The sequence below is a fragment of the Phacochoerus africanus genome, chromosome 8, assembly GCF_016906955.1.
Source record: "Phacochoerus africanus isolate WHEZ1 chromosome 8, ROS_Pafr_v1, whole genome shotgun sequence".
Taxonomy (NCBI): Eukaryota; Metazoa; Chordata; class Mammalia; order Artiodactyla; family Suidae; genus Phacochoerus; species Phacochoerus africanus.
In genome coordinates, this window is record NC_062551.1 from 72,603,375 (window position 1) to 72,674,535 (window position 71,161).

Genomic DNA, 71,161 nt, shown 5'->3' on the forward strand with positions numbered 1-71,161 from the left:
ACCGCATAGACATCCAAAGGTGAGAACACAGGGTGTCACTTTGACCTCAGTGGGGACACACATCGGGTGACTCAAGGTTTTCTTCTCTCTGAGCACAGGCACGTCTGTGAATGACAGCAAAAGTGCCAAGAGTCTTGATGTCAGGGTTACAAATGCATTTTAGCCAGTAGGCAAATCTGAAAATACAGATTTCTGAACATACGCATTTTCTACTCAGCCCAGGTTGCATGCGAGACTGAAGCTGGTGGGGGTGGTGGGGAGATTTTCCAAATACATAGATATATAACTCATGTAGAAGGAGACTTCCAGTTACCTCCCAATACCCATTCCCCTCACCTTTTTTTTGCCACTAATAAAACAATGTTTTACCTAGAATGACTAAATGACTTCATTTTCCCTTAAAGCAGTTATGACCTGGAGACCAATTTCAAACCACTAAGAAATAAGCAGAAATGTTGTGTGGAACCTCTGGAAAAATCTCAAGAGGGGTGGGGTGTCCTTCTCCTCTGGTCTTTCTCCTTGCTGGCTGGGATGCTGAAGTGATGGCTGGAGCTCAAACAGACTTGGAGAACCTACACCACAGCTCATGGCAATGCCAGATTCCCAACCCACTGAGCAAGGCCAGGGATTGAACCCACATCTCATGGATACTAGTCAGATTCGTTTGCACTGCTCTACAAGAGGAACTCCTGATATCTTGATCTTTTAAATGGGAACAAAGAAGCCATGAGGCAGCAGCATGCACTTGGTCCCCAAGAAGGGCTGGGCAGCCCTGAACCAGCCCAGCAGGGAGTTTGCAGGGCAAGCTGAGTGCCAGCTGGGCAAAACTGAATGGTCAGAAGGAAGGAGGCTGGACAGATGCAGGAGAAACTTCATTTAGTGTCACAGTCTGTCACTGGGGATAGGTGGCCAGGTTGTACTTGCGAAGGGCTTGGACATCCCTGGGTTGTAGGATACACCTACATATACACCTCAAAGGGACAGAGGAAGGGTTCACAAGTGTAAGCCCTTTTTAATAAATCTCTAAGAAAGGGAGGTTGGGGTCTATGTCAGCCAGGGGTTGGCTAGAACAGTGTAAATTCTCCCGGCATGGAGCTTTCCCAGGCAGGCATTTGATGGTTGGGGGGCCACTGGGGTCTTCCTAGGGACATGGTCTTACACTTCTAGAAGCCCACTAGGGTTTGGTCCTCTCCCTGTGCGGGGCTTTGGACAGACTTGTTAGATCTCACTAAGGACCATTTTCCTGACCCCTCACCCTGAGTTGGTCCCTGCTCTGGGCCCCCCCAGGCACCAAAACTCCTTGGTCTAACTCATCACATTGTTATGATCACGAGTTTTCCTGACGCCTCACCCTGAGTTGGTCCCTGCTCTGGGCCCCCCCAGGCACCAAAACTCCTTGGTCTAACTCATCACATTGTTATGATCACGAGTTTTCCTGACGCCTCACCCTGAGTTGGTCCCTGCTCTGGGCCCCCCAGGCACCAAAACTCCCTGGTCTAACTCATCACATTGTTATGATCACGTGTTTATGATCTAGTGGAAAACTGCCTGTGATGAGAGCCTCTTGGTCCTGCGTTGCTGTATGTCCTGTACGGGGCCCGGAGGAAACACTTAACAAGTGTTGAATGAATGAGTGAGTCCCAGTTAAGAAGCATCTAGGACAAGGAGGATTTAGGCAGTGCAAGTAGGGGGAAATGAAGGGAAAGTGCAAAGCCAGATGGCCTGGGAGCCTGTTACACTCTCCCTAGAACCAGAGAGGAGCAGGGTTTGACGATGTGTCTGATGCTGGTTTGAGGGGCGTGGGAGCTGCAGGCGTTTAATGCCCTGCTTGGACTTCTCTTCCAGGCTGGGTGGCTGCGTGCAGGCCTTTCCCTGGACGTGGGAGTGAGGGTGGGGACCAGAATCATTGAGGCGGTTAATTCCACATTGCACTGCCTCTCCCCGCCCTCTCCTGCCATCACACTTGCTCCCCTCAACAAGCAATCAAGCACTTTAGAAGATGCAGGATTAGCGAGAGAATAAGCTTTTAGAGGGAACTCATCAAAGTGACAGGCTGACCTCCCTTGAGCGCAAATCTCTGGAAAATCGAATAACCTGAATGGTACACAGCCTCCTCCCTCTCGAGGCAGGTGGTGGACAAGGACAGGTGAATAACACCTCCTTCTTCCCCTCCCTGAGTCCTTTTTGCAGGGAAAGCTGTCCAAGTAATTAACAGAGATAATTAGGGATCAGATGGTCATGAATGGAAATCTTTCAGTACCCAGATGCTGATGCCAAGGCTGGCCATGCCAAGGAGAGGAGAACGCCAGGGAGGGGCCGAAGAGGAGAGGAGGCAGCCGCAGCCTCTGCCCCACAGGACATGGTGATCTGAGGGGGGCTTGTTCTCCCAGCTCTCAGACGAAAGGCAAGGGGTGAAGTCTGGAGTTTTGCATCTGTAATCAGCAGATCACCCTGGGCAGAGGAGAAGGCTTCAGAGTTACAACCAGGATGGGCAACTGCGAAGGAAGGAAACGCCATGAGGGGTTCCTGACATTACTGCAGCCCAAGACTCAGAACTGTGCCCTCTGCAAGGTGAAGATGCACTTCCCTTTAACATACCCATTATGACTTTTGCATTCTTCCTTGGTTGTGTACCTCACATTTTATGAGTGATTTTCAAGTTTTTAGAAAGGGTGGAAGTTTTTCATTCTACTCATCTAACCATCCATCTGCTCACCACCCATCCACTCATCCATCCATCTGCTCACCTACTCATTCATGAATCCACCTACCCATTCATCCACCTACCCCTCCATCTACCTACCCATCCATCCACCTATCCATCCATCCAACCATCTGCTCACCTGCTCATCCATTCATCCATTCATCCATCCATCCATCCATCCATCCATCCATCCATCCATCCATCCACCCATCCACATACCCATCTACCTCATCCATCTACTTCACAAATATTTATAAGGTTCCTGCCAAGCCCACAACAGATCTAGGCCCTGGGCACACAAGGTAAATAAGACAAGCATGGACCTTGCTTTCACAGTTTACAATCCCTAAAGAAGAGCAGACAAAACCCAAGAAGCCCACACAATGAGTGCTGTGAAGAGAATGAAACAGGGCGAGGAGGCATTGGAGGGTGACAGGTGCGGATTTCCTCAGCTGGAATGAGCAGAAAGGCCTTTTTGAGAAATAAGCCTTTGAGCTAAGACCTGAATGACAAGAAGGAGCAAAGATCTAGTGGAGGAGCCTCCCAGGCTAAGGGGACAGCCAGCTGCAAGGGCCCTTGACTGAAGGAGTGCAAAAGGGCTTAAAGGTGTGAGTGATGGAGAAGGGGCAGGGAGGTGCTGGGGAATAGGTCAGCAAAGTTTGGGACCACTCCCAGCAGCATCCCACAATCCAAGGGCCAGCTTGGTTGCTCTCCAGCTGGAATGTGAATACCCTGGTACTCACATGCCAGAATGTTTTATTACTCTGCTATTTTAATGCTCTGGTAATACTACTCCCAAATACTCTGCTAGGACCATCTCAGTGGCTGTGAGTTAAGTGCCATCAGCCAACGTGGACTCTAGCCTGGACTCTGCCTGCCTCCTCGCTCCCTTGGACTTTGCTTCTTCCCTCCCTTCCCTTCTTCCTTAAGGGAGCCCACTGGTGTGACCCTCTTCAGATGGGAAAGTCTGTGTATTCCCCTGTCCATGCAACAATTGAGGGCTCCTGTCTGCCAGGCTTGGTCAAGGGCTGATGTTTAGTGATGGTGACCCACTGGCTCTGACCTCATGGAGCATCTCTGGGGAGAGGTCCATGGTGCTGGCTCAGAGCCCCCTGGGGGGCGGGGGGCATCCTGCCCCTGCATTTCCCACCTTCTCTGGGCAGCTCTTGGTGGGTGGAGAGCCCAGGGTTTCTCCCAGCTTCAGCAGAACCTGCAGCCTCTGCCCTCGAACAGGAAGGAACCCAGGTGCCCAATGGCTTAGGTGTCTGTATCCTTGTCCAACCTGAGCCTTATCCAGTTGGGAAGCTAGCTGGTTACAATGGCTGCAGGTGGGGGCAGCCCTGCCCTGGGGAATCTATGTGCTCAGGTTGATAAACCTGAGTGGAAACCAGTCAAGGGAGGCTGAAGAGATGGGGAAAGTGGGAGGCTCTTAGGGGTCTGGTTCTCAGCCTGGCCCAGGGTCTGCTCTGACCCCACCATAAGAAGTTGTCCCTGCTTCTGGGGGAAACACACCGTGGTTCTGCAGGGCGAGTGTGACCCCTCTGGGATCAAACACCTGGGACAGGGCAGGAATGGTGTAGGGAGGGATCCCCAGGAAGCTGCCCCTGGCTGGTGGAGGCCACCCTGCCCAGGGCAAGCCTGAGCCCGCAGCAGACACAATGAACGCTTGGTGGATGCCAGGTCAGACTGGATTTTAAGCCCAAGAGAGACTCCCCCTTCCCAGAAATACTTAGTGTCTGTGGGTTGGGGGATGGGGGAAGGAAGGTATTTGACTGACTTGCAGCCAGGCAGGTGGGATCCAGCAGGATTGATTTGGCCTCATTTGCGTTCCGAGTGCGTGAAGCCCCGGGACCTGCGTGCAAAAGCGGCCTCTGACATTTATGTAGACTCGAGCCTCAGCTGCAGCGGGTCTGTCAGGCCCCTGGCAGCGGGACAGGGCTGATTTCAACACATAGAAATAGAAATGGAGTTCCCGTGGTACCTCTTCAGAAGGCTGGCTCTCAGCATCTCTTATTTGATGCTGGGATTCGAGCTTTGGTCCTGTTTTCTTGGGATGGTGCCCTCTTCTTTGAAAGCTCAAGCGTTTTTGAGGAGGGTTTTGGGGAAGGGGAGAGGCACCCCTCCCATTGATTCATTGTGCGAATGGAATCTGCCTACAAGTGAGTGTGTCTCTGTTCACAGGGGAGGGCTTGAGGCTCCCAGTGGGTCCCGGGCACAGCCCAGGGCATTAGCTATGGGGACAGGCAGTCTTACCCTCCACCCCAAGGGCTCCTTTCAGGGCCATTGACCAGCGGTTACTTCCCTCCAAATATTCACAGGCAGAGGCTCCAATGAGGATGGCGTGTCTGTTCTGGAAAAGCGCTTCCAGCTCAGGTACCAGATGATCTCCAGAGAGCAAGTGAGTTCTGGACTAACAGTCCTGAGCACAGGCGTGAGGTTTTACCAGAGAAGTACATTGTACTTTCTCTAAGGCAAAAATATAATAGCTCACTCACACCCTGGGAAGGTGTGTTTTCAGAAAATGGATCACATTTGCAAACAGCAGAGAACAGTGTTCTTGTTTCTTTTTAAAAATTCTTTTATGCGGAAAAACTTTGCAAAGTTTGGATGTGCGTTTATAGCCTGGAGTCTTAAAGAACAAACCTACCTTGTTGGTTGCAGGCAAATGAAACCCACAGGGGTCTGCTTTGGGGAGGTTTCCACGGGAATAGACCATTTTACAAATAATAAATTACTTAACCCTCTAGGACATTAGAAGCCACTAAAAAGGATTTTATGGCCAAGGCCCAGGGCCTGTGGCCGGCTCAGTCGGTGGTGGTGGGAAATTTAGTACCTTGATGTGCTCCAGGGTCCAGTTACATGTAATCAAGGTAGAAAAACCACCCGCCTCCAGTATCCAGCCACTGACTGCACCTAGAATTCAAGCCTATAACATTTTTGGGGGGAGGAAAAGGCGGATGGGGAGGAAGAAGCACGGATGCTCAATGCAAGGCCTCTCCATCACTGGTGAAGGCAATCAGTGTGCCTACATTTTTTCAGCCTTTCTGTATAAAGGCTCCTATGGACCAGCCCTGCAGGGCAGAAGTAGCATTTGGTTTTAGGGCCAGAGCCAGGGTGTGTGTCTGCTCTTTGGTCTGGCTGTGATATCCAGGCCTATGTGTAATATCTTCGAAGCCAGGACAAGAATACAGATAGCCTCCTCACACCCATATCTAAACATTCATAGATCATACACTGCTAAGAAAATGTTGCGGGCTGACTTGACAAAAATGCCTTCTCAGGGACTCAGAAGACCAGGTTTAAATGATGATTCTTGAATTGCTAGAAATCTGCACCAGGAGAAGATGGCAGTGTGGGGAGAGCTGAGCCATCCGAGCCCCTCCCCCCCTTTTCTCTTCCCAGCCCGGGCTCCATCCTGAGCCTCTGGGGTCTTGTGTACACGTGTGTGGATGCCCCAGCCTGTAAATCCAGCCTCTGTTCAGATTGCTGCCATCATCCGCTCCCTGGCCACTCTGTCCACCCTGCAGGGGAGATGCTGGGAAGGGGCCCATCCCCAAGGCTGGGGTCATTTGTGCAGGGAATTCTGGGGTCCTCATCCTCAGTACCTAGAAGAGGACACTGGTTCTGGGCTGGTGTGTGCCCTTGACCCCACTGACTCTTCACCCCAGAGGAAGTGCACAGCTGGAGGAGGGCTGGAACAGGGCCCCTCAAAAAACTAGACCCAAAATAGGGGCCCATTGCCCCAGTCCAAGGGCTGTACTGGTGATACCCTCTGTCTTCTCAATGAGATGAATTCATGTGTGATGCTGCCAGAACCCTCCTCTCAACAGATCTGAAAGAGAGTGAGCCAGTAAAACAAGGTATTTTGGTGGTTTTGATGCTCCTAAATGGGTCTGAAATGTTGAATTTGAGGCTCCCAATAAATTCATCCTGGGTGCACCCAGTAAGAACAGGCTACTTTTTTCCTGGAGCCCAGCACACGGGCCCCAGAAATGTGCCACTCTGTGCCATCCCTGCCAGGCCTGCTCCTGCTGGCCTGAGAAGGGAATGCAATTGGATGGAGAGAGGGTATGCAGTGGTCAGAGCACTGTGGCCAAAGCCTAGTCCATCACTTACCAGCTATGTCCACCGGTGAGTCATCCCCAGGACAAATCAAGAGTTCTCAAAGACCACACGGAGGCAATGGATCCATAAAGGGGAGTTGACAATGCTACCTGCCTGTGATGGTTTATTTTTACTTGTCAAGTTGGCTAAACTATGGTACCCACGCCTGAGGTCAAACACATTATTCTGGATGTTTCTATGCGAGTGTTTTTAGATGAAAGCAGCATTTCAATCAGTGGACTTTGAGTAAGCAGATAGCCCTCCATCATGTGGGTGAGTCTCACCTAATAAGTTGAAGTCTTCACAGAACAAAAGACTTGGAGTTCCCATTGTGGCTCAGTGGGTTAAGGACCCAACAGTGTCTCCTTGAAGATGAAGCTTTGATCCCTGGCCTTGCTCAGTGGATTAAGGATCTGGCATTGTTGCAAGCTGCAGCATGGGTCACAGATGTGGCTTGGATCTAGTGTGGCCATGATTGTGGTGTAACCTGGCAGCTGCAGCTCTGATGTGACCCCTGGCCCAAGAACTTCCATATGCTGCAGGTGTGGCCCTGAGAAGAAAAAAAAAAAAAAAAAGACTGACTACCCCTTCCCCCAAGAGGGGAGGTGCAGTACACACCTTCAGACTTGAACGGCTACACTGGCTCTTCCCTGGGTCCCGGGCTGCTGGTCAGTCCTGCCGATTGTGGACTAGTGATCCTCCATAATCCAATTCCTTAAAATAAATCCCTTCCTATATAAAGGCACACTTTTAGTTCTGTTTCTCTGAAGAACCCTGACGAATACACTGCCTTACAGGGTGTGTGAGCTGCACGGAGGGCTTGGTCCCATGTCTGGCACAGAGAGTGCCCACAACACATATGAACTGTTATCCCAACAACTGAGAGCACAAGCTTTGGAGGCCAAGAGCCAGGAATTTGTTCTGGCTCTGCCCCGTCCTTGCATCCACCACCTTCTCTGAGCCTCAGCTTGCTCATCGATGAAATGGGGATAATAGCAGCTCCCCCTGGAGTTGTGAGGCGGCTGAAGTACAACTCAGGTTTGCAGGGTCTCCAGCACAGTGCTTGGGATCCATTCGTTTGCTCTTTCACCTCTTCTGCCTACTGGTTGTGCCACTATTGTGTGCCAGGCATTGTGCAAATGCTGGAGACGCAGATGGCCTGAATTTGTGCTCTAGCCCAGAAAGGTAGACAATAAATACGTCAACAAACACGTGGCGTAATTTCACACCATGGTACAGGCTACACAGAAAATAAGACAGGGTGGTGTGAAGGGAGGGACACTTGAGACCTAAATGACACTTGTGGAGATCTGGGAGAGGGGCATTTCTGCAGAGGTGCCGGAAAGAGGAATTTCTCTTTGGTGTTAGTGGATGCAAACTATCCAATTTAGAATGGACAAGCAATAAGATCCTACTGTACAGCACAGGGAACTCTATCCAGTCTCCTGGGACAGACCGTGATGGAAGATAATATTTAAAAAAGAATGCATATTGGAATTCCCATAGTGGCTCAACGGTTAAGAACCTGACTAGTATCCACGAGGATGCAGCTTCGATCCTGGCCTCGCTCAGTGTGTTAAGGATCCAGCATGGCCATAGACGTGGCTCTGATCTGGCATTGCTGTGGCTGTGGTGTAGGCCAGGCTACAGCTTCTATTCGACCCCTAGCCTGGGAACTTTCATATGCCACAGATGCAAAAAAAAAAATGAAAAGAATGCAAATACAATTGAGTCTCTTTGCTATACAGCAGAACCTGTCACGGCATTGTAAATCAACTACACTTTAACAAAAAATTAATTAAAAAAAGAAAGAATTTCACTCTCCCTCCCTCCCTCTGTCTCTCTCCCTCCTTCTCCATCTTCCTTTCCCGCCCTCCTCCCTCCCCCTTTGCCTAACTGCTGGAGCTGAGTTTTCTCCTGCCCGGGAACTAGAGCTTAACCCACTTAACAACTGGCTCTTCTGGTTCGCAGGCCTTTGGACTCAGACTAGAACTACACCACCAGCAGTCCTTGCTTCTCCAGCTGGCTGCCTGTGGACTGTGGGGCTTCTCATTTTCCATCTGTCCTCGTAAACCAGAGAGATGGAACGACAGACAGATGATCTCCTCTTGGTTCCGTTTCTCCGGGAGCCTTGGCTAATACACCAACTACCCACCCTTGACTGGCTCCGACCAGTTACTCTGTCACCGGACCTCATTTATTTCTTTCGTAGTATTTGCCACCACAGGCCAATATAGCTTTGTTTGCTTGTTTGTTTCATGCTCCGCCCATAAGAATACCCGGGTGCCGTCTTCCGTGTGGAAGGCATAGCCACAGTGCCCGGACCAGTGCACTGAGCACACACTCAGGAATTCTCTGTGGATGCAAAGATCCAAGGGAGCAGTGGAGGAAGAAGCCGCACGGAGTATATTACGGGAAACAAGAGAGAGGTGATTCCCAGAAATATCCCAAGATCTTCCAGCCCCTCCTCTGAGCGTCAGTCCCCAGCAAGGTCCAATGCTGCTAATACCCGTCATGTCCCATCAACTTGCTGAGTGTATGACATTGTTTCATATTGCCTCTGAATCAAAGCCCTGCAACCCCCATCCTGGAAAACACTGCCTGTCACAGCCTATGCTCCAAAGAAGTGTCACACACACCCTAAGGCCACTGATGGAGGTTTTTCAGAAGCCAAGTCCCAGGGTTGTTTTGTTTTGTTTTTAACATTTTTGTTGGTCCAAGGTAACCTGCTTTTTGGGCAGCCTGGCCTCCAGGAAAGTTTATTGCAAGTTCCAGAGATGGCAAGTCGGAACAGAAAGGTGCCCAGCGCAGAGAATGCTCAGGCCTTATTTGTCCACGGAGGGACTCAAGGAGGGGTGGGGGCGGGGTGGGGCAAGGGGCGGGGTGGGGTCAGGGGTGGGGCAAGCCAGGAACCACGTGGCTGGGCTTCAGAGGAAAGAGTGAGCAGAGGCCATCGCAACTGTAGGAAACGACAGTCCCTTTATGAGTTGCCATCTCTCAGGGAAAGGATCAGGGTCTGAGTTCTGTCAAGGAAAGTTTTTGCAACCTGCTCACCCAAACATAACAACCAACACCTTGGCCAGGCCTTAGGCTTTCTCCTCGATGCTGTTTTAGCCACACGTGGGGTCGTTCTCTGGGTAACATCCCAAGGTGGCTGACGCCTATTCCGGAAGGAGCAGAAGTCCTGCTCTCGTGGAGACGGACCTGACCTCCTATCCCCACCGGCTGGGCTGCTGCCTCTCAGGAGGAAGGGGAAGCTTCTGGCCTCCCAAGTCCAGGTCGGAGGAACGGATGACACAGAGTCGCCTTTGTGGGCGAGGGCTCCTAGTCTTCACATCCCCTACGCTGTTTTCAGCCGGCAGCTCGGAAGCCTGCCTCGGCCATCTCCTCCCCACACGGATCCCTTAAGCCAGCCGAGAGGCGGGCTCTCCTCCAGGAAGCCTTCCTGGTCTCCTCAGCTCTGCGGATCCTAAACTCTGGGCTCGGAGGTCTCACCGGATGCACCCAGGGGGCAATGCTCGGAGCAGGCGCCGCTCGGGCCACTGAGGGTGCGGTCGATTCCTCTCTGCTTTCAGCGTTTCCCCCTCTTCTCGGAGGGGAGCCACCGGCTGGGGTTCTGGAGAGCCAGGCAGGGGAGGGGGTGGCTCAGTCATCCTCGTCGTCGTCCTCGTCCTCCGTGTCTTTGTTGGGGGCGCACCTCTGGAAGCACTGCACCACGGTGGCCAGAAAGAAGCTGGAGATGATGGCGGCAATGGACACGGCCACACCCGAGAAGATGATGATGAACAGGTCTGTGAGCGAGAGGCTGAACTTGCACTCGCTGAAGCTGGCCTCCGACAGCTCGTGCAGGAATATCCTCCTGTTCTCCATGGGCAAGGAGCACTGAATCTCATCGAGGCCTGTGAGAAAGGCAAGCAGAACGAGAGAGAGGTTTAGGCTGCAGCTGGGGATTGCCTAAACGTTGGGCAGGTGAGCCATGACCAAGTGCAAAGCAAGCACATCCCCTCGAACCCCAAAAGAGGGAAGAGTTGACTTGAATGGAATTTAACCTTTTTTGTTTTCTTTACTTTCTTTTTTTCTATTTTATTTTATTTTATTTTTTTATTTATTTATTTATTTTTATTTTAAGGGCTGCACTTGTAGCCTATGGAAGTTCCCAGGCTAGGGGTAGAAGCGGAGTTGCAGCTGATGGCCTACACCACAGTCACAGCAATGCCAGATCCTGAACCCACTGAGCAAGGCCAAGGGATCAAACCTGCATCTTCAAGGATACTAGTCAGGCTCTTAATCCACTGAGCCACAGCAGGAACTCTGAAACTTTTTTTTCTTTAAGCCACAGAGTGATCACCATGGAAGAAACCTCAGAATGTGCTGATCTCCCTTGACCTACTTTAAGGAGGGGAACTCTTGATTTTGAATCACTCAGGGTGGTGATGGAAGGGAGCAAAATCTTTTTAGGGTTTAGAAGCTCTGTGGACCCTAATCCAGACCAGGCAATACCCAGCCTCTGGGGTGGAATAGAGGTCAGGGCAGAGTCGGTGGGATGCGGGGCAGTGCCAACCTGAGGTGGAGCCCTCCCGTTTGTAGGGCAGCTTCCCCAATCTGATGCCTTCCTCCTTTTCACTGCCACCCGGGGGAAACCCAACAGAGGAGTTAGAAACTCGACTCACAAACCTAGAAGGGTTTCCCCTTGGCAAGAGTGGGGAAAACAAAGCTACATCCAAAGGTTGCCTTCAATATGTAGTTACGAAGCTTGCATGATGCTCCTGTGGGCTTCAGAATCACCCAAAGACTGTGGAAATGCATATTCCCAGGCCCCACCCCTGGAGAACCCATTTCAGCTGGTCTGGGGTGGGGCCCCCGACTCTGCATTTCTTTTTTTCCTTTTTTTTTTTTGTCTTTTGTCTTTTGTCTTTTGTTGTTGTTGTTGTTGTTGCTATTTCTTGGGCCGCTCCCGCGGCATATGGAGGTTCCCAGGCTAGGGGTCCAATCGGAGCTGTAGCCACCGGCCTACGCCAGAGCCACAGCAACGCGGGATCCGAGCCACGTCTGCAACCTACACCACAGCTCACGGCAACACCGGATCGTTAACCCACTGAGCAAGGGCAGGGACTGAACCCGCAACCTCATGGTTCCTAGTCGGATTCGTTAACCACTGCGCCACGACGGGAACTCCCCGACTCTGCATTTCTAATAACCGGGTGATTCTGATGCCGCTGATCCAGGAGGCACCCTTGTCTAACGTTATCCTCTAGTTGTTGAGGGGCTGCGGGAGGGGTCTGAGAGACAGCTCCTGGGATGCTCAGCACCCCCTAACCAGAGAAGTCCTCGTAAACTCTGTTTATATATTGGGGTTCCCTTTAAAATCTCACTTCAAAAGTGTTTGGTTAATTTAAAAAGACGTTTCAAACCACAGATCCAAAAAAAATTACATCTGGGTATGTGCTGAGAAAAGTGCTTCAGGACAACAATAAATGCTATTTAGTGAGCTTTTACCACGGGCCAGGCACTGTTCTAAGCGCTGCACACACAATACATTGTTTAATCCTCACAACTCCATGGAGTATGTCCTTCTATTATCTCCATTTTACAGACAAGGAAACAGGCTCAGAGAGGTGAGGTAACTTGTCCAAAGCAGCACAGCTAGTAAGCGACCTAGCTTGACCTCTGACACAAACAGTCTGGCTCCATAAACCTGGCCTGTAGACACTATGCCTGCAAATGGAACAGAAAGGGGGTGGGGGGCTGGCGAGAAAAGCCAAGAAGGGAAGGACCAAGGGCACAGGACGCCTAGGCTCTCTTTCCGGGGCTGCCACCCAGAGGAGTGATGGTGACAGATGAAGTGGTTGATCCCCTGGTGGTGAGGGACACATTCTTACTGATTTACCCAGAGAAGTGTCCTGGAAGTCCTTTGCTTTTCTTCATTGAGCTGTACTAACTGGAAAACCACCACCCCAACAAAACAACACAGCACAGAGCCTGCTGTTTAAATCCAACCTTTGCTGGCCACAACTCCCCAAGTCAATTCTGATTTCTACCACGTTCTTTGTGCCTTGAGATTAGGCTTGGCACTTTTGCAAAGCAACACTTTTAGAAAATGCCGTCTCACATTTCTCTGTTAGAAGAAACAGGCGTGCTTGAAAAATGCCACGCACAAGCCCACCAGGAGTGGGACTCTGGATCCACGCTCGATGGAGCCATCATGATAAGATACACTGACTTAATGGGTTTTCGGAGCGCACAAAGTGCAGAGAAATGAAAGTCAGCAGGACCCAGCAGCGGGGGGCAGAGTACCACTGCATGGGTGCTCTAAGGACACGACACATTCAAGGCCGACTGCAGGACTCGGGAACCAGGGTGGTCTGACTTTGGGATCCCCTCTCCTCTCCTGCAGGAGTTACTCTAAACCAGGGTTTCTCAACCTCGGCACTACTGACATTCAGGCCTGGATACTTCCTGGATGTAGGGGGCTGCTCTACACACTGCAGGATATTTATCGTTATTCCTGCCCTCTACCCACGAGATGCCAGTCACATCCCCACCCAGTATGACAATCAGAAATGTCTGCAGGCAGTGCCACATGTCTCCAGGAGGAGGGCGAGGAAGGAGACAGAATTCCCTGGTTGAGACCTGCTGCTTTAAGACTGAAATACTCAGCTAAGTAGGAAACCTCCCGAGGCAGGGCTACTCTTTGTTCTAGACAGACATTTAGTTGTTCTAAGGGTTTCATGCATTAAACAAAATGGGTAAAGCTCTGTGCTAGATACCAGGGAGAGAGAGGGGGAGGGAGGGAGACGGAGAGGTGAGGTGGAGTTCTCTTGTGATGCAGTGGGTTAAGGATCTGTGGGTTTGATCCCTGGCCGGGGGACTTGCCACAGGAGCAGCCAGAAAGGAAGGAGCAGGAGGCGGAGAAGGAGAAGCAGAAAAGGAAAGAAAGAATAAAGGAAGAAAGAAATAAGGGGGGGGGGAAAGAAAGACACCCTGGCCTCAAAGAATCTAGATCTAATAGGAGGGCAACAGCACAAATGCACAAATAGTGACATCTTAGGAGAGAAAGTGAGGGGGGCAGGAAAGCTAGAGAGCGCTTGAGAGGAGAACGTGGGGTCTCTGGGAGTTGGTCCAGACAGGAAGAGAGAGGATGGGCAGCAGGGCCTGTGGAGGGGAGGAGGGGAGTCCCTTTGATGTCCTTACTTGATCTGGAATGTTCTCCCTCCTTTCCTGAGCCCACCTCCTGAGTTGTCTGAGTGAAGAATAGCAAATAGGAGCCAGGACTCATGGGGTACATCCTGTGCACCAGGCCCTGCTCGTAGGGCTTTGCATGCCTTGGCTCACATAATCCTCACACCAACCCAAAGGCAAGCCTCTCATCAACCCCACTTATAGATGTTCACACTGGACACAGAGAAGTCAAGTGACTTGCCCCAGTTCACACAGCCAGGAGACAACAGGGCCAGGGTTGACCCCAGTCACTAAGCCGTCCCATCTACTCTCCGAGGCAGAGAGACCTAAGGCTGCAACCAGCCCCATCTGCGCAGAACAAGTTCCCTCCAGGCAGAAAGTCTTTTAATTAATTTATTTATTTATTTGTCTTTTTAGAGCCGAACCCACCGCACATAGACATTCCCAGGCTAGGGGTCCAATCAGAGCTACAGCTGCCAGCCTCCACAGCCACAGCAATGCCAGATCCAAGCCGTCTGCAACCTACACCACAGCTCATGAGCAAAGGTGGATCCTTAACCCACTGAGCGAGGCCAGGGGTCGAACCCACGTCCTCATGGATACTAGTCAGGTGTGGAGGGAAACCATCTGGTGAGTGTCAGATCAGACCCCCCAGAGGAGCCCTGGCTCCACGTCCAGATTTCCTGACCCTGGGCCAGGTCCCGCCTCCCTGAGCACTATCTTGTGATGATGCTGTGAGCATGCAATGAGGGCATCTCTGAAAAGCTCTTCCCAGTGACTGGCCATAACGCATGCTTGCAAAAGTTGCTGTTGGTGTCATTCTGATTTCAAGGTTTCAGATGGTACCCATGTCTGACTCCAGATATCTGAGGAGGGTACCCGTTGTTAGTCAGGGTTCTCCAAAGAAATAGAACCAATAGGATGCATATATATGTATATATATATATATATATAGAGAGAGAGAGAGAGAGAGAGAGAGAGAATACACAAAGTGTGTTGTATATATTATACATATAAAGTATATATATTACATGTATATAATATATACACATGCACAGACTTATTCTAAGGAACTGGCTCACGCAACCATGGGGCTGACAAGTCCCAAGATCTGCAATCAGGAAGCTAATGATGTAGTCCCAGATTGAACGCTGGCAAGCTCAGGACCCGGGAAGAACCAAAGTCTCAGTTCAATTCCAAAGGCAAGAAAGAACTGATGTCCCAGCACGAGGCAGTCAGGCAAGAGGGGTTCCCCCTACTTGAAGGAGGGTCAGCCTTGTGCATTAATGGGGCCTTCAAGTGATTGGACGAGGCCCACCCACATTAGGGAGGGTCTCTGCTTTACTCGGTCTACTGATTCAAGTGTTCATTTCATCCAAAAATACCCTCACAGACATGCCCAAAATGATGGCTGACCAAATACCATGATACAGGTCGACACTAAAATCAACCATCACAGAGCTCGTCACAGCAGCAGCAAGAGAGAGGCTTCTCTAATTCCATTAGGCTGAGGCAAAAATTAAAACGAAACTCTTTCCTGTACTTGCTCAAGACATCTGAGATAGGGAGGTGGAACTTAAGGATTAGCAATGATCTGCACAGCCAGAATCAGACTGACTGCAGAGCCAGGGATGGCTTCTTCTCTGCTCCTCCTCTGTCTCCTCATCCTCCTCACTTTCTTTCTCCTTCTTTCTTTTTTTCTTTTCTTGTTACAGCTGCACCCTCAGCATATGGAAGTTCCCAGGCTAGGGATCAAATTGGAACTGCAGAGACAGTCTACACCACAGCCACCGTAACACCGGATCTGAGCTGCATCTGTGACCTGCACTGCATCTTGCTGCAACACTGGATCCTTAACCAAAGGCAAGACATCCTTAAGCAAAGCCAGGGATCAAACTGGCATTCTCACGGACACTATGTTGGGCTCTTAACCTGCTGAGCCACAACAGGAACTCTTCCTTTTTTTTTTTTTTTTTGTCTTTTTGCCTTTTCTAGGGCCGCTCGCACGGCATATGAAGGTTCCCAGGCTAGGGGTCGAATCGGAGCTGTAGCCACCAGCCTACACCAGAGCCATAGCAATGTGGGATCCAAGCCGTGTCTGCCACCTACACCACAGCTCACAGCAACGCTGGATCCCTAACCCACTGAGCAAGGCCAGGGATCGAACCTGCAACCTCATGGTTCCTAGTCGGATTCGTTAACCACTGAGCCACGACGGGAACTCCTCTTTCTTATTCTTTGTATTTTTAAAGTTTTGGTAAAATATGCATAACATAAAACTCACCATTTTAACCATTTTTAAGTATATAAAGTCGGTGGCATTAAGTGCTGTGATATACGCCATCACCACTATTTCCAAAATTTTTTCAACCCCAAACTCATACCCATTAGACAGTAATTCCCCTGGCCCCAATCCTAGCACCTGGTAACCACTCCCTACTTTCTGTCTCCATGAATTTACCTACTCATATAAGATAAATCATACAATACTATCATTTTGTGACTGCCTTATTTCACCAAGCGTAATGTCCGCAAGGTCCAGCCATGTTGGAGCATATATCAGAATTCCCTTTGTTTTCAAGGCTGAGTAATATTCCATTGTATGGTGAGACCACATTTTGTTTATCCACCCCTCTACTAACAGGCACTTGGGTTGCCTCCACTTTTTGGCTCTTATAAATGATGCTGCTGTAAACTTTGGCATACAACTATCTTTTGAAGTCTCTGCTTTCCATTCTTTCAGGCACATACTGAGAAGTGGAATTGCAGGATTGTACGATAATGTTTAATTTTGCATCCATCTACCATATTGATTTCTGCTATGGTTACACTACTGAACATTCCCATCAATGGTGCACAAAGGTTCCAATTTCTCTATATCCTTGCCCACACTTGTTATTTTACGTTAAAAAAATAAAGGCAAGAACATCTGGGGAGTTCCCATTGTGGCTCAGTGGGTTAAGAACCTGACATAGTGTCTGCGAGGATGCGGGTTCAATTCCTGGCCCTGCTCAGTGGGTTAAGGATCCCATGTTGCCGTGGTGTAGGTTGCAGACGCAGCTTGGATCCTGTGTTGTTGTGGCTGTGGTGCAGGCCAGTGGCTACAGCTCCGATTAGACCCCTAGCTTGGGAACCTCCATATGCCACAGGTGTGGCCCTAAAAAGAAAACAAAACAAGACACTAACTAGTTTATGAGAAAACCACAGGGGCTCTTCGTCAAACATGTGAGTTGGCAGACAAGATCAATTTTTATAATTACTCTGTCTTCCTCAAGTATCCAACACGTGAAGAACTCTTCCTATTTATTACACATGACTTCTGAAATGATAACAGTAGTGGCTGGTGGGTTCAATAGAGAGCTCGGTTCCTGCTCTGAGTCTAGACCTGAATGAAAGGGAGAAACAGAAGTGACAATGCTGGATCCTTAACCCAATGAACCACCAGGAAACTCATGGTGTGACTTTCTTAAAAACACCTGGTCCGTCGTTGGCCAGGATGTCCAGGGGGTCAAAGTCTCTCTGTTCCAATTCACTGAATCTTGAGTGGATGGACCACAAGTATGGCCAGAGCTAGCTCAGTCCAGCAGCCCGCCCTGGAGAACTCAGCAAGTTCTGCTCTCTGCTTTCCAGACTCCCAAGGGGGCCTCCTTCCCTCTGAGCCTGCTTCCCCAGCCTTCTCTTCATTCTGTAAATGATCTGACCTCTTCTCGCTTCCATTAGCCAAAGTGGGCTTCTGTCATTGACACTCAAGAGGCTCAACTGGGAGCTCCTGTCGTGGCTCAACAGTAACGAACCTGACTAGTATCCATGAGGACACAGGTTCAATCCATGGCCTCACTCAGTGGGTTAAGGACCCAGCGTTGCCGTGAGCTGTGGTGTAGGTGGCAGATGCGGCTGGGATCCCATGTTGCTGTGGCTCTGGCGTAGGCTCGTGGCTGCAGCTCCCATTAGACCCCTAGCCTGGGAACTTCCATATGCCTCACATGTAGCCCTAAAAAGACAAAAAAAAAAAAAAAAAAAGGAAGCCCAACTAACCAATGGATTGTAGGGAAACAGTTCAAGGATGAGCTGGAGGCCAGTCTGGTCAGCCTCTGCCCCACAGTCACATATCATGTCACTGTGCCCAGCTGTCCCACAAAACCACATGCTTGGGGGGTCCAGGTCCTGAGGGAGCAGAAATGAACCTGTGCAGCTCGTCTCCCCTCCAGGGTACAAGTGAGTGAACAGACACGACTGGTGGGGGCTGCATTCCCACCTTCGGTCCTGGTAGGTCTTCCTCCAACCTACATCTACCTGCCACAGGAACACGGGGGCTCCCGCTCCTGCGCCTCCCCCTCAGAGCCACCTCGCCGTCCCCACCAGGCACACTGGGAAGAGACAGGCCATTCCTTGCACAGGGGGGCTTGGCCCCCTGCCTGCCGCACCCCCTCCAGGCCCCTCCCCTGACCGATGACTTCTTCCCCAGCAGCTGACACCTGATCTGGAGACGGTGAAGAGCTGCCACTCTCCCGAAATAGACGGTGACACAGCGGAAGGCGGATTGAGATTAATCTCTCGCCCCTCGCCAGCAAACAGGCTGCAGCCAGAGAATCTCTCGGGGCCTCTCCCTGATCTGGCCTCTGGGGTGCTGCCTAAGGACAGGCTCTCCTCAGCACCTTCTGTCATTAAAAAATATTTCTGTTTTCCTATTTCCACTTAGTATGCACAGCCTTATAAACACTGAAACAATAGAAATGAAAAGAAGGGGGATAAAAGAACCCATAAATACATGTTTAACACACTAGCTTATGCCTTTCTGGATTTTTTTTTTTTTTTCTGTGTGTGTGTGTACATCAAACCCTAGGGTAGAAATACACTCTGCCACTCCAGTGGACAACCGTTCTGGAACCATCTTTCCATCCCAGCAGGATAATTATCAAGCATCACAAGTCATGGCTGCAGCCATGATTTATTTGCCCAATCCCAGAACGTTTCCAGCTTTTTTCTTATTAGAAGCAAAGTTGCTATGAGCATCATGTGCATTCTTTTTTTTTTTTTTTTCCCTCTCTCTCTTTTTAGGGCTACACACACAGCACATGGAGGTTCCCAGGCTAGGGGTCGAATCAGAGCTGTCACCGCCAGCCTACACCACAGCCGCAACAACATCAGATCCGAGCCATGTCTGCGACCTACAGCACAGCTCACCGCAACGCTAGAGCCTTAACCCACTGAGTGAGGCCAGGGATCAAACCTGTGTCCTCATGCATCCTCGTTAGATTCATTTCCTCTGCGCCACAATGGGAAGTCCCCCGCGTGCACATTCTTAATTAATTCCTCAAGACACATTCCCCCAAGTGAGAGACTCATCGAGAGTCCTTGAACTCATTGTCACTTTCTCATCTTTGCCAACTTGACAAGCCATAAAAGGGCACACTGGTGATTGAATTTGCATTTCTCGGATCACCAGGAGAGCCGAACTTTGTATGCTTCACTAGCCACGCGAAGTGGTTTTTCTGTAAAGGGCCCGCCCAACCCTGTGCTAAGAGCTTCAGAAGTCTTACCACACATGCTGTGAGAAGGCCCTGGTGACAAGGACAGTGGGGGGAGGGTCGGGCTGATCCCTCCATCCAACCCACGGCTGGAGCTACAACTCCCAGGAAGGAAGCATGGCCCTCGAGGGCATTGGTCCTCTTGCTCTTGGCCAGAGCGCACCGCAGTCCCGCTCTCCTCATCTGCTTACTGGGGGACGAGGGCTCAGCCTGGGCCGGTGAAACACCCAGCCAGGTCCTCCCTGTCAGCCTCCTGGAACCACAAACCCAAAGGACCAGGAAACAGAAGCCACTTTTGTTCTTTCACCAGCACGGCCGTGACTTTCAGCTTCTTGATGTCGCAGCATCATATGGAAGGTTAGAGCCAAAGGCACTGCCACGTGTTACTATCCCTCCCCAACCTCTCCCCTTTATTTGACAGATGAGAGGCCCAGAGAAGTTAGGCCACTTGTCTAAGGTCACACAGCATCTGGATGGAACCCAAATCTCCTGACTCCCTGTTTAGTGCTCTCTGCGGGAGGGGAGGGCAATCAGGTTCTTCATTCACTACAAGCACCTGGAGTTGCAGGTACCTTGGCCCCCCCTGCAGCCACTTCGTGTGACAAAGGAAGACTGCACAAGTGGGCATCGCAGGTGGCAGGAGGGGCTTGCTCTGCCTCTGGGGGCTAGGATGCCAGGAAACACCAGCTCTAATCTTTTATAGTGCTCATCTTTGCTCCCCACCACCACTTTCATTAAACATGGACTGTGGCCTAGAAGAAAATTCCCAGTAGCCCGCGCTGTCTCAGCCAGCAGACACTTCTCCTGATGAAGCAATCAGCTGATTTCTCCCAGGGGAAGCCTCATGGGCAGCACCCGGTCAAGGGCTCCTGCTTGGTCCTGGCTCCACAGAGCATGTGCTGTGGAAGGGTGGATCCTGCACCAGGGTGGTGACTCTTGTCAGCTGCCACCCACGCCAGCCCGACTGCCACCCAAACCTCAGGACCCCGACATGAGTCACACACACACACAAGAAGGCTGACTGACTCCAGTGCGGTTCTCCCAGCCAGTCCTCCTCCTGGTACGCAGTGAGCAGAGGTGATCCCTGAGGGCTTGCAGTTTACTTTCTGGGAAGCGTGCAAGTATTTCCACATCACCATCACTGCCATCATCCTGATCATCCCTGCCACTGCTGCTTCCACAGCTCCACTGTGATGTCACCTCCCCCTTGTCCTCCATCTCCACTGTGATATTCACCTCCCCCTTGTCCTCCAACTCCACCGTGATGTCACCTCCCCCATGTCCTCCATCTCCACTGTGATATTCACCTCCCTGTGTCCTTCATCTCCGTGATGTCACCTCCAACATATCCACCATCTCCACCGTGATGTCACCTCCCTATGTCCTCCAGCTCCACCTGATGTCCACCTCCCCTATGTCCACCTCCCCATGTCCTCCATCTTCATCATGATGTCACATCCCCATGTCCTCCATCTCCACCATGATGTCACCTCCCCTATGTCCACTATGTCCACCGTGATGTCACCTCCCCATGTCCTCCATCTCCATCGTGATATCACCTCCACTATTTCTACTACCACCACTGCCACCTCCATCATCAATAAAAGACATCTGCCATGACTTGGGCCCTGGGCTGAGTTCTGAGGATACCAGCCTGTGTCTAGTTATCATTGATGAACTAATTAGAATCTTCTGGCAAGGCTGGCATGAGGAAGTCTAAGACTGGCCCCATGAGTCTGGTATCTCCCACTACTCACAGTGATCGATGCTGCTGGCTGCCTCAGCATGCACAGACACCCACAGTGGCTCCCTCCCTAAACCTGCCCTTCGGAGCACCCAGGGCCCCAAGTTCATCTCTGCCAGTGGGCTCAGTGGCCACTGGAAGAAGCGATGTGCTGAGCGCCCTGGGGGTGACAAGGGGCATGTGTGTTACCCGGGCCCTTAGATTTCCCTGTGATGACGATGTTCTATGGGGAAGTAATAGCGACTGAAACTTACTGTTTACCAGGAACTATAAATACTTCACCACTACTCTGTCATTTAATCCTCTTTCTCAACAGCCCTTGAAAGCAGCAGGTCTCACCTGGGGGTGATTTTGCCCTCAGCAGGCATTTGATGAGGTCTGGAGGTATTTTGGGTTCTCACATCTGGGTGGGGCACTACTGGCATCTAGTGGGTGGAGGGAGGCCTGCTGCCAAACATCCTGCAGTGCACAGGACAGTCCTCCAAGGCAAAGAATTAGCCAGAACGCTATGTCAGTAATGCCAAGGCTGAGATGCCCAGTTTGGGGATACTTTTTTTCTATTCCTATTTTTCAAAAACATTTATATTTTGTGGTAAATACACATAATAGAAGATTTTCCATCCTAATCTTTTTTTTTTTTTTTTTGTCTTTTTAGGACCGCACCGGCAGCATATATAGTAAGTTCCCAGACTAGGGGTCCAATTGGAGCTGCAGCTGCCAGCCTACACCACAGTCACAGCAACGCCAGATCCTTAACCCACCGAGCGAGGCCAGGGATCAAACCTGCATCTTCATGGATACTAGTTGGGTTCGTTACCCCTGACCCACAACGGGAACTTCCTCTGGACGTTTTTAAATGTGGCTACTCGCAAATTGAAAATTATACACGTGCCTTGAATTCTCTTTCTTCTGGGAGGAGCGGCCCTAGAGTACTTAGCTCCATGCCTGGAGCACAGCAGACACTCCAGTGGGAGCAGCCTGCTGAGGGCAGGAAGTAGGGACAGCCCTCGACCAAATATACAAAAGCCCAAATTGTTCCTTTACAGCTTATGTCCCAAAGGAATTGAAGGAACTGATTCTGACATCATAAAATCCAAGGGCTGGAGACCCTGGGGAGGCTGCAGAATCCATGCCCCTGCCTCTGGCAAAGCAGGTGTTTGCCATGCCCCCAACAGTCATTTCCCAGGGCTGCTGTAACAGCACCACAGACTGGGGGCTTCACAACAGAAATGTACTCTTTTAAGGTTCTGGACTCTAGAGGTCCAAGATCGAGGTATGTTCAGGGCTGGTTCCTTCTGAGGGCTGTGAGAATCTGGCCTCTCTTCCAGCATGCGGTGGTTTGCTGTCAATCTCTGGCGTTCCCTGGCTTTCAGACGCATCACTCTGCTCAGCCTTCACCTTCGTCTGGTGTTTTCTCTGTGTGCACCTGTGTTCAAATCTCCCCCTTTTTCTAAGGACACCAGTCATACTGAAATCATCCTACTCAATTCCATCTGCAAGGACCATTGAATTAATGACGATTTTTATATCCTGTTATTTATTTAGCCTTGGCATCTTGGGGCCTTGCCACCTGGGGGAAGGACTGTCCCTCCAAGGGCTGGCCAATTCCTAGAGACAGTAAATCCTTACAGGTGAGCATAGCAAACCCATCAATCCTGGTCCATACCCCACTCACCTCCTTTAATCAGGTTCTTGTGGTCTAAGACACACTCTCCCTGCCCTAAACACCCCAGGGCCAGGGACCAGGTAGCTAGGGATCACCCTGTTAGCCAGAGCCTCCTGAAATTATTCAAACTGGCCAATCCTTATCCTGCCTCGCCCATTCCTATCTGGGAAACCCACAGTAAAGGCTCGCACCTGTCTTTCCCTTCACTCCTTCTGCCTCCTGACCATTCCTGGTGCTTCCCCATGAGGCCCTGTATGGCTTTCACCCCTCCTATTTCTAGAGATCTGTTAGTATAAACCTTCATCCTGGGAGTTTCCCGGTGGGCTAGTGGTTAGGACTCAGCGCTTTCATCGATGCAGCCCAGGTTCAATCCCTGGCCTGGGACCCAAGATCCAGCATCAGGCCATAGCATGTCACAGCCATTTAAACACACACACACACACACACACACACACACACTTCATCCTTCAAGACAGTCGTTTCCATGTCTGCACGTCCCCTTTGTCTTTTCTTGTTTTCTCTTTTTCATTTTAAGGCTGCACCTGCAGCATATGGAAGTTCCCAGGCTAGGGGTCAGATTGGAGCCACAGCCACAGCAACCCAAGATCTTACACCACAGCTGGCGGCAACGCTAGGTCCTTAATCTACTGAGTGAAGCCAGAGATCAAACCCACATCGTCACAGACACTATGTCGGGTTCTTAACTCGCTGAGCCACAGCAGAAACGCCCTCATGTTCTTCTAAAGCTCTTTTGCATCAGTATTTCCCTCATCTTCCCAACAAACCTTGGGGTGACAGACAAGGGGCTGACAGCCCAGAAAAGTCAGGTGACCTGCCCAGGTTAAGGAGGTGGCCGCAAGGCCAGGGTGTCCTGACCCTAAGCTCTCGGCCCCTCCATGGGACTGTATGACATCTTCATTTCTGATGCAGGAATCATTTATCATGGTTATGTTTTAAAAGGGACAGCATCTCTTTGGTGTCTTGTGCAAAAAAAAAAAAATGCCATTCTTTCTAATAATGTGGGGGGAGGGGCTTTTCTTCACATGGCAAGAGAACACACTCTTGCACCTGCTGATTTGAAACAGACCTGCCAGGGTGGTGGGGCCTGTGCCAAGGGCACCCACCCAGGAGACTTTTGCTGGGAGCTGGGGGCCCGAGGTTTCTGGACTTTCTCAAAACATGATCTGAAGGAGATGGGTTTGGGAGGGCGCAGAGCTAGCCAAAATCAGAGCCAGAAGAGGCCTTTGAGGGGATCTAGTCCAGGGGTCTAAAGCTGGTGGCTGGGGAGGGGAACACGGCCACCACCACATTCTGGGGATCCGGCCAGCACGTGCTCTACGTGTGTCTCATGTGCTGGGGTCTTGGCACCCCTCCTGCCCTGCCCTCTCTGATGACTCTCACCTAAGGCCCCCCGGGGGCATCAGAGTCACCACTTGATCTAGAGGAACCCAGAGAGGGGACATGACTCAGGCCAACTGCTGGCTAACAATGGAGCAGGGACGGGGACCCCATTCTTAGCTCCCTGGTTTGGGTCTATGTCTGAGAATCTCCCTGTTTTTTGTTTGTTTTTTGTTTTTTGTCTTTTTGCCTTTTCTGGGGCCGCTCCTGTGGCATATGGAGGTTCCCAGGCTAGGGGTCGAATGGGAGCTGCAGCCTCCGGCCTACACCAGAGCCAAAGCAACGCGGGATCCGAGCTACGTACGTCTGCAACCTACACCACAGCTCACGGCAATGCTGGATCCTTAACCCACTGAGCAAGGCCAGGGATCGAACCCGCAACCTCATGGTTCCTAGTCAGATTCATTAACCACTGCGCCATGACGGGAACTCCGAGAATCTCCTCTTAATCTCGCGTGGCCCGCAGCTCCCTCTCAGGCCTGACTCCTGCCTTTGCTGTTTAGCCCTTGACCAGCCGGGAGGGTGAGGGCGGATGGGCAGCCTCTGAGGCAGAGGGGTGGGGCTGAGAGCCGCGGGGAGGATGGGCTGTGAACACACAGACACTGCCCGACTCCCTGAAATGCAGGATTTGACAGAGCTGGAATTTGACAGGCGATGCTTAAATCCGGTGGGATTTGTCAGCCTGCTTGTCCACAGGTTCCTGAATTGGATAAGGAAGAAAAGAGCATCTTCTAGCTGGGGGCTGGAGGAAGCTGCCCTTGGAGCACATTCACGTGATGTTGCTGGAGGTCAAAGGGCAGATGCTATCACCTGCATTTGACAGAGGGGACGTGGGGGCCCAGGAAGGGCATGGGGACTTATCTGCCATCAGAGTTAACTGGAAGCAGGGCCATGGTCAGGGATGCGAAGCGGGATGCCTAGTGGGTGGCCTGCCCAGCCCCCATCCCTAAGCTCCGCCCCACAGCTCCCGGCAGCTCCCTGCAGCTCCCTTGTGTACAATGTCACCCCAACCACCGATCAGCAGACTGAACCAAGAGAGGGACGGCTCCCAAACAGAGCCAGACAGAGCCTGGGACCTAGAAATGGGGACCAAGACAACCCGTCTTGGCTGGCCTCAGCTATCATGTGAATGGAGCAACGTGGATTTTTGTGTTTTTGCGGGGTTTTTTTTGTTTTGTTTTGTTTTTTAAGGCTGCACCCTTGGCAAAACGGAGGTTCCCAAGCTAAGGATCAAGTCGGAACTGCAGCTGCTAGGCTACACCACAGCCATAGGAGGGCCAGATCTGAGCTGCATCTGTGATCTACACCACAGCTCACAGCATCGCTGGATCCTTAACTCACTGAGCAAGGCCAGGGATCGAACCCATGTACTCGTGGATACTAGTCAGGTTCATTAACCACTGAGCCATGAAGGGAACTCCAGAGCCACATGCTTTTTGCCACATGGATAAAAACGTAGAGAAAGCCTGTCGGTATAGGAAGAGGAGAATAAAAGCCAGTGTGAGAAGCAGAGAGGGGGAGCGGGAGGTGCCCGTGCTCCTGGCAGCCTCCCAGGCCTGACCCCTGAGCTCCCTGGGGCCTGACTGTCTAGGACCTAGGGTTCCCGGTGACACCCACATCCTTAGAAGACACCCTTCTTGACACCCTGGGCCAGATGAAGCTGGTTTCCCATTCTTCGGGGTTCACTGAGATCTGTAGCCTTGGGGTCCCCATCACCCACCTCCAGCCACTCACCCCGTCCCTCGCAGAGCAGAGAACAGGCTCCCAGAACGGCTGCCTGTCCATCTGGCCGGCACTGCTCTAACAAGTGGAGCAGGAAGCACTGGCTCCCTCCATCCTTCACAGCGGAGGCCCTAAGGCGCCTCTCTGGGGACAGGACAGCTGGTGGTGGCCCGATGAGGAGGAAGACGCAGCCCTTTGAAGAGGGGAAACTGCTTAGCAGGAGAGGGAGCCATAAGTTCAGAGGTCCTGGCTGGACACCGGCACCTGGCATGTTCCCGGGACAGAGGAAGGCTGGTGTGGCTGGCGTGGCTGGGGTAGCGGAAGAGGTGGCGCCTTGTGGGACATGGTTTATTCTAAGGGCAATGGAAGTCTTCCAAGGGTTTCCAAACACACCATATGCTGCACCAGCTGCTGGGGATTCAAGGAGAAAAACGCACATTCAAAATGGGCCTGACCTGTGAACCTGCCATGTCGCCTGGTGATCACAGAGGTAGTACAGCCTCTAATGAGGTCACTCTGGCCAGGCTCCCAACCTGGTCTCTGGGGCCCAGAGCATCGGAGGCCCAGAAGGCGCTGTAGGAGCCAGAAAGGCAGAGAAGTGGAGGTGGGAACGGGAGGGAAGAACTGGGGACCTGGCACACTTGGGCAGGAGCCCACGATACGCCCGGGCCTGCAATGACACGCTCTGCTGTGACCCTCTGGGGACCATGTTCAGGACAGGATTTGGCTCACGTGACTGTGAACGCGCCTGATTCAGTCCTGGTGACAACCCACACAGGGAGGTCCTTCTGAGCCATCATCACACGGCCAGCCCGAAGGTGACCAGGCCTGCCAAGCCCCTCATTCTAAGCTACACCGGAGACCACAGGATTCTGGGCAGCGGAACTGGATGGCCTCTTGGCTAAATGGACTTTGGGTATCTGAGTCTGCTGGCTGCTGCTCAGCTTCAGGGAATGGTGACACTGGCGTCTCCAGAGTCTCCCCCTGTGCTCCCCAGGGCTGTCCTAGCTGGGCGGGAAGGCAAGTCACCTGTCCCACTGGCCCAGCCATCAGGTCGCCCTTTGAGTTAATTGCTAGAGTGGCAGGATGAAGGTGACATTTCCAGAAAGATCTAGGGAGAAAAGAGATAGGGCGGGGTTGTCCTAGGTCATGTTTACAACTGACTCTCCTGGAACTCCAGACCGTGGTGCCCATAAAAGCTGACACCCGGCCCGGACACTAGGCATGGTGAGAAAGGTGACACCGGGCACTCGATTCTAATTAAGAGACAAAAACACATAAGCCTGTGACATACAGGACATGTACAGACCTGTCAGCAGCAGGGGGGAGGCCACTTACAAGAACAAGTGAGAGAGTTCCCTTTGTGGTTCAGTGGTAACGAACCCAACTGGTAACCAAGAAGATGTGGGTTCAATCCCTGGCCCCGATGAGTCGGTTAAGGATTTGGCATTGTTGTGAGCTGTGGTATGGGTCGCAGAGGCAGCTCGGATCCATTGTTGCCGTGACTGAGGCGTAGGCTGACAGCTGCAGTTCCGATTCAACCCCTAGCCCAGAACTTCCACAGGCCATGGGTGCGGCCCTGAAAAGAAAACACAAAACAAAAAGAAGAATGAGTGGGATCTCATTCAACCTCTGCCAGGACCATGGTTCTCGGAGGTATATAAACACGCTTCGCCTGTCCACTCTGCTGGTGGGCAAATCATGCAAGTTAAAACAATAAGGAGAGGTGACTGTTCTATCAAATTGGAAAACATGTTTAAAAATAATAATACATACATCCGGGAGAGGCATGGTCAGATGGGCACCTTGTATTTGCCAACAGTGGCGCTCGCTGCCTGGGGTGCAATTAGGCAAAAATGCATCCACGGGTTAAAAAAAAAAAACCAAAGACACTGACCCTGTGATTCCACCCAAAGAATCGACCCCAAAGAAATAACCAGCAGTGTCCACAAACTGACACGAATGGGAGTGTTCAGTTCAGCACAGTGTATGCACAGAAAAGAAAACAGCTCACACTTCTAACAGGACACAGGTTCACTCCGTAGATCTATGAAATGACCTCTTACCTGACCCTAAAAAGTGACATTTTCAAAGAACTATAATGACAGGAAACGCAACACTCAGAGGAAAAAGCCAAGTCTTGTATATAATACAGTAAGATATATAGTATACGCTCAGTTTGTTTTCTATATATATGTGCACTCAGGTAAAAGCAGAACTAAGCACAGTAAAACTTGTGGTGGGAAGCTGGGTGGTTTTTATTCTCTCCTCTTCGTGATCGGTATCTACATTTCCCAAGTCTACAACGAAGCTATTATTTTATAATCGGGAAAATAAAACTGCTTTTATTTTTATTTTTATTTATTTATTTACGTATTGTCTTTTTGTCTTTTCTAGGGCCGCACCTTCGGCATATGGAAGTTCCCAGGCGAGGGATCTAATCAGAGCTGTGTAGTCCCTGGTCTACGCCAGAGCCACAGCAATGGGGGATCCAAGTCGAGCCGCGTCTGCGACCTCCACCACAGCTCACAGCAACGCTGGATCCTTAACCCACTGAACAAGGCCAGGGATCGAACCCGCAACCTCATGGTTCCTTGTTGGATTCGTTAACCACTGAGCCACGATGGGAACTCCCTATTTTTATTTTTAATTTTTTTTTCGTCCTTTAGGGCCGCACCAGCAGCATATGGAGGTTCCCAGGCTAGAGGTCTAATCGGAGCTGTAGCTGCCAGCCTACGCCAGAGCCACAGCAACACCAGATCCAAGCCACGTCTGTGACCTACACCACAGCTCACGGCAGGCAACACCAGATCCTTAACCTGCTGAGTGAGGCCTGGGATGGAACCCTCAACCTTACGGTTCCTAGTCGGATTCGTTTCCACTGCGCCACCATGGGAACTCCAAAAACTGCTTTTCTTTTTAAAGGAAAAGACATAGTCAGCTTGGAATCACCCAGAAGAAAGGACCCAGGTGACCTCCAGGCTTGGGTCCCTTTGGCAGAATTACTGTTTCTTTTGTCAGCATGATGAGTACTCCCCGCTTCTCTGACCAAACGAGGCCCTCACGGCACCTGCCACCAGGAAAGGGAAATGGTGTTACTGGGAGGTGGGGGACAGGTGGGGTTAGTGAGGTAACTGGGGAGCAGCCCCCCTGCCCTGACACTCCCCCGCCTTGACAGGACTCTGCCTGCAGGGTCTGCCCTGCGGGGCCGAGCCACCGATGATGATGCCCGGATGCTCCAGGTGATAGGGTTGGAGGAGGATAGTTACACAGGTAGTGGCAGAAGTCCCAGGAAGGGGCCACAGATAGAGAGGGAAGCCTGGGGGACTGTGGGAGACCACTGCAAGCTCAGAACGGCTCAGGAGAGCCAGCAGAACGAGGCAGGCTGGCTTGACTCGTGGAGGTGCGAGATAAGCCTCAGGTCTTTGGGTCAGGGATGGGGTGAGGCTGCATTCAGGTTCAGACCGAGGGCAGGAGTTTAAGGACTGCCCTTCTGCTGATTTGAATAAGCACCAGGACCGACCTAGTCTGACCTTATAGGGTCAAATACTCTCTTACCGGATGCCAAGGAGGAGCCACTACTTGAAGAAAGAGAAAGAGGCAGTCTTTTCCCACCCCCAGTCCCCTCGGATGATAAATCCGTAGCCCACCTGATCCTTGGGGCGGAACCTCCTGGCCTGCCCGTTGGCATCTCTCACAAGCATCCTACATTAGTAAATCTATTTTTTTGCCTATCACTTTGTATTGTGCGGAGGCACAAAGAACCTGAACCTCAGTAAGTCCAGACACCAGGTGAGTGATTCTAATTTAAAAGCCACGGATTCAAGTCCCCGTCTGGCTTCTGGCCGGGTTCAAGTCAGAAATGCTGTCAGTTCCACAGGCACGACAGCAGACTTTGTCTAGGAGGCTGTCCCTACCCCGGGGGGCCAGGGTGAGCAGAACCAAGGAGTGTTTAATTTTCCCCCAGCCCCGCCTTGTCCCTACTGCCATCCTCCCAAGGGCTCCGTCAGGATCAGCTCAGATCTCTCGCCCTCCTCCCCCTCTCCCCTCCCCGGGGACTGTGGGCTGTGATGTATAGGCCACACGAGGCCATGGCTACAAGGGGAGGTGACAGACGGTATCTCACCATTCAGCATCCCACCATGGCTCCTGTGACACACTCTCAGGACAAGACCTGCGTCCCCGGGAGAAGGCTGCCGGCTCCGTGCATCTCTGAGCAGAGACAGCATTTGGCCTGCTGGCTCCTGTTCCTCATCCCCAGTGGCCTTTCCTGCCTGAGGCTCCGGGAGGAGCAAGGCTGGGACACATGAGACGTCCCGTGAGCCCAGAGCCCTGGGTATCCTGGATGCTCTCCCCTCCCTACGGCACAGACGCTACAGATCCCTGGATTCCAGAAGAGGGGTCCCTGAGGGACCTGGTCTCCCCAGGCCTCAACTTCCCAACCTTTAAGACAAGGACAATATTCCCGTCCCCTGAAACCATAGAATTTTACGGTTGGAAGGATCCTTAAAATCCTCCTACTCATACTCCTTTGTGTTAAGAAAAATCGGAGGTGCAGAGAGAACAGGAAAGTCATATAAAGTCACACAGCATTTCCACAGCTGCAGCAAAAAGCCTTCCCCCTCCTGGAGTTCCCACTGTGGCATAAAGGGATCGGCAGCATCTTGGAAGCGCCGGAACGCAGGTTCAATCCCCAGCCCGGCACAGAGGGTTGCCACAGGGGCAGCCAAAAAAGAAAAGAAAAGAAAAAAAAAAAAAGCCTCCCCCTCCAGCAGTGGTTTTCAAGCTTTAGTGGGTGCTCCTCGAAAGTACCTTTGGAGGGGGTGGGCGGGCAGTGGTTAAAATGCGGATCCCGGGGCCTCATCCCCCAGGTGCACCTTCCCTGGATCTGGAGGCCCAGGAATCTGCATGTCAAACGAGTTCCCCAGGGAGCTGCACAGTGAGGCTTCCGACCCCCTGTGTGTCTTCATCCTCTGCGCACCTGGCCGGGCTGCTGGGAGGCGGAGGCAGTGGGAGGACCGGCCGCTTTAATGATCATTGTTTGCTGAGAAGGGGGCTCTCCTGCTGCTTCTCTGTCTCCCCAGACCCTCCCCATCTCTCCCTCTCCACCCCGAGGGTCCCATGAGCGATCTCCCAGGTCTCTTGCTACCAGGACTGGAGCCCTCTCCACTTAAAGAGGGGATGGTCCCTGTCGCCGCAACAGCACCCTGTCCCACGTGGCCGGGGACCCACTGTCTCCCAAAAACTACCAGACCAGGTGCAGAATCTGGGGCTGGAAGGTCAGCCAGCTGTCACCAGGGAGAGTGGGGGATGGCAGGACTGCGCTGAGGCTGTCCTCTGTCTCTGTGCCAACAGAGAGAATCAGGACTGGGGGCAGGACACTCCTGAGGGCAAGCTCATCTCAGCCACTAAGGATGTGACCTTGTGCAAATCACTGCACGTCTTTACACCTCATCTGCTTCTTGTTGGGTAAAATGTGGGTGAAGGCACCTGCCAGGCACAGGTGCTGGATTAAGAGATGGCACTGGGAAACCATAAACCACCACCATAAGGAAGGGAGGGCCATGGGGTAAGATACAGGATGGCCAATGACTACTGAATTGCAGAAAAATTACAACTATTTCTGTGCATAAGTATATCCCCGACTGCGCACACTGTGTATGCATCATTTATCTGAAATTCAGAGTGAATTCGGAGTCCCGGGGTTTTGTTTGTTGTCTTGCTTGGGGTTTGTTTGCTTGTTTTTGCTCAGTTGGCCAGGGGGCATTCTGGCAGGCGTCCTGCGCCCTCTTCCTGCAGGCCCAGCACCAGCAGGCAGCTCCTCCCAAGTCCTCAGACAACCCTCCCCCGCCAGCCAAGCCCTGAAGGAGCCCGCACTGAGATTGACCGGTCATCCCTGTGTTGTCCCTGGCCCTGGCTCTGTGACTGAGTGCTCCATCAGCGCCATCGCCTACCTGGCAGACGAGCACATTTTTCTGCTGTCAGACCTAATCAAGGTCACTTGCTCTGTTCAGGTTGCATCTCTGGGGGAGGAAGGGATGAGGAGGTGAAGCCAGTGAGGCTGGAATCCCCTCTGCTCCTTCCTCTGAATCCCCTCCCCTGGCACCTGCCTACAAAGCTCTGGGGCTTGTGCCCCATGGAGCCTGGCTTCCCTGGGCAGGAAGTGGGTGGTCAGTGTGGCTGGGGGTGGGGGAGAGGGGCTGAGAACCAGGAGGTCCCGGTGCACCCCCAGCTATTTTTTACTCTCTATGTGACCTTGGGCAAGTCACTCCCATCTCGTCTCCAGGCCTTCTAGAGAAAACTAGGTAATGATAAGAGCACTTAATAGTCCTTACTGTGTGGCAGGCACTGTTCTAAGTGCTTTATAAATAATCCCCTATGCATCCTCCCAGCAGCCCTAGGAGGTGGGTACTAGTCTGGTCCACATTTTACAGATGTGAAAACTGGGAGGAAGAACAGCACACGACTAGTAAGAGGTAGAGGCGGGGTTTGAACTACGCAGCTCCGTGCCAGAGTCTGGGCTCGTAGCCACCTTGTCCGCTGCCTCTGTGAAAATAGGAGAGGCCTGGGAGTTCCCCTTGTGGTTCAGCGGAAACAAATCTGACTAGTATCCATGAGGATGCGCGTTCAATCCCTGGCTTCGCTCAGTGGGTCAAGGATCCAGCGTTGCCGTGTGCTGTGGTGTAGGTCACAGACAAGGCTCACATCCCTCATTGCTGTGGCTGTGGTGTAGGCTGGCAGCTACGGCTCCAATTTGACCTGGAGCCTGGGAACTTCCATATGCCAAGGGTGTGGCCCTAAAAAAATAGGAGAGGCCCAAATGCGGGGGTAGGCGGGAGAAGAGAGTGATTGAACCACCCACTCTGTGCTAGGATTACCACACCCTTGAGGGAGCTGACTTCATTCCAACCTCACTGCACACGTTCCGTTCTGTGCTCTCAAGTTAGAGGCAGGGAAACTGAGGCGCAGAGAAGACAGGGACTTGCTTGGGATCTTAATCTGGGTCTAGATGGGAACTCAGCCTTCTCCTGTCAAGGCCGGGGCCGAGGCTGCACACCCATCCCATCTCTGGCTCCCAGAGCTCGGCTGTGCAACATGGACAGCCTGCCGTGAGGCCAGGGATGCTGCTGGTACTTTGCCCAGTGAGATGCCGGAAGCCCCCATGCTGCCCTCCCACCGCCTCCATCCTCTCCCCACTTCACGAGACCAACCCTCCACCAGGGCCTGGACCCCTCTTCCCTCTGGACCTGTCCATCTTTAACCCCAGCCACACATCCCCATTTGGTGGCTCTTTGCTTTCCTATAATACAGACAGTAAGAAGAAGAACATTTTATATTCTCACCGCTCTTTAGTGTGCCCACATGATCTGGTTTTGATCCTGACAATCACCAGTCAGATGGACTGGTCAGCATTCCCGTGTCCTTGTTTCACACTGGAGGAAGAGGAGGCTCAAAAAACTTAAGTGACCTGCTCAGAGTCACTCAGTTCTTAAGCCAGGACTTCAACTCATGCCTTCAGACTCCAAATGCAGGGTCAACCAAAGTAGTTTAGAGATGAGGAAACCAAGGCCCAGGTAGGACACAGGTCCAGTTCAAGGTCACAGCCACCCAAGGCAGAACGGAGACTGAAATCCACAGCTCCTGACCCGCAACACCTGGCCCTCACGTGAATGACCGTGGGAACCAACGACACCTCAACTGACAATGGGGGTGGATGATGTCACCTCCACCAAGCAGCAAAGGCAGAAGCCACCAGAACCAAGGCGAGTGCCTTTCCTCAGTGAGGTCTGCGTGCGGACCTTCCTGTCTCCAGGACGGTCTCCTGGCGGGGAGCGTCTGGGGAGCCAGGCAGGTGAATGAAGGCAGAGTTTAAAATTGGGGCACGCTGTGCCTTGCAGGCCAGATCGGTTCAGGACCTGCTCTTGTGGGACAGCCACACTGGGCTGAAAATGCCAGTTCAGGGACCCGAGTCTGCAGAGGAGTGACTGCCTGGGCTTCGTGCTTAGGGACAACACAGAATGAACAAGTGGTCACAGGCATTCAGGACATGGGTGTGTAGCATCCTTGAATTCTCAATAAACGGAAGTATATATACCCTAGATAAATCCATATCTACATCACCTTTTATAATGTGGGCCTTTCAGCTCTGGTTCCTATTGTGCCAAACCCTGGGGGGCAAGGTGGGAGGCTGGAGTCCGGCTCTTAGAGGCACTGCTGGGACCCACGCCCACATGCTCCCCAGTGGAAGATTGGAATCTACTGAAGGTAAGAACATTCCACCTGCTTCCCATCCTGGGGTTTATCCTTATGGATGCTGGGGTTCCCTCTTCTTGCTCTGCCTTTGCTTCCTTCCTGCTGGCCTTCACAGGACCCCTTAACTGCTGTGCCCTTGTGCTCCTCTCTGCCAAGTGGGCATGTATGTCCCTGTCACCACTAGAAAAACCCAACAGGCAAGCAAGCTCACAAGATTTTGGTTCGGCAGTTTCACATCTGGGCTAAAAAGCTAGTGAGGTGCAAATCGTTACTGCATCACTGGTTCTCAGCAGGCTGCTGTTATTCCTTACCAGGAATATACCTCAGCCCTTTTAGACAAAAGAGCAAATGGGGAGCTGAGAAAAAGAGCTGGGAGGGTGGGGGGCTGGAGAGCTCTTAAAACTGCAGGGCTCCCTCTCCATGTTCAGTGTAGTGGGACCAGGGCTGAACTGCTGTCCACACACAGTGAGGCATCTACTTAGGAGGAGCCCAGAAATAACCCGTCCCCAATACTAGGGCCCAAAGCCCCATGAGATGGTCTTGGAAATCCAGGCTCAGTATTGTTGGCGAAACAGCGGGGTAGGCATGGCAAGGCCCAGAAACTCCAGAGAATTCCAGATATGTCCCTCCCCTTTTCCCAGCCCTAGTAGAGTCCCAGGAAAAGTTCAGGCTAGGAACCTGGGAGGGTCACACCGGGAGCAACACTCATCCAGGGCAGTGGCCCTGAGCGCCCAGGCTTCCTGAGGCTGCTGCCCCGCGCCCCCGGAGGGGTGGCAGCCTCTCCCCGTGCTCTCTCTTTTGCCCGGCCCGGCCGGCAGGCTCACCTTTGGGCAGCTTGGACGCGTTCTCCTGGATCCAGGAGAAGAGATGAGCGAAGTCACAGTCGCAGAGCCAGGGGTTTCCGTCCAGGCGCAGGGTGCGCAACGCGGGCAGCGCGGCCAGGGCGGCCACGTTGAGGCTGCGCAGGTTGTTGTCGTTGAGTTCCAGCACCTGCAGTGACTCCAAGGTCTCGAAGGCGGCCTCGTGCACGCCCACCAAGTTGTTGTTGGCCAGGCTCAGCTTGACCAGCCTCCCGGCCGAGCGGAAGGCGCCGGCGCCCAGCTGGGTCAGGTTGTTGTAGCTGAGGTCCAGGAAGGCGAGCTTGGCCGAGCCGCTGAACGTGCCCTCCTCCAGCGAGCGCAGCGAGTTGTTCCTGAAGTCCAGGTAGACCAGGTCGCCGTAGAAGATGAAGAAGTCCTCGGGGATGTGCTGGATGCGGTTGCCGGCCACCAGCAGCTTGCGCACGTCCAGGGGGAAAGGGTCGGGCACGCTGGGCAGTCCGCGGTCGCGGCAGTCCACCGTGTGCGGGTCGGTGCAGGCGCAGCCCTCCGGGCACGCGTGCCCGGGCCGGAGCAGCAGCAAGAGGCTGCAGAGCCCGAGCGCGGCGGGGACGCGGGGGGCGGCGCGGGGGCGCATGGCAGGGGACCCGCGCGAGCGGCGGCGACGCGGACGCGGCTCTAGGGCCGAGCCCTGGCGCGGGGCGGCGCGCTGGGAGCCGGAGGGCGTGCGCTCGGGCGCGCGGGGACGATGGGGCGAGGCGCGGAAGGACTCAGGGAGCCCGGGCGGCCGGGACGAAGGCGGGAGAGTCGGAGAGGGAGGGGCAAGCGACTCGCGAAGGATTTACCCGGACAGGAAATGAACCCGCTGGAAAATCTCGGAGGAGAGGTTATAGGGTGTAGGGGTAGCGGAGTCGCCGTCGCCAAACGCGGCCCCACCAGCGCAGCTGATTGCCAACCCTCGGCTAGAAAACCTGTCGCGCGGTCTTGGCGCGGAGCCCTAGACAGCTCAGTACCGTTAGCAAGCGCCCCCCACTCCGGCGGATTCCGAGGGCGTGTCCGGGGCGAGCGCCCCGCACCCCTGCGCTCCCCGCGGGCCACCTTTGTTGCAAAAGGGAGGGCGACCCGGGTCACTCTCTGTGCCAGGGCGATCCCGGCGGGCTCTAGGGGGCCGCTCCAGGCGCTGCCGATCCGGGGTTGGGCGAGGCTCCAGCGGGCTCCAGAGAGCTCCAGGGCGCCTGGTCTTCATTCCTCCTTTCCTCCACCCGCCCTTAACCCATCTCAGCGAAGCAGGCGGGGACAGCAAGGGGGAGCTGCCAGGCTCCCCGCTGTGGCCCGAAGGAAGGCCAGGGCCAGTCAGCAGTTTCCACGTTGGCCCTGGGTTTGTCGGGGAAACTGGCAGCCACCGAGCACGGAACTGATGCTGGTCTAAGAGAGGCCCAGCGGAGAGGCACCCTAGCCTGGGGTCAGAGGCTAGGGCTCCCAGCTGTGTGGACCCCGTGCGCCCCCTCTGCAACATGGACCACAGAGTCAAAGCAAAATTTAAAAATGATCTTCTCCCTCTTAATTTCTACTCCCTCTCCAACGAACCCCCAGCTTTCATCCCCAGGAAAGGGGTCACAGGGAGACTAGCAAAGGTGGGTGAATTTAGCCTCAGACACTTCCCTATCCCCCAAGTCAAACTCCTTTCCCTCCCCAACCCCATTCTAGAAACTTTTCTAAGGAGAAATCCCCACAGAGCCACCAAGAGATTGTCCTGCTCTTTGCTATTTTGGTCCAAATGTCCTGGAATTGATAAGCTCCTGCTGCACCAAAATAACCCAGGAACAGCTGTTGGGCAGCAGGCCCCCAGAGACCCTGCCCTGGCCCCTGGCCTCCAGCCCCGTGTGGATTGGTGGAGGCTCAAATTCTGAAGCCACAAAGCTAAGCCCTCAACCTTTTTCCAAAGGTCCATGCAGCTTGATGCCTTCCGATGGATCAAAAACCTGAGCCTCTGGGAAGAAGCCAAGGCTCAGCGAAGGATGAGTATTTGCAGGAGCCCTCGGTGGGGAGGGGCACAGAGCCCTGGGGAAGCTCTGAAGCTCTGGGGGTCCTGCAGCTCATTCTCTGCTTACACCACAGGGCTCCAGAGTCCCGTCTGTGTCCCCTCCCTCCCAGGGTCCTCAGTTTGTCTTTGTCATCCCCAGCTCCAAAGGCTCAGCCCCCCACTCTGGTCTCAGCCCTTTGATGAGGCAGGTGCTGGGAGAATCGAATTGTCTGAACAGTCCCCAGAGTGGGTGAACGCCCAATGCATAAATGATGCATTGTTGCAGCGTCAAAGCAAAGGCAGGTGGCAGAACAAACAGGTCCCCCCCCCCCATGGCAACTCTGCAGGAATACCCTAGAACGATCTGCCACACCCTCCACCCCTCCAGCCTCAGGCTTGCCTCTGGCTTCTCACGCCAGTACTAAGGGAAGCCTGTTTCTTACCAGTTTGAGCCCCAGGCATTATTGCTTCAGGACACCTGAAAACACACAGGCCCTCTTGCACACATGTGCCTGTGGGCCTGCGTGTTTGTCCGAGTGTGTGCCAGCCCTCCCTGCCAAGCGGTCTGGATGGCTGGAGCCCTGGCCTGGCGCCACCACTAGCCACAGAACCTTCCACGGGCCACTCGATCTCTTTGGGGAAATACTTCCCAGTCTGGGATCCCTGGGCCCCCTGAGGATCAAGTCTTCTCAGAATTTCAGTCTGGTGAAAGCTGGGCCTTTGCCTATGAGGAGGTCACTCAGAGCCAATGCTGCAGTTCTCAGTAGTAAACTCCATCGCAGGCCTAGTTCTTTTGTGCTGAGCAGAAACTGATGACTTTGATGAATGGAAACAGATGAAATTTCTCCCTAAAAAATGCAGAGCATTTAGCAAAGGCCTGCAAGACTGGGGGCTGTGTGGTAGTAAAACGATAAAAAGAGGGCCCTGGTAATGAAAATGTTGAGAAAGGACACTCTTGGCCTTGATGGCCTCAGCTTGAAACTGGGGAGAAGATGCCCTCCCTCTCCCCTTCCACAGCCCAAGTGAAGGCCACGTGGGGACATAATGGCTTGGAACGTGAGCTGGAAAGTATTTGCAGACACTGCATAGAGAAGTGGCCATAAGTCTTGCTGTGGCAGGAACTCCTTGCTTCTTGCTTTGAGTGTCCCCCGAAGTGCCTTGAATCCAAATCTAAAGCATCTTCTCATTAATAGCAGCAGAAGCAGACAGGGCTTGGGGTTTCCGGGGAGCAGCCAGGTCCCCCATATTCTAGAACCCCCATGCCTCAAGAAAAAAATGCAAGCTTTGCCACCTCCGATTTTCCCCCCAGCAAGGAACACATAGCCGTGACCTCTGCAAGGTCACAGCGTGAGTCAGTGATAGCTGCTGGAAATAGAACACAGGCATCCCCAGCTGCCCCACTCGCCCTGCTCCCTCCCCGGGGAAGGGGACCTCTGACAGCCTGAGGGAGCACACCGCAGGTGAGGTGGAGAGACCTTCAGAGACTCTGTTTGTCGGCTCCGTTTCTGTCATTATTCTCAGAGCCAACACACTTTGTGATTTCCTAATCCAGAAGGTCAAAACCCTGGGACAAAGACCCCAAGCTATCCTAATGTTTTCAAAGCCTGATGCCATGCCTCCCCCAAGTCACCAAGCAGAATCCCTCACCCATTCCACCCCGTGTCCCCTCCCCTCCCTCCATCCCAGCGATGGAGCACTCTCTATCCTGTCTTATAAGTAGCCCCTGTCTGACTCCCCCATGAGGCTGAGCCTCAGGGAGCTATGGGGGTCCCCAGAAATCCCCACCTGGCGCCTGATCCCTTAAGCCAAAACAATCCAGTCGTGGTGAGGTTTCCCCTTTGATTGCTAGGTTGACCTCTAAGTTAGCCCACATCCTGGGCTCTAAATTGTAAACAAGATGATGCCAGTATGGTTTGTGCAGGAGTCTAAATCTAGGTGCAGACGCTAGATTTGAATGAGAAGAGTGATGGCTGGTGTTCAATGACGTCATTGGGTTACCGGCGTGTATCGCCCCTGATGAGCGCCTGGCTGACCTGTCTACCCGTGGGCCCTGGGAAAGGAGCCCTGCTCTAGCCTTTTGCCTGGGGGCAGGCCGACTCAGTGGAACCTGTTCTCTGCTCCTCAAACACAGCTTTCTATCTGTCCCCCCACTAACTGGCCAAGCTCTTCCTCGGTCCCACCCACTGCCCTTCCCCATCACCACCGCCAGGGGGCACCATCTGCCGCTTGAACTGGTGGGAGCTGAGCCCTTCCTCTCAAGGCAGCAGCTCCATCTCTTCCCATTAGGTTGGAGTGGTGAGCGCAGCAGGAAAACTTACCTGTGTTTAGCACCTCTCTGGCAAGGCTGGACCCACTTTTTGGAAGAAAAGCTCCTGCCTATATCTTCCCACCTGGAACTAGGAAATTAATCCTTAACCAGCCTCAATGAGAGGCAGGGTGGTGGTTGTGGTTAGGAATGTGGGTTTGGAGTCAGACAGACCTGGGTTGAACCTGGCTCTCTTGTTTCCTGGCTCTGTCACCTCGGGCAAGTCACTTAACTTCTCTAAGCCTCAGTTTTCCCATCCATGAACTGGGATCATACTAGTGCCTCCTTCACTGGGTTGTTACGAGGATTAAATGAGATATCTATCAAGTGCTTAGCAGTGAGTCTGACAATAAATGGCCACATATTTATCTATTTCTCTTTTTCTTTTTTTTCTTGGCCACAGACAGGGTATGCAGAAGTTCCTGGGCCAGGAATTGAACTCACTCCACAGCAGCCACCTGAGCCGCTTCAATGACAACATTGGATCTTTAACCGGCTGAGCCACATGGGAACTCAGATAATAATCTACTTCTTCCTTTTTCACCTATAGCAGCTAACTATTTAATGGAGGTGATATTCTTTAGGTAAAGGATTAAAGTGTCATTCTGGAATTTAGGTATGCCCCAGCTCTCTAGGATCAACTTCAGTAACTGTCCCTGCCCTGAACCTTATTCCAAATATCTCAGACAGATAGACACACTCACACCCCTTAATCCTCTCCAGCTCTGGCTGACTTTGCAAGCACGGACATAGGTGAGTAGTTCCCAGCATCCTGGCTTGGTTGGTCTGAGCGTGGGCAGAGTTACAAGACCAAGGACATGGGGTCAGTCCCTCAGCCTGGCACAAGGAGACATCTGTTCTCTGCTCACGGCCGGTGCTCCTAATGCTCGCCAGCCATCCAGCCAATGTGTGACCTTGGCTGAGGAGGATGGGGATAGTGCTACTCTGTCTCTCCCAGGAGAAAATCCCAGAGCACGCATCTCCACAGTCTAGGGCACCTCCGTCCCATGGGCAGGGGACACTTGTCACAGTGAGCTCGAGTATTATCACCCCTTCCTGATCCCTCACCCCCCACCTCTTGTCCATTAACAAGGCTCCTCGGTGCTACGTCTCTGCCTCCACTGTTCCCTCTTAGTCCAAACGGCATTGTCTTTTACTGACGTCCCCACTGGCCTTCCTGCTTCCAGCCTTGCCCAACCCCCGCTCATGGTCCTAACACTCGAGAAAGCCAAAGTGAACCTCTGAAAATAAACATCAGACCATGTCACCTCCCTGTTTAGACACCCCCACTGGCTTCCTGTGAGAGGCAGGCAGACTTTTACAATGACCCCCAATGACCTCCCACCTCTTGGTACCACTTGAGCAGGACAGGGACCCAAGACTTGCTTCTAACAAATAGAATATGACCAAGGTGACATGCCACTCCTGTGATTAGGTCACAAGAGATGGTGACTTCCATCTTGCTCTCAGACTCACTCTGTTGCCTCTTTGAATTGTGTGCTTTGAAGAAGCAGGCTGCCGTGCTGGAGTGGCCTGCATGGTGAGGCACTGAGGGTGGCCTCAGATCAGCAGCCCGTGAGGAACTGAGTCCTGCCAATGGCCACATAAGCCCAGCCACCATTTTCATTGCAGCCTGTGAGAGACCCAGAGCAGAGCACCCAGCAAAGATGTGTCAGACTCCTGACCCACAAAACTGTGAGAATAAAAATGTGTTTTGTTTTAAACTGCTACATGTCGGGGGAATTTGTTGCACAGCAATAGCTAGCTAATACACCCTGGCACTTGGAATCAAATCCTACCAGACGCTGCATGCCCTGGATGCCCCAACATGCCTCTCTCATCCACATGCTTCTCTATCCTCTTGGCTCACCACACTCCAGCTTCCGGTCTTTTCATACATCTAATTCATCATGTGTGTCCCTACCCCAGGGCCTTTGCCCATGCTGTGCTCTCTGACTGGAATGCTTTCCCTTCCACCTCCTAGCTTTTTGGCAGGCTTGGTGCCATTTGGTCATTGGGGTTTTCTCAGCCCAAATGTCACCTCCTCATTCTGGTCTCCACTGACCTCAAGTCACTTCTGTGCCACCACCTCATTTTATTTTTTTCAGAGCATTTGTTCCTACCTGACATCACCTAGCTTGCTTGTTAGTTGACTTAGTCATTTTACCTTCTGCGAATAGAATAGAATTTCTAAGAGGATCTTTGCACTGTCCCAGTTCTGGGAATCAGCCCCCAAATACAATAGGTGCTTGAAAAATGGTTAATTGATTAATTGCCAGTTACAAATGATGCTTCTTAACTAGGCCACCGGTTTCTTTAACAGCTTCCAGGGGTGTCTTACCTGGAGAGGCCTGTCCCCCTCTTTAGGAAGCAAGGACCATCATCTCTCCAGAGGTGGCCTCTCCCTGGTCCCGTGGAGGGAGAGGGAGTCATGTGTGGAGCACCAAGTGTGCCAGCTGTACCCTTGCAATAGCCTGGAGGTTGGGTCTTCCCCCAACACATTTCTAGCTCCTCTCCACTCCATCAGTGCACGCAGTACCCCATCGATGGCTTTGTCGCATCCTCCTTTGAGCCTTTCCACACACTCTCTTTCCAGCTTCCCTCTCCCGATGCTCCAAGTTTGGCTCAAGGAAACTTGGCCACCTCCAGGGAGCCTTCCAGAATTTCTCTGGACAATTCTCTGGTCCCCTGATCATACTTCCCAGGAGAATAGGTGCTGTGCTAGGTGTAGGGCTAAAAGGATGAAGCAAGCACAGACCCATGTGCAAGGAGCCTCTGGCTTAGGAGGCAGCCATAAGCAGAGAGAACCACAATTTCATTAGCGTTCAGGGCTGACCTGTTGGTCTCTAATTCATGCTGTTTTATTGAGCACATTGAAACAGGAGCAATAAACTTGGGTAGAGTCAGAGCTAAACCATCAGCCCTTGGGCTGATTAGCCTGTGTTCACATCCTACTTCCATCACTTCCTGGCTTTGTCTCTTCTGCAAGTAATCCCTAGAGACCCTCTGTTGTTTCATCTGTGAAATAGAGAGTCAAGGTGTCACATTGTAGAGTTACTATGAGGATTAAATGAGACAATGTACAAATTAACATGTGGCACAACATCCACGGCCGGGGGCGGTGGGGGGTGGGGGTGGGTTCTCAAAATTAGTAGCATCCTGACACTGCCATCCAATTGGACACTTCCTGTAACAAATGTCTGTTGCCTACTTGATATTCACAAGAAAGGCATTGACCTGGGGCTGGGGAGCTAAAGAGAGAGTAGACAGCCTCAGTTCTCAGGTGACTCACGATCTCTTTGAAGAAACATGGGACACCCAGCAGCTGCAGAAGGCAGATAATTCAAGGACTCACTGTGTAGCAGCCAAACAAACCTGCATTCATAGATGTCACAGGCACGTGGCAAAGTCGAGAATGCCTGGGCTTATGTGATTGGGGAAAAGTACATCTTGACACCTTGAACCGTATTTTCCAAATCAGATTTTGGAGCACGTGGCCATGTGGCTTCCTGCTCTGTATCCTGGCACGCAGCGTTCCTTCTGCTGGTCCACCTGGCCAGCTCCTGCTTGCCCTTGAAGACACCATGCATTTCTCCAGGTGGCCTTGACCTTTCCAGGTGCAGCCTCCTTTGCCTCCCTTGTTTTCCAATCTTCTGTGACTGTCCCTTGTACACGTGGTGTGGCATTTATCAATGATGTTGATCTCACCTGCTGGAGGATTACTGAGCTCTGGTGTGAGAAAAGTCCACAGGAAAAAGATATCAGGAAAAGGTCCTTGTGAGCAAAGATAGTATCTTTTCCAGCTTTAAATCTTGGAACCCAGCACAAGACCCTGCCCAGGGCTCAGTGTCTTTGCTAAATGAATAGTACATGCCTGTATGAAAGAACGCTTCTGCCAGATGGAATGATAGGCCAGGCGAAGTATCTCAAGCGTGAATTGCTTTGGAAAACTCAAGAGGTATGAGTCTGGGTAGTTAAACTACAGAACCATTCATTCACCTCCACCATTGTAAGTTAATAATCGCTCAAGAAAGCCAGCATACGTCCTGGAAGTCCTGGAACGAAGCAGGCTTGCTTAACTACAAAACCGTAAATAAACGTATGAGATATGCTTCAGGACGTCCTGGAACGAAGCAGGCTTGCTTAACTATAAAACTGTAAATAAACGCATGAGATATGCTTCAGGTCATTAAGCGAAAGATAAAATGAGACCTGCATTCAAGTTCAGCAAGATAACGATCCTTAGGACCCAGGACAGGAATTTTAGAGAAAGGTGACATTCCAAAATCAGAGAGCTTTGTGATACAGAAACCTGAGTTGACTCTTACCCTAACCCTTCTGCTGATTTGAATAAGCACCATGTTAGTCCTGGTTTGACCTCATAGGGTCAAAGACTCTCTTACCTGATATGAAGGACGAGCTAGTGATGTAAGCCTGATGTCTACCTGAAGAATGAGAAGCCAGGAGTTCCCGTTGTTGCTCAGTGGTTAACGAATTCGACCAGGAACTATGTGGTTGCGGGTTCGATCCCTGGCCTCGCTCAGTGAGTTAAGGATCTGGCATTGCCATGAGTTGTGGTATAGGTTGCAAACATGGCTCGGATCCCACGTTGCTGTGGCTCTGGCGAAGGCTACAGCTCCGATTAGACCCTTAGCCTGGGAACCTCCATATGCCGCAAGTGTAGCCCTAAAAAGACAAAACGACAAAAAAAAAAAAGAATGAGAAGCCAGTCTTTTCCTGCTCCCCTCTTTCCTTGGATTATAAAAATGTAGCCGACCTAATCCTCAGGACAGAGCCTTCTTGCCTGCCTGCTTGTATCTCTCACAAGCGTCCTATTTTAATAAATCTACTTCTTGGAGTTCCCATTGTGGCTTAGTGGGTTGAGAACCTGACTAGTATCCATGAGGATGCAGGTTTGCTCCCTGGCCTTGCTCAGTGGGTTAAGGATCCTGTATTGCTGTTGCTGCAGCCTCTGGGGTAGGTGACAAATGCAGCTCAGATCTGGTGTTGCCGTGGCTCTGGTGTAGGATGGCCACTGCAGCTCCGATTTGACCCCTAGCCTGGGGAACTTCCACGTGCCACAGGTGGAACCCTTTAAAAAAAAAGAAAAAAATGTGTATTTCTTGCCTGTCCCTTGTCCTCTCACTGAATTCCTTCTGAGCTGAGACACGAAGAACCTGAGCTTCAGTACGTCCAGGCACCACCTGAGAGATTCTAATTAAAAAAAAAAAAATGGGTTCAAGTCCCAGTCCGGGTTTGGAGGGGTTAAAGTCAGAAGTGTTTTGGGTTCAGCTGCTGCTCCTTGCTCACCCCAACCCAGTAACAATGACCGTGACCCCAAGCCTTTTCATTAATGATTCCCAAGACTACAAAACCCCTTTACACCCGTAATCTCAGATGACCCTCAAAATGATGGTCAGGTGTGCAGGCCACGTGTCACCATGTCTATTTTCGGAACTGAGCCTCAGGTGGCTCCCTGATGACTCAGCTTTTCACAGCTGGGGAGCTCCAAGGATATTTGACATTCTCAACTCAAACACGTTTCCTGTGCCACTTTGGCATCTCTGGTGACCTATAGTGACAATCAGTTAATAATGGGCGGTGGTTAAATGGCTGCTGGTTAGGTGGACTGTTGCCTGGTTGGTCATAGGGCCTCAGAGCCTAAAATTTTAAAGGTTATTTTGGACCAGCCGCATGTACGACTGCAGCGCCGTCGTATTTAAGCTGCCCTCACTGGCCACCTCTGCCCTCCACCCCACGTCCTGCGGACATGCGCCCACCCCCACACTCACACGCCTCCCTCCTGCCAAGCGTGAGGCTTTCTAAGAGGGCAGGTGAGAAACCTGACATAACCCGAAGGGAATATAAAGCCACCCGAATTCTCTCAAGCAAATGCAGAGGCACAGGGAGGCTATTTTTATGTGAATTTGTATGTGATTTGCATAAATTTGCATGCAGCTTCCCAAAGCCATCAAACCGAGTTCACAAAATACTCAGGGAGTGAATCCACTTCATCTGTGCCAGCTAGAGGCAGAAGTGGACACACCTACTCCCCAAGCTGCCAAGGCTTCTTTATCCCTGAAAGTTGCTCCTAATTTTTTTTTTTAAGTACGCATCTGTGGCATATGGAAGTTTCTGGGCCGGAGACTGAATCTGAGCCACAGCTGAGGCAATGCTGCACAAGGCTGGGGATCGAACACACACCTTTGATGACCCGAGCCACTGCAGTCAGAGTCTTAACCCACTGCACCACAGCTGGAACTCCCAGTTGCTTCCAATTCAACATGAAATTGCTCCCAATATTACTCAATGGCTGTAGAAAACCTGACATGTATGCCATAATAATAGAACGAGATCTAACACTTCCTGAGTCAAGCACTGCTCTATGAGCTGTCAAGATATAATTTTAATCTTCTCAGAAAACAAAAAAGGGGGGCTTTGTGAAGATGATGGCACCAGAGGTGCTGAAGTCAGACCTGGCAAATGCTGTGGCACTTTTGAAAAACCTTCAGGAACAGGTGATGGCTGTCAGTGCAGAAGTGCAAGCTCTGACCAAAAACATTCCAGCTAAGACCTGTCCTACAGGGAAGGGTCTCAGCCTTTTGGAAGTGAAAGACCAGCTGTTGCTCACGCACCTTATGGATTTGAGCCATCTCATCCTCCCTAAAGCCTCAAGGAGGGTCTCTTTAGGAACATGCGGCAGTTTCGAGACTGGTGGAGATTCGCACGGTTTTGGAAAAGCTTCATCCTTTGGACCAATACCTGAAGCATCAAAATGACAAACTGGTCCAGACTGCAGCGACAGGCAGGCTCCGTGAGAGTGACCTACTCTGTTTTAAGCCTCGTCCCAGCAATATAATGCGAAAGTTGAGCTCTGAGGATGAGAAGGAAGATGGAGCAGAGGAAGGCCAGTCTGGGGCTTCAGGGAAGAAAGCTGGAAAAGTGACAGCCAAGAACTATGTTCCAGCCCGTTACGATGAGACGGACGCTGCAGGGGGGTGGGGGGAGGAAGAGAAGAAGTGCCTGGAAGGAGCCAAGAGATGGGCATCGAGCAGCTTTGTCATTCGTGAACTAAAGCAGCAGCACGCAGATGCCCCCGAGAAAATCCGTGATGCTCGGCATCCGCAGGTCACTGGCCAGAGCCAGGAGCATCAACTCTGCGGAGAGGCGAAGGCGCGTTTAAGTGTCCATCCGCGAGAGAAAGGACAGTGAAAAGGAACAAATACCATGAGTTCAGGACGTTATTCCCTCACCCACTTCAGTGACCTCAGGGCGCTGACAGGAGGAACCTCTCACCTGGACGGGGATCAGAATCTCACTAAGAGGCAGAAGGAAGGTACCTAAGAAAGGTCCGAAGAAAAAAGGGTTCCGGAAGCGGCGGTGATGATAGGTGTACCTGTTTACGTTTCTTTTTTGTCATCCTGGGATTCTTCTAATTTCACGGTATGTAGGTTTTTTCCTTGGAATTCATTAATGAATTTGCTCTGGACATGTGGAAAGATGTGTATTAATAAAATTGATTTTACTTGCAAAGAAAAAAAGAAATCCAAAAAGGTCCCACAGCCATTCCCACTTTATGGATGAGGAAATTGAGGGCCACAGAGGGAAGGTCACGTGTCTCGTCAGTGACTCAAACCCGTACTGTCTGGCTCCATTCATTTCCACCGCAACTGTTAGTTTAAGCACCTCCTAGGAGCCAGGGACTCCCGGCCCTGGGAACACGGCAGTGAAAATGACCGCCTCCCAGCTGTTACAAAGCATCAGGGGTCCCTCCATTAGGGTAAGGTTGGATGGCCGAACAAAGAGATCCCAGCATTTATTAAAGACCAAGGAAGTGAATTTCTCTCTAGAGTGGTCATTTAAGGCATGCATCCCAGGGCGGTGGGCAGCCCGGCTTCCCCTGGTCCCTGGGGAGAACCCAAGTCCCTTCCAAGTCCCTGCTCTGCTAAGCACACACGATGCTGTCTTCAGCTGCTTGGGTGGAGCTGGGCCGCTGCCACGTCACAAGGCTGTCAGGAAAGTGGAAGGGAGCAGGGAGGGGCCACCCCAGCTAAAGCCCAGGCCCCGGGGGAGAGGCTACCATCATTTCCTTTCCAGGAGGGAAAGCCTTGCCGAGTGGCCACGTCCACCTTCAAGAAGGGCTAGGCGACAGGGTCTGTCCAGAGGCAGAGGAGGAAGAGAGGGTCAGGGTGGGCAACCAGCAGGCTTTGCCGGGGAGCCACATTTACCAAGAAAATGACTCTGTGGGATGATGGCAGAGTGACGGACAAAGGGAATAAAACAGAGCAGAGGAAGGGGCTGGAGGGAGGATCACCCTTTTAGACAGTCATGAGCTCTTCATTTTTCCTTTTTCTTTTTACAGCTGCCCCTGTGGCATAACAGATGTTCCCAGGCTAGGGGCTGAATCAGAGCTGCAGTTGCCGGCCTATGCCACAGCCACAGCCACATGGGATCCAAGATGCATCTGTGACCTACACCACAGCTTGCGACAACCAGATCCTTAACACACTGAGCAAGGCCAGGGATCAAACCCACATCCTCACAGAGACAATGCTGGGTCCTTAACCCACTGAGCCACAATGGGAACTCCATAGGTATTCATGAGCTCTTAATCACTGTCCTTAACTGACCCACAGCCACACCCCCAGCTCACGGTAAAGATGCCAAAGGCTTAGGAGAGTTTAAAGCACCCCCTGAACCAAATAAAGTCAATTCACGTCCAGCTGGGCTCTCAGGGGCTCTGGCCAAGCAAGACGTTACTGGACTTGACCCTCATGGAATCTATCATGCCTTTTGTCGAGGTATTTTTATTTGTCCGTCATCTTTTTCTCTTTTTAAAAATCCTTAGGGTGGTTAGGGTAGGTACTAACATCCCCTTTGGCAATGGGGGAAATTGAGGCCTGAGAATATTCAGTTTATTCAAAAACAAACCATATTGGGCTCCTTCGTGCCAAGGAACTGGGGTAACAAGGCAAATGGGAAGTACTTCCCTTAGATACCTTGACAGTAGCTTAGTGTGGTAGGCAGACATATAAGCAAAGGATCTGTAAACCAAACAATGATAAACATGTGTACAAAATACAGGGGTTTGGAGGAAGAAGGGAATGAGAATTTTTTACCGAGATGGAAAGGAGCAGACAAGTTACCACAAAAAAGGTGACAGCTGACTAAAGATTTTTTAAATTTTTTTGTTATTATTATTATTATTAGTTTTGTCTTTTCTAGGGCCACACCTATGGAGGTTCCCAGGCTAGGGGTCCAATCAGACCTGTAGCTGCCAGCCTATGCCAGATCCATAGCAACTCAGAATCCAAGCCAAGTCTGCAACCTACACCACAGCTCAAGGCAACGCAGGCTCCTTAACCCACTGAGTGAGGCCAGGGATCGAACCGGCAACCTCATGGTTCCTAGTCGGATTCGTTAACTACTGAGCCATGACAGGAACTCCAAGTTTGTTTTTTTTTTTAATTGAAGTATAGTTGATTTACAATGTTTCAAGTGTACAGCAAAGTGATTCATCTATAACACAGAGCTGACCAAGATTTTGAAGGCTGAATAGGAGTTCTCCAAGCAGATGGGGAATCTGTTTCAAGTAAGAAATAGATGTTCCAGGAAGAGGGAACTATGTAGATAAAGGCACAGAAGTCTTACAAAATGATTCAGAATTCGTCCATGGACATCTGAGGAAGGCTCACTAAACCTCTAAAATCGGTGCTGAAAGATCACCCAGGCCTCCTGATTCCTAGTCCATGCTAGTTTTAGACCTTCGTTTAGAGCTGTTCCAGGGTCTGATGGTCAATCTCTGGGTGTGGTACAAGCATTTTAAAGGCTCTACTCACACCTGCCTTGTCACTGCTATGGCTCAGTTTCGATCCCTGGCCTGGGAAGTTCCACATGCTATGGCCACAGCCAAAAAAAAAAAAATTAAAAGCTGTGATCACAGAGCTGCTCTTTCCAATGCGTTCATCCAACAGTCCTGACAGTGCATTCATTCTAACTGGACTCAAACATTGGGGACACAGCAACACCCCACCTGGTCTGATCCGCAACATGAGAGAGGGGCTCAAGAGGGCAGGGTGGGCTGCACGGGAAGGCCGCTGTATATTTCCAGGTCAAGAGTCTGGACTTCATTCTCAGCTCTTGAAAAGTTTTATGCTGGGAAGAGATGTATCTGGGTGTGCCTTTGAATAGGTGAATGTAGACACCATGTAGAGACAGATGGGAGAGGCCAGACTCTTTCGTAGTAATTGGAGGGGGTTGTGATGTCACCAGCACTCCGAGGAATCCACCCAAGAGCAAGAACAAGGTAGATCTATCCCAAAACATCTATGCTAATGCTCCCAGCAGCATCATTCATCTTTGCCCCAAACTGAAAACAACCCAAATGTCCACCAGCTGGTGAGAGGATAAATAAAATGTGGTATTAGTATTGCTAATACTACTTAGCAATCAACATCATGAATGACTGGTCCATGTTCCAACACGGATGAACCTCATCTTATGCCAGGTGAAAGAAGCCAGACTCGAAAGACCCTGTATTGTAAGATCCCATTTACATGAACCATCCAGAGCAGGCAACATAGGGACAGAAAGCAAATCTACCCACAGAAAACAGAAGTGGGGACTAACACACAGCTGCATGAGGACAATTTTTAGAGTGGTGGAAATATTCTGAAACTGGATCATAGTGATGGTGGCACAACTTATAAATGTATTAAAAATCACTGAGTTGTTCAACGACCAAAAAAAAAAAAAACTCTACAAATAACAAATGCTAGAGAGTGCAGAGAAAAGGGAACCCTTCTACACTGTTGGTGGGAATGTAAATTGATACAAACACTATGGAAAACAGTATGGAGGTTCCTCAGAAAACTAAATATAGAATTACCGCATGATCCAGCAATCCCACTCCTGGGCATCTATCCCGACAAAACTATAATTCAAAAAGATACATGCACCCCTAGGTTCATTGTAGCACTAGTCACAATAGCCAAGTCATGGAAACAACCTAAATGTCCATTGACAGATGAATGGATTAAGATGTGGTACATATGCACAGTAGAATATTACTCAGCCAAAAAAAAATGAAATAATGCCATTTGCAACTAGATTCTCATACGAAGTGAAGTAAGTCAGAAAGAGAAAGACAAATACTATATGATATCACTTATATGTGATATCACATATCACATGGCAAAAATGATCCTATTTGTGCAAAAACAGAAAGAGACTCACGGACACAGAGTACAAGAGACGTGTGGTTGCCAAGGTGGCAGGTAAGGGAATGGGATGGACTGGGAGTTTGGGGTTAGTAGATGCAAACTATTACATTTGGAATGGATAAATAATAATAAGGTCCTACTGTATAGCATAGTTAGCACAGAGAACTATATCCAGTCTCCTGGGATAGACCATGATGGAAGATAACATAAGAAAGGGAATGTGTATATATATATATATATATATATATATATATATATATATATATATATACGTGTGTATATATGTATACAATCATATATATATGATTGGCTCACTTAGCTGTACAGCAGAAATTGGCACACATTATAAATCAACTAGACTTTAATTTAAAAACTCATTGAGATGGGTGCTTACAATTTTGTGGTATGTAAGTTATATTTCAATAAAGTTATTTAAAGTGAGAGTGATAATGGGACCTTGAACTAGGGTCTTGACCATGGGGAAGGAGAGTCTAGAAAGATGAAGGAGAGGAAGGGTGGGGGACCTTCCCACCACGGTCCCACAGCCCTGCCTTTGCTTAGCTCACTGGATGAGTTAGGCACTTCATAGATCTTACCGCGCACCACAAAGCAGAAGTCAGCCATCGGGGTGAAAAGTGTGGGTTTATGTAAAGAAAACTGTTACACACATAGGAAGAAATGGCCAGTATGGACAGTGGTCAGGACGGCAGGAACTCTGGGAAGCAGCATTCCAGCTGGCACAGTGGATTCAGGACACGGCAGAATCTGAGCCAGAGGAAGATGAAGACAGAGCAGTAATGAGGGCAGTGTGGGGTGGGGAGGGATTGGGGCTGGGGGCTTCTGGGTGTCCCTCGAGGTCACCGCATTTCCATGGACTGCTACTTCACCTCCCTGGCAGACCCCCTCCCTGGCAGGGGGTAAGGATGGGAGAGGAAGGCAAAGATGCAGGGAGATGCTGGAAGGTACTTGTCCATGGCTGGCTGATAGCATTTTTCCTCTGCTGCATCTCATCCCGGCTGCCATCATGGTGAGAGCCTCCATCCTGGGTCTGCTGGGTGGCCAGCTGCCCCCTGCTACCTCCTAAGTCTTCCAGTCCAGCATCACTCAGTGGATGTGCTCTGCAGGTACACTCAGACCCCTGCAGACCCAGCCCACAGCCCAGCAGCTCCCAGTTAGTTGTCTTTTTTTTTTTTTAATGGTCTCACCCATGGCGTATGGAAATTCCCAGGCCAGGGATTGAACACAGGTCGGATTCTTTAACCTGCTGCCCTGGGCTAGGGATAGAACCCACATCTCCACAGTGACCTGAGCTGCTGCAGTTGAATTCTTAACACACTGCTCCACAGCGGGAACTCCAGGAATTGTCTTCTTCCAGCCACACCCAGCTTCTGGGCAGAGCTGATCGCTGGTCACCTGGCCATGCGCTGGTTGGACAAATCATTACCTAACATTTACTTTGCAAATGCAGGGGCTCAGCTCTGCCCTGGGAGAAGGAACAGGTATCTTACAGGCTGGGTCAGGGTCACAGAGACTTTGTGCTCTCTTTGGGGAATAAAATGGTCACAAACCTTTGCTTTCCCACACCTTTGTTCTCACCTGCTAGCAGGACCACTGCCATCCTGTGTGGTCTGGGCTGGGAGGGCCAGGTGGGGAGTGTGAGCACAGAGCCAAGCTGGCAGATTTGGCCATGGCCCTGCCTGCATTTGCATCCCCGTTGTAGCTTACTAACCATGTGATATGTAAATGAGCTGCGCCTCGTTCTCCTCATCTATAAAATGGGAATCACTGTACCTCCTTCAGAGGGTTGTGTGGGGGTGGAAAGAAATAATATAAGCTTAGGACAACACTTGGTGAGTGGGAGTCACTGTCATCTTGATGACATCCCAGGCAAGCCCACGTCCATTGACCCCAAGTCCAAATCTCGGAGACCTACCTTCGCATTGTCCTTGTAACCTTATCTTCCCCGGCTGACCACAGTCATGGTCTGGGAATGTCCGCCTCACCTTCCTGGTGATTGTAAAACATTCCTTCTGCTGCCTGGGTTCTTGACTCCAGGCTTTGCCACAGCCGGAATCACACTTGACCTTCTTATCATTGTGACCTTTCGGAAAGAGGAGCTGATCTTTGCCTAAAGCCTTCTGGTGACAAGAGATGTGCCAAAGATGTTCCTTACAGGGAGTTCCCCTGGTGGCTCAGCAGAAACGAATCCAACTAGTATCCATGAGAACTTGGGTTCGATCCCTGGCCTCGTTCAGTGGGTTAAGAATCCGGCGTTGCCGTGAGCTGCAGCGTAGGTCACAGACGCGGCTTGGATCCCAAGTTGCTGTGGCTGTGGCGTAGGCCCACAGCTATAGCTCCAATTTGATCCTAGCCTGGGAACTTCCATATGCTTCGAGGGAGGACCTAAAAAGCAGAATAAATAAATAAATACATGTTCATTACATCATCATTCATCATGACAAAAAAGAATTTTTAGAAACAACCTGAACTGTGGTCTTAGTCCATTTTGCTCTACCAAATACCAGGGACTGGGGGAGGGGGGTGGGCGGTGTCCTAAGCCACCAAAATTTATTTCTGGAGGCTGGAAATCTGAGATCAGGGTGCCCACGTGGTCGGGTGCTACACCTGGTGAGGAGCAGCTTCTGGGTCCATAAACGGCTTTCTTCTCTTGGTCCTCACCCAGTGGAAGGGGCAAGGGGGGTGCTGTGGGGTCTCTTGCGTAAAAGCACTAATCCTATTCATGGGGGCTCCATCTATGACCCAATCACCTCCCAACGGTCCCACCTCCTAAGGCCAGGATTTCAACATATGATTTGGTGGGGGCCCATTCAGACCATAGCAAATATCCATCAATGGAAGACTGCTTACGTAAATTTACAGTGTCCGCCTAACAAAATGCTATGCAGCTCTTAGAAATCCTATTTTAGAAACCTGTTCAGTGACACAGAAAATTCAAAGTGGGAAAAGGGAAAAAAAAGCATTTTACAAAACATTATGTGCCAGAAAATATCCTTTTTTTTTTTTTCTTTTTCTTTTTCTTGTCTCGCTGCGCCGTGGCATATGGAGTTCCCAGGCCAGGGATCAGATCCGAGCCTGTCATAGCTGATCCTGTAACCCACTGTGCGGGGCCAGGGATTGAACCCGCATCCTGGTGCGGCTGAGACACCGTCGATTCTGTTGTTCCCCAGCGGATACTCCATAATATATCTGTTTAGAGTAGATAAACAACCAGGTCCTACTGTATAGCACAGGGAACTATACCCAATCTCCCAGGATAGACTAAGAGGGAAATGAATATTAAAAAGAATGTGTGGCGTTTCAGTCGTGGCGCAGTGGTTAACGAATCCAACTAGGCACCATGAGGTTGCTGTTTCGATCCCTGCCCTTGCTCAGTGGGTTAAGGATCCGGCGTTGCTGTGAGCTGTGGTGTAGTTTGCAGATGAGGCTCGGATCTGGTGTTGCTGTGGCTCTGGCATAGGCTGGTGGCTACAGCTCCGATTAGCCCCTAGCCTGGGAAACTCCATAAGCCACAGGAGTGGCCCAAGAAATGGCAAAAAGACAAAAAAAAAAAAAAAGAATGTGTATGTGTGTATGTATAACTGAGTCACTTTGCTGTACAGCAGGAATTGTCACAACACTGTAAGTCAGCTATACTTTAATTTTAAAAATTAAAAAATAAAAATGTTATGCGCAAGATAGTCCCACTTTTGTTTGACAGACATGCACCCAGAGAAAAAAGAATAAAATAAGTAGAGTTTATCTCTACGTGGCGTTTTTATAATGAGAGCAAAGGTACTGAAATCAAAATTAAAACTTTGGATGGCTTACCTTTGTCTTTAGAGTAAGTCTAAATACACATCAAGACTTTCGGAGTCTAGAAGTGACCTTATCCTGGGTCTTTGCACCCTCATCTCCAGGCGCCCTCCCTTCTGTTTCTAAACACACTGCTCATCGGCCCTCTGTGCCTCTATCCTGCTGTTCATCTCCACACAGAATGCTCTGCCCTTCTCTGTATCACTTCCTTCCCCAGGGCCCCCTTCTGCCTGCAGCGCCCCCCAGGAAGGCATGACCCATTCCCTCTCCTGTGTGGTCCTTGGTACATCCTCTGATGCAACTCTGGCCTTGTTACCGACCTGGGTTCTTGGCCTTCAATAGAAATTGACAAGGGGCCAGAGAAGAAAATCAGACAGGGCTTTACTTGGGTTCCTGCTGCAGCAGGACGGAGCAAAAACAAGTAACAGATTCCCTGGAGTTCCTGTTGTGGCTCAGCAGGTTAAGGACCCAATACTGTCTCTGTGAGGATGCTCTTTCAATCCCTGGCCTCACTCAGTAGGTGAAGGATCCAGCATTGCCGCAAGCTGCAACATAGGTCACAGATACAGCTCGGAACCGGTCACAGATGCGGCTCGGAACCGGCAATGCAATGACTGTGGCATAGGCTGGCAGCTGCAGCTCTGATTCGATTCCTGGCCCAGGAACTTCCATGTGCCGCAGGTCCAACTGTAAAAAGAAAAAAAAAAAAAAAAACAAGCAAGAGATTCTTTCACTCACTCCCTGAGGGGGTGTACAGGCTGGTTCCCTGTATGGGCTGAGGGTAGGTGTAGGTCCAGCGGTCAGGCCAGAAGCGTGGCTTAGGTGGTTTGCCCAGTCCTTGGTGGTGGTGTGTGCAGGGGGCATGTCCAGTAGCCTGCGTTTGCTCCCAGCTCTTCAGAAGTGGCATTTGGGGGGTTTGGTCTTTTTTATTGTATTGAGTTGTCCTTGACGTGGCCCCGCTGCGACTGCGTATGCACACACTCATTCTTAGTCTCATCTAGTTTCTCTGTGTTTTGAAGCTCGAGGCGATGTTCGTCCAGGTGCAAGCACTGCAGCAAAGGGTCCCAGGCCCCGGCCTGCCTCCGCCTCTCTGAGTTACAGATATTTGCTCCCTGTCTCCCACATGGAGCCGTGAGCCCTACAGGAAGAGATTCCAAAACGCACCCTATCGGCTCCTGGCACGTTTAAGGGGTTCAGTAGAGGCCTGTTGCTTTAATAGCTAGAGCACCCCAATTATAAGCCAGGGATACAATGTAAAGACTCCCTGTGGTGTCAAGTTCAGAGAAGCACCAACAGGTACCTGCAAGGAATGACGATACAGGTTCAATCTGTCCTGCTGCTTCTCCAGGGACACTAAAGAGATTCTAAGTAATGAGCTAGGACAACTCTTTAGAAATCTCTCTCTGGCTCTCTTCTCCCCCACTCTCTGAAATCCACACAGCTGTTCCAGAACCCTCCCCACACCAAATCCCTCAAGCTCCATGCTCTCTGAAGCCTCAGCCCACTCACATTTTCTGTCCTTTGCTGCCATCTCCTGCTTGTCTACTCATGATCCCAGTTTGGTATCTCAAAAGCCCAGAAAAGACACGCCACTCCCAAGCGGAGGGACAGGAAATGCCGAGAAGGCCAGTCCGGCATCCTTCCTTCGCCCCTGGCCCTGCAGGTGGGAAGGGACTTGCTCCTTTCCCTGACCAGCTGCCTGAATGCACGTTGTCAGGTGATAGGGGAGCTGCGGATGTAAGCCTGGTGAAGAAAGGGGCCCTGCAGCCAGAAGACACCCCCCCCCCGGGGCCATGGTGGGGGGCTGACGGTGGGTGATGTCTCCTGCGGTGTGAAGAGAGCTGTCCTCAGCTGGTTCACCCGCTTCTCAAAGAGGAGGAAGAGCAGCTCAGAGAAACTGAGCCTGCAGAACCCAGCCCCTCTCCCCCCACCCACCCCACCCCGGCTCTCCCAGATGTGTGCCTCCAAGCTGGGGATTTATAGAGGTAGCAGCACGCTGGCCCAGCCCTGCATACAGCTGGCCCCTTCATCTGCCCCTTTCCACCGCAGGATGCCCCTTGCCCTCAGATGTAGCCACCTTCTCTAAAGTCAGCTTTCTTTCTTTCTCTCTTTCTCCCTTTCTTTCTCTTTCTCTCTTTCTTTTGCTTGCTTCCTTCCTTCCTTCCTCCTTCCTTTCCTTCTCTCTCTCTCTCTCTCATTCTCTCTCTCTCTCTCAGCCACACCTGCGGCATATGGACGTTCCTAGGCCAGGGATGGAATCAGAGCCGCAGCTGCCACCTACGCCATAGCTGCAGCAGTGCTGGATGCTTTAACCCACTGCACTGGGCCAAGGATTAAATCCCTCACTCCCCAGCCACCTGAGCTGCTGCAGTCAGATTCTTAACCCACCGCACCCACAGCAGGAACTCTGAAAGTCAGCTTTCTTAGGAATAAAAAGAATGTTTCCGTCTTCTGCCCACCGACAGTTCTCTTGTTTCTCAGTAGATCCAGAACCCAGGTAGGGACAAGGGACAGTATCTGTCATGCCTCTTTGAACCCCACCACCTCCCAGCTCAACCTCCCGCCTCCTCTACCTGTTCCCAGCAAGCCCAGTCAGTGCAGACTACATCTTCCTACATCTTCCTACATCTTTTCTAAGTCATACAGTCGTTAGTTTTAACCATAACAATTTTAACCCCAGAGCAACCCTCTTCATCTCTGGGCATCATAATCAATAGAAAACCCATCCTGCTCTTTTCCTTTTATCAGTTGGCCCTTGCTTGTCTTCCAGCTAAGTTCAAATCTGATTTTTCCTAAAGTTGAATGAGGCCACACCATTGGCTTCTCCCTCCGAGCCCCACTTTCTTCACTGCGGTGGCTCGAATTCAATCCCTCATCTGGAACTTCCACATGCTATGGGTAAGGCCAAAAGATAAAATAAAATAAATAAATAAAATAAAATAAACAGCATTTCAGTAACACCCTCTTTTCAAGTTTGCTACAAGGATTTGATCAGATAACAACAGCGAAGCTCCTGCTGAAATCTACAACGCTTCACAGATACCAGGTCTTCTCTCTCCCTAGCCCCTGAAAACCATGATACATCCATCCTTCATTCAAGTATGAAAGGGCGGAGAAGTCTGACACAGAAGTCCTGTTTTTCACTGAAAATGTTCCCTTCCTGCGATGGCATGATACATCAAGTGGGTTCTGGGTCCTTTTGTGAAAATCCTACCAGCTTCCTTACCTGGAAGATTTTGTGCTTCTCTTGACAAGCATACAAGGCACCATAGGTGTCTGGGATGCCAAAATAGTTTGTTCTGTATGTTCCGCCACATACTCTAAACAAATGTCATTTTATTTATTCATTTAGACATTCAGCAACTTGGTTTCCTGACAACTCTGGGAGGGAAGATTCAAAGACTACGCTGCAGACTGGTTCTCCAAGTGAGGAAAATGAATTCATTTCAACTGGCAGGTGCACATAAAGAGAGCCCATTCGGAGCAAGATGTCTCTTATTCAATGTATCCTACTGTTTCCAAGAAATACCAGTCCCCTTTCCTCTCAATGCGGCCAACGTTCTGTTTCTGGGTCTTGATGATAATTTATGAAAGCTCCAGTGAGATTGTCACATTTAGAGGAAACTTTGAAGCACTTTTCCCGTTTAAATTGAGCCCATTCATGCTAAAAATGTCTCCTAGCCAGCGATGTGCTGGTAAGTGTTTAACCATCTGGCTCTCCAGAAAGAAAAAAAAAAAAAAACATAGGCCAAATATATAGTGCATAAACAAGCTAAATTTTTGCTGACATGAAAGATGTATAGCACACAGTTTACAACTAATAATAAATTATGCCAAACCTTTTCTTGTAAATTCCATGCACTCAACTAATTCTCACAAAATGTTTTCACTGATTTTTGTAGAACTCTTGATCTGTAGCGAGCGTCTGGTTGCAACTGAACCATGATTTGGCAAAATCAGACTACAGACACCTGCTTGATCCCTGTATCTACTTCAGCAAAACAGTTATTCATGTCATTGACTATTTGAGTGTAGCCCAACATGAATATGGATTGATCCTTCCTTTGCATTGATAACTAAAATAAGAGTAAAACAATGAAAGCATAGGTTGAGGCTTCATGAACATGCGAGCAACTTCTTTGCCGATAGCAGACTATTTCCCCAAATTATTTGGCTCGTCTCAATACCATAACCACAGACACAACACACTTTTCAGGTTAATCTGCATTATTAATGTCTTCCCATCACTTTCTTAAGTCTATGCAATTTTTTTTAAGCCCAGCAAGGGAGTTCCCTTGTGGTCTGGTGGTTATGACTTGGTGCTTTCACTGCTACAGCCTGGGTTCGATCGTTGGTCTGGGAACTGAGATCCCACATCAAGCCACTGAACACTATGGCCAAAAAAAAAAAAAAAAAAAAAAAAAAAAAAAAATCCCAGCAAAGTAAGCCTTGATGGGTAGGATTTTTCTGGAGCTTATGAAAAAGCAAAGCATCCTCTCCCTCTGCTGAGATGCTGTGATGTAAGCATGTGGTGCTGGCAAATGCTGGGGCCTTTTCATGGCCATGACAATCATCTGTTGAGCACTTCCTGTGTGCATGCAGGGTCCCGAAACTCTGTGGAGCTTGTGGACAAATTGAAGGGAAGCAGAGCAGAGGGCCAGCGCCGGGGGCCGTCTCTCTGGGCCTCTCAGTTACACAAGCCAATAATGTCCTGATTTTGCTCGAGCCAATTTGAAGTTTCAGTTCGGTTTTCTGTCCCACATAACTGGAAAAACAACAATGACAGCAAACAGTGGCTACCACCTCCACATGAACCAGCAACTGCACCACTGTTTCAATCTCAGATCAATGGCGGTCAGTGCCTTTGATCTGAAGAGGACCTGGGGAAACAGCGGGAACGCTCAGAAAAACCACCTCTGGTGTAAACTGCACGGATGGAAGGCTGAAAGAGTCACCTTCAGATATTGAGGTATGTTAAAAATACAGTTAGAGTTCCCATCATAGTGCAGTGGAAACGAATCTGACTAGGAACCATGAGGTAGTGGGTTCAATTCCTGGCCTTGCTCAGCGGATTAAGGATCTGGCATTGCTATTGCTGTGGTGTAGGCCAGCAGCTGTAGCTCTAATTGGACCCCTAGCCTGGGAACCTCCATATGCTGAAGATGTGGCCCTAAAAAGACAAATGTGTGTGTGTGTGTGTGTGTTGCCTGCATCTTCCAGGCTAGGGGTCTAATCGGAGCTGTTGCTGCTGGCCTCCACCACAGCCACAGCAACGCCAGATCTGAGCCACATCTGTGACCTACACCACAGCTCATGGCAAAGCCGGATCCTGAACCCACTGAGCAAGCTCATGGTTCCCAGTCAGATTCATATCCACTGTGCCACGACAGGAACTCCAGGTTCAGGGTCCTTCTTGGTGGCACGCGCATCTCTCAGCCCTGATGGGCTGAACACCAAGGATCCTGGGAGATTGGTTGTCTCCTCCCTGCTATTGGCCCCTCCTAAATTCTCAGTTAGTTTTTAGGGTACTGATGCCGGAAAGATGTTACCGGAATCCGGGTTCTTGTTCACGGAGCCGAGGAATGAACTTTGCGAACACACAGGCAGCAAGCAAGCAAAGTCTTTATTGCAGGAAAGCAGACAGCTCCCGGGACAGCTGGGAGGGGGAAGAAGAGTCCCCCTCTCTATTGTCTCATAGGGGGTTTTATCCCTTAAAGATGGAGGTTGCCAATGAGGGGTCCAGAAAGATGTGGTTTTCTCCCATGGGCCTTGCCCAGTCACCCACCTCAGTCCTTGTCCAGTAGGGTCTTAGCGGGGGAGATGTTCCCTAAGTCTCATGGTTTCTTTGCCCTTCTCTCCCAGTAGACTGAGTCACGGGGGTTAGAGATTAAGTCCATGTGGGCGTAGGTACACTCTCCGTAGTAAACAAGGCCTGTGGGGATGTGACTGCCTGGGGCCCTTAAGCCACAAATGTTAGTCAATGGCCGTATCAAAGACTGCATCGAAGCCCATGCGCCTACACTGACCACCTGAGTTATTATTCTGCCTCAGTAGCTCTGTGTTCTTTATTGGGGCCTCTCGTTGTGACACAACTTACACAACTCATGCAAGCACCTATTATCATGCCTGGCCAAGGCGGATGGTTCTGATCAAGAGTTCCCTGACCCAAGCGCATCCCTGAAGCAGCTGATTCCTCAGACGTGTGGAGAGGGGTAGACCTGGCCCTCCTTCCTGCCTCTACCTCTGGCCTGAGCAACCCAATCTCCCTACATTTTCCACTCCTTCCTCTGTGCCGTGGGGATCATATCTTCCTCAAAGGAAGCATGCTTTGTGAGTTCCCATCATGGCTCAGGTGTTAACGAATCCGACTAGGAACCATGAGTTTGTGGGTTCAATCCCTGGCCTCCATTAGTGGGTTAAGGATCCAGTATTGCCATGAGCTGTGGTGTAGGTTGCAGATGAGGCTCAGATCTGGCGTTGCTGGGGCTGTGGTGGAGACCAGTGGACTGGACCCCCTAGCGTGGGAACCTCCATATGCTGCAGGTGCGGCCCTAAAAAAAAGAGACAATAAATAAATAAATAAATAAATAAATAAATAAAGGAAGCATAGTTAAATAAAACTTTGGGTTTATATCAGTGGTACTTTCTTTTCTCCCCAAACCCTCACCATGCCTCCCTCCTGACTCAGGTCCTTCCCCAGCCCTTTCCTGAAGCAGATTGATTAGCTTATCAGAGCTTCGGAAGCAGACTGTGACCTCTGTGGCCATCAGATCCCTGTGAGATAAAATTCACCTTGAAATGGAGCAGGATCCTGTGGGGTCCCCCCAGGGGCAGCTCCTTTCCAGGTCCCTCATTTTCTATTTGTAGGAAATAGGCTTCAGGGGTCCTCTTTGAATTTCCCATGGTTCCAAAGGGCAGATTCCAACAGCTGTTAATCAGGGAAGGGAGGGATGCAGAGACAAAGGAGGAGCATCCAGAAGCAACAGAAACAACAGAGTTCCCCATGATGGCTCAGTGGTAACAAACCCGACTAGTATCCATGAGGATGTGGGTTCGATCCCCGGCCTTGCTCAGTGGGTTAAGGATCCAGTGTTGCTACAAGCTATAGTGTAGGTCACAGATGCGGCTCAGATCTGGTGTTGCTATGGCTCTAGTGTAGGCCTGCAGTTACAGCTTGTATTTGAACCCTGACCCAGGTTTCAGGTGCAGTCATAAAAAGAAAAAAATAGGAGTTCCCATTGTGGCGCAGTGGCAACAAATCGACTAGGAACCATAAGGTTGTGGGTTTGATCCCTGGCCTTGCTCAGTGGGTTAAAAATCTGGCATTGCCATGAGCTGTGGTGTAGGTCACAGATGCAGCTTGGATCCCACGTTGCTGTGGCTGTGGTATAGGCCAGCAGCTACAGCTCTGATTCGACCCCTAGCCTGGGAAACTCCATAGGCCACAGGTGCAGCCCTAAAAACAAACAAACAAATAAAAAACAATATATTATGCAGCCTTGGGTCAGGGTCCTGCTTCTTTCTCCTATCTTTGATAGGAGTTTCCATTGTGGCTCAGAGTAAACGAATCAGACTAGTATCCATGAGGATTCGGGTTTGATCACTGGCCTTGCTCGGTGGGTTAAGGATCCTGCTTTGCCATGAGCTGTGGTGTAGGTCACAGACGCAGCTCTGGTCCTGCGTTGCTGTGGCTGTGGTGTAGGCCAGCAGCTGTAGCTCCGATTCAACCCCTAGCCTGGGAACTTCCATATGCAGCAGGTGTGGCCCTAAAAAGCAAAAAAACCCCACGAAAATATAATAATATCTTTGAGTTGTAGAAACTAAGCCCCCTCCACCCAGGTGGAGGATGGCAACTTCAGGCTGAGCACAAGGATCCTGGAGCCCCACCCTGTGACCTCACCACCAACCCATCAGAAGAAGATAATAAAGACTCTAACCTCCTCCTCAAATGATTAACTTCCCTTTCTCCCTTTAAAAACCTTCAGGGTTGAGCAGAATCTCTGGAGTTTGTGTTTGGACACTGTTCACCTTTTCCTTGGGTTGCCAGCCTCCAGAATAAAGCAAGCTTTCCTTTCCAACCAATAGTTTTTAATCCAGTATTGGCTTTCAAGCAATGAGTAGAACGTGAGTTCAGTAACAATAATTTATGGCAAGACAAGAAAAATTTAAACATAAAAATATTTTCTCTGCTCTTTCCTCTTTCCCCCCGACTGGGCATGGCGAATCTTCCTTAGGCATCAACCAAACCAACCAAACCTCCCCACCAGCAGAAATACCTGCTCAACCACAAAGAGCACCAATCTTCTAGCATCAATAAGGCAGCTCCTTAAAAGATAACATTCCTGGGCATTCCTGTCATGGCGCAGTGGTTGGCGAATCCGACTAGGAACCATGAGATTGTGGGTTCAATCCCTGCCCTTGCTGATTGGGTTGACGATCCAGCGTTGCCATGAGCTGTGGTGTAGGTCGCAGATGCGGCTCAGATCCCTCGTTGCTGTGGCTCTGGCGTGGGCTGGCAGCTGCAGCTCCGATTGGACCCCTAGCCTCGGAACCTCCATATGCCGCGGGAGTGGCCCAAGAAATGGCAAAAAGACAAAAAAAAAAAAAGGTAATATTCCTGGAGCTCCCCTTGTGGCTCAGCAGGTTAAGAACCTGATGTAGTGTCTTTGAGGATTTGAGTTCAATCCCTGGCCTCACTCAGTGCTTTAGGAATTCGGTGTTGCCACAAGCCTGTGGCATAGGTTGCAAATGTGGCTCAGACCTGGCATGGCTGTGGCTGTGGCGTAGGCCAGCAGCTGCAGCTCCCATTCAACCCCTAGCCCAGGAACTTCCACATGCCGCAGGTGAAGCCATTAAAAATAATAATAATAGTAATAACAATAATAAAGATAACATTTCCTTCTTGATCTTATAAGGGGTCACAATGACCCACCACATTGTATTTACAGATCTGAATTGTGCAAAACTCTCTGCATCCTGTAGCATACAGTCTTCTGTTTCAAAAACCTAGAGAACGGTGTTTTGACATCTCAGGAGCAGAAGAGTTCTCAGAGATTGCTGATGCATGTTTTTTGTCCACACTCGCTTTCTCCCCAGCAGTTTACAGATGAGGTATACTTGAGTCTACTGGTGAGTGTGGTGGACGAGAGCTCAAAATAAGCCGGTGGTGGGACGGAAAGGGGAGTGGGCACAGGTAAACCTACCGTCACTCAAAGAAAGAATAAGCTAAGCACAATGAGCTGAGCCTATTAGACTAAGCACAAGGTGTGTGTGTAAAGAACCATGGCATTCAGCATTTATTGAGCACCTCTTATGTGCCTGGAGAGCCCTAAACCAGCCAGGAAGTACTCGGGGGGGTGGGGGGGAAGGAGGCAAAGGAAGGCAAATTCTGAGCTTGGGTGTGAGTCTTAGGTTCTCAACGTTAAGTTCGAATCCTCGGGTTGGCTAGTTCACCATGGAAACGCTCTTCATCTCCATTGGGTTGAAGTGAGAGGCTCGTAGGCAGAGCTACTCAAGTCAAATCAGAGATGCTGCATTTGGAAACCCTCCAGGGTCTATTCAGAGGTCAGCCATCTGATTCTTTTTTTTTTTTTTTTAGGGCCACACCTGTGGCATATGGAAGTTCCCATGCTAGGGGTGAAATTGGAGCTGCAGCTGCCAGCCTATGCCACAGCCACAGCAATGCAGGATCTGAGTCTGCAACCTAGACTACAGCTCACGGCAATGCTGGACCCTTTAACCCACAGAGGAAGATCAGGATGAGTCGGGCTTGTTACCGCTAAACCATAATGGGAACTTCCTGGTCTGATTCTTTAGGAAGTAAATGACCTCAGGGGAGGGTGGATTTCATCACCTGAAAAGATGGAAATGCTTCATAAGAAATGACACCTATTTACCGATTTCTCATCCTGTTTCCAGGCCCCCTCCCTGCCCCCCGGCAAAGTCCCTCTGGGCATCTGGTCTACCCTCCACCTGCAAATGCAGGGCACACACTCACACAAACACAGACCACGACTGAAAGCCTTTTTCTCAGCTTCATCGTGAGCCCTGCAAGAGCAGAAAATGAATTCTGCATTGTGATGCTCCATCTCCCCTCCTGATGAGTTATTCGGGAGTTGTTGAAGGGTGACGCTTGCCTTGGAGTTGGGAGACTTTCAATATCCTGAAGTGCAGAACTCAGGGAGGGAGCCCTCTATACAGAAAGACAATGCGTATTAAAAAAAAGAAGAAGAAAAAAGCAGAATTGCTGCCTTAAAAATAGGAATGTATCTTTGATGAGAAAGCCCCTTGCAGATAAGACTCTCAGAAAAAGAATTTTTGAGGCGATTGTTTCTGAGCAATTGTATCTGTAGTCAGGCCACTATTTTGCCCAAAGACACCGTGTCTGATTAGGAGGAAATGAATGAACAGGAAGAAAACAGGGAACTTTTCATCTCATCTGGGAAACGCAGGCGCCTCACTTTAGGGAAGAGATGTGTTCCTGAAAAGCTAACAGCGAATTGGAATTTTTACAATTTAGACCATGTTTTTCTGGTACGTTCCTTGCAAAGATGGATCTTCAAAATATTTTAAGTCTCTAGCATGTAATAAAACCAGCGCTGAGAATGAAGCCAACCTTTTAATATGGTCATTTTTGTAGCTTAAACTGACCATGTTCTTATATTGAAAAAATTACCTTACAAAAAAAGCTAAGAAAACATGAAATAAAATAGCTAGGGTTATTTCTCTATATGGTACAATAGTTTTCAAGTCAACCACCATGCAATAATAAAGTTGAGGGAGATTAAGTAACTTACTCATGCTCATGAACGCGAAGTAGCAAAGCTCGAACTCAAACCAGGTTTGGTGTATTTCCTCTCCACCCCAGACACCTGGCTTAAAGGTCTCAAATAAGAAACTAAATAAGGGGAGTTCCCATCGTGGCTCAGTGGTTAACGAACCTGAATGGCATCCATGAGGACGCAGGTTCGATCCCTGGCCTCACTCAGTGGGTCAAGGATCCGGTGTTGCCGTGAGCTGGGGTATAGGTCACAGATGCAACTCAGATGCTGTGGCTGTGGTGTAGGCTGTGGCTATACCTCCAATTGGACCCCTAGCCTGGGAAGCTCCATATGCTGTGGGTGTGGCCCTAAAAAAAAAAAAAAGAAAGAAAGAAAGAAAGAAAGAAACTAAATAAGCAATACCCCCAACAATTGCCCCCTCGCTGCTAAATGAAACAGAACACAGTCCCAGGTTCTAACACGGTCCTTTCTCAAGAGTCCCTTCCAGGGGTTGAGAAACCAATCAACTGTCCGTGATCTCAGCCGAGCCACCTTAGCACATGGTGGCTTCACCTCCCTCTGGGACTCAGATTCCTCAGCTGTCAAATGGGAATAAAAATAATACACACGCCCCCAAGGAGCGGCTGCAGGTTATTCACACACGTCGTGTATCTAGTTCAGTGCCTGGCACCCAAAAAACAATTATTATCATCTCTTGGTTCCCCCAGACAAAACCCACCCCCTGCTTGTTGCAGAGCAGACACTCCACAGGATTTCTTGAATTCATTGAATGAGGGGCCCCTTTTCTCCAAGAGGAAGACAGCCTTCTGTTCTGGGTAAATGGACGACCAACCATAACACTGATGACGATAAGATCACACTTTGAACCATGCAAAGCATACGGTACAACCTGAACCCTCTGTCTCATCAACCATAACCCTAATTAGGTCATTTCTTTCCCCCCACACTGGGGAAATTTCAGAAGAAAAGAAACCTTTTCGGTTGGCTAAATACAGAGCAGCCAGAGGCAGCGGCTGTTTGGTTCCAGATGGCTTTGGAGGGCTCTGGATGATTCTAACCTGAAGATGCATGTGCAAATATTTAGTCAATAACTTAAGGCTGACTTTAATCAAGCTGCCGAGCGCCCAGAAGCTATAAACAGCCCTGCCCGGGTGCCTGGCCCTCCCTCTGCCCCCAGGACTGCATCCACAAGGCTCCCAGCGGGGAATACATGCCAGTTGTTCCTTCTCAGGCTTCAGGACTCAGGTCGGGATGGGCTGCCGACGTCAAAGGGGAATTCACTCCCCCAGCTCTGGACTAGAATTTCACAGCCCCTTGGTGCCAGGAAGGACAGGGCCACGTACAGGACACACAGAGCGGTGCTCCCATGGTGAGGGGGGAGCTGCCTTGCCAGGCAGCAAAGATTTAATTTCAAAAGAGAAGAGAACCGCCCACCTCTTGGTGGCCCAGCCCCCATGCCCACCTCCCCCAGCCCGTCGGGCTCAGGCCCAGCCACCCTCCCGCCAACACCTGCACCGACAGCCAGCACCCCCAGGGCCAGCCCCCAGCTCTGCACGTGGAGACACAGCCAGGCGGCAGGTGACATGAGCAAGGTGAGACCGACAAACCCAGGGAGAACTGTGCTAGAATGTCATTGCAGACAGGGACGGGGTTGCGGGGGAGGACAGAGTGGTGCTGTGGCTGAGGTAGACCAGGAAGGACTGCTCTGGACCGGCGCCAGGGGAGGGCCCTCGGAGGAGGTGACCTCTGAGCCAGACCTGCCAAGCTTGAGCTCAAAGTAGAGGCAGGACTTGCCACGGGCTTCTCCACATATCAGGCTGGACATGAAAGGGTGGGGTCTCATTCAAAACGTACTGAGAATTTCGAGTTGGTGACAGCAGGGCATAAGTCAAGGGTGAGGCCCCTCCTGGGTTGGGGCCCTGGGTGACTGCAGGGGTCTTTTGCCCATGAAGGGGGCCTGGGTGGAGGAAATGGTCAGCCTGCGAGCCCCAAGGCTTGGCTGGTCTTGGAGAGTTCAGGAATTAGAAAGAAGGCCAGTGTTCCTGGAGGGCAGAGGGCAGGGAGGAGTCAGAAATGTGTGGGTGGAGAGGCAAGGGGTCAGGCTGATGCTGGTGACCCCTGAGAGGGGGTGAATTGTGGCTTTGCATGAAGGAGGGACTTAATCCCCCCCCCCTTTTTTTTTTGCTGCATCCACAGCACGCAGAAATTCCCAGCCCAGGGATGCAACTCACATCACAGCAATGACTGGGTCCTTAACCACTAGTTCACCAAGAAACTCCTGATTAATTTTTTTTCTTTTTCTTTTTTTAAGGGCCGCACTCATGGCACATGGAGGTTCCCAGGCTAGGGGTCCAATTGGAGCTATAGGCGCTGGCCTACGCCAGAGCCACAGCAACATGGGATCCGAGCGCGGCATCTGCAACCTACACCACAGCTCACAGCCAATTTTTTTTTTTAATTTATTTATTTTTCCTTTTTACACCACAGCTCACAGCCAATTTTTTTTTTAATTTATTTATTTTTCCTTTTTAGAGCCGCACCTGCAGCATACGGAGGTTCCCAGGCTAGGGGTCCAATCAAAACTGCAGCTACAGGCCTGTGCTACAGCCACAGCAACGCCAGAACCAAGCCACATTTGTGACTGCAATTCATGGCAACGCCAGATCCTTAACCCACTGAGTGAGGCCGGGGATCAAATCTGTGTCCTTACGGATACTAGTCGGGTCCTTAACCCACTGAGCCACAATGGAAACTCCTGATTAATATTTTTAAAGAGCCCACTGGCCACTGGGTAGAGACTGGTGAAAAGTGGGTCAGAGGGAAAGGCAGTGAGGCAGATGGATGTCCCAGGCTGCCCGCAGGGCCAGACAGTGCAACCTCAGGCCTTCACTCAGCCCTTCCCCTGTGTCCGAAACCTCCAAGCATCCTGAACACTCACACTTACCACTTAATTCCATCTCAAGCCCCCACCCCCACCCCCACCCCCACCCCCACCCTCTTAGAGAAGCCTGGCCTGAAGGATATGTGCCCCACCTAGCCCATCCCCGCCCCCACCCTCCAGCCTCCCACCCTCCAGCCTCCCCCCCCCACCCCCGTTCCCCTAAGCAGAGCGCACCTCCCCCAGCAGGACCAGGAAATCCCTCGTGTTTCCGGTGTCCTGCAGAGTGCCTGGCACATGCTGGTTTGTATTCAATAACTAGTTGTCCAGCGAGTGAATGAACGTATTAATTCATGTTAGAAAAAACAGGGCCCTGCTCCAACCAGGCAAATCTGAGCCTAGACCTTGACCTGAAAAAGAAGGCTTCTTTCTATTTCCAAGCGTAGCACATTTCCCTCTGATTAGATGTTAAAAAAAAAAAAAAAATCAGAAAAAGAAGGAGGGGAGGCTGACATCCGAGGCTGTGGCACCTAAATTACAGCCTCTCACTATTGTTTACGCTATATTTGTCCTGTCTCCAGGCAGTCACGTTAACCTGCCAAATGGTCCCTCTGGCTGCAGCACTCCCAGGAAGAATGTTGCCCTGCTTCGCCCTCTTGTGGTCAGGAGGGACATTGCAAGTGCCCCGAAGCGATGTTCTTTTCTGAAGATAAAGACTTAGAAGGAGGGGTGGCTGCTAGAGAAGCTTGGGGGCTGAGGGCCTCTCGGGCTGGTGGCCTCCATTAACCCGGGATGCTATTTATTCTGGGTTGTTCCCCAAACCCAGGGTCGCCAGAGTGCCTAGGAGTTGGAGGCCAGCTCTCCTGGACAGTAGGCTGCAGCCCTTGCCCAAGGACAGACATACTGAGCCTTCACACAGCTTTTTATGGTTCCTTCACAGAGCTGTTTTATTTACCTGCTGCATGGATGAGTCTAAGAAAAACCAAGAGCCACCATCTAATTTGCAGCTAAGTACATGATGGATGCCCAGAGATTTAAAATTAGCCAAGTAAACTTAATGCTGGGGCATTATGCTTGCTCTCCAGCGCCTGGATGTCTGTTAGGGAGGCATTGCTTGGGAAGGACTCTGGGTAAAAGAATCAGACTCTATCCTCCCTAGATATTAAAAAAAAAAAAAAAAGCCAGGATCCACTCTGAAGGGGACCAGTTGTCGCTAAGGTCCTCCAACCAAGGCAGTGAGGAGAACTGGTGATCTGTGTGCATTCATGCCCCACGTGTGGGGTTATTTCGCGGTTTGCACAAATTAAAGTGAGGTCTGGGGTGATTTCCAAAAGAAAAATACGTATTGGCTATTTTATAAACACGGCCCACTCAGCTTTCAAAACGGAGGCTCTCTCCTGCTGTGTGGTGGGGAGGGGGGGGTTAAGGGGAATGTTGGGGGGGCAGCCATGAAGAGGCTTGGGTCTCAGCACTTCCTCAAGTTCATGATAGGAAAAGAGAGGGCATCAATTCACATTAAAAGCTGGCCTATGACGGAATGCTTCTTCTTTTTTCTTTCTTTCTTTTTGGGCCATGCCCTTGGCAAGCAAAATTTCCCAGGCCAGGGATTGAAGAACCTGAGCTGCAGCAAAGACAATGCCAGGTCCTTAACTGCTAGGCCAACAGGAAGCTCTGGGAATGCTTGTTCTTTGTGCTTTATATGCACTATTTCATTTATTTCTTACAACCTCACGAGGTAGACAATATTCGCTCCACCCTCTAAATGAGGAGGCGGAGGCTTAGCCTGGTTAAATAACGTGCCCACGATCATGCAGGAGGAAGGAATTGCAGAACTCGGGTTCAAACTCAGGCCTGTAGGACGGATGCTCCAGCCCTATTTTCTCCCAGAGTAGAGTGGAGTCTTCCAGGTGTTACACCTCAGATCCTGCCATCTGTTGGAACCATGGGGAGCCAATCAATAACACCCTTTATTGCAAATAATTGATAAATAGACTGTATTGGTTATCTGCTGCTGCGTAATAAGCTATCCCAAAATGTAGCAGCTTCAAACAACAATGAACATTCATTGCTGGAGTTCTCATTGTGGTACAACAGGATCAGCAGCATCGGGAAGAAGGTTTGATCCCTAGCCAGGCACAGACATTGCCACAGCTGTGGCATAGATCAAAACTGCGGCTTGGATCTGAGCCCTGGTCTGGAAGTCCATATGCTGTGGGGCAACCAAAAATGGGGAAAAAAGAGTTCCCATCGTGGCTCAGGGGTTAAAGAACCCGACTAGGATCCATGAGGATGCGGGTTTGATCCCTGGTCTTGCTCAGTGGGTTAAGGATCTGGCATTGCCGTGAGCTGTGGTTAGGTCCTAGACGTGGCTCGGATCTGGCGTTGCTGTGGCTCTGGCGCAGGCCGGCAGCAATAGCTCCGATTTGACCCCTAGCCTGGGAAACTCCATATGCCGCAAGTGCCGCCCTAAAAAAAGACCTCCCAAAAAATGGGGGGAAAGAAAAGCCAAAAAATACTCATTGCCTCACAGTTTCTGAGGGTCATGAATCTGGGAGTGAATTGGCTGAGTGATTGCATGCAGGATTTCTTTTCTTTTTTTAGGGCTGCACCTGCAGCATACCTAAGTTCCCAAGCTAGGGGTTAAATCAGAGCTACAGCTGCCAGTCTATGCCACAGCCACAGCAGTGCCAGATCTGGGCTGCATCTGCGACCTACACCACAACTTATGGCAGCGCCGGATCCTTAACCCACTGAACGAGGCCAGGGATTGAACCCACATCCTCGTGGATGCTAGTCCAGTTTGTTACCACTGAGCCACAACAGGAACTCCCATGCAGGGTTTCTTATAAAGTTGGAATTGAGGGGCCAGCCAGGGCTCAGCTCAAAGCTCAGTTGAGGCTGGAAGATTTGCTTCTCAGCTCACTTGCTTGGGGTTGGTAGGAAGCCTCATTCCTTGCCAGGTAGACTTCATGATGTTCATGCTACGAATGCTGGCTCCCCCGGGGCAAGTAAAGGGGGGAGAC

General features: G+C 50.8%; 1 protein-coding gene and 1 pseudogene across 1 annotated transcript; one reads left to right on the forward strand and one right to left on the reverse strand.

Annotated features, from left to right (window-relative positions):
• Positions 1–9,768: 9,768 nt before the first annotated feature.
• LRRC38 (leucine rich repeat containing 38) lies at positions 9,769–35,816 on the reverse strand. Its single transcript, XM_047792071.1, has 2 exons — positions 35,123–35,816; positions 9,769–10,707 (listed from the first exon to the last, which is right to left on the reverse strand). Exons 1-2 carry the CDS (start codon positions 35,751–35,753, stop codon positions 10,454–10,456), a joined length of 885 nt encoding a protein of 294 aa, XP_047648027.1. The 5' UTR covers positions 35,754–35,816; the 3' UTR covers positions 9,769–10,453.
• A 10,074-nt stretch (positions 35,817–45,890) lies between these two features.
• On the forward strand, positions 45,891–46,828 carry LOC125132040 (neuroguidin-like; annotated as a pseudogene).
• The last annotated feature ends 24,333 nt before the right edge of the window (positions 46,829–71,161 follow it).

What these genes read in the sequence shown, in the direction of transcription:
- LRRC38 (XM_047792071.1), bottom strand. Translation starts at nt 35,753, where the DNA reads ATGCGCCCCCGCGCCGCCCCCCGCGTCCCCGCCGCGCTCGGGCTCTGC. An exon ending in CGCGTCCAAGCTGCCCAAAG is followed by an intron (nt 10,708 to 35,122) that starts GTGAGCCTGCCG and finishes CCTTTCTCACAG; the next exon opens with GCCTCGATGAGATTCAGTGC.